The sequence below is a fragment of the Solanum verrucosum genome, unplaced genomic scaffold, assembly GCF_900185275.1.
Source record: "Solanum verrucosum unplaced genomic scaffold, falcon-dt-bn FXZP01000290.1, whole genome shotgun sequence".
NCBI lineage: Eukaryota > Viridiplantae > Streptophyta > Magnoliopsida > Solanales > Solanaceae > Solanum > Solanum verrucosum.
This window is the reverse complement of record NW_026019929.1, coordinates 232,499-304,587: the sequence shown is the minus strand read 5'-3', so window position 1 is coordinate 304,587 and position 72,089 is coordinate 232,499. Positions and strand designations below refer to the sequence as shown.

General features: G+C 36.0%; 1 protein-coding gene and 1 pseudogene across 1 annotated transcript; both read right to left on the bottom strand.

The window, feature by feature from the left end:
- Positions 1–39,094: 39,094 nt before the first annotated feature.
- On the bottom strand, positions 39,095–68,943 carry LOC125827846 (ycf20-like protein). Its single transcript, XM_049507195.1, has 3 exons — positions 68,891–68,943; positions 52,125–52,308; positions 39,095–39,619 (listed from the first exon to the last, which is right to left on the bottom strand). The coding sequence occupies exons 2-3, from the start codon at positions 52,301–52,303 to the stop codon at positions 39,175–39,177; spliced, it is 624 nt and encodes a 207-aa protein (XP_049363152.1). The 5' UTR covers positions 52,304–52,308; positions 68,891–68,943; the 3' UTR covers positions 39,095–39,174.
- On the bottom strand, positions 53,947–65,652 carry LOC125827868 (uncharacterized; annotated as a pseudogene).
- Positions 68,944–72,089: the final 3,146 nt, after the last annotated feature.

Sequence of the window (72,089 nt, the reverse complement as noted above, 5' to 3'; positions counted from 1 at the left end):
AAGCATCTCTATGTGTGTGGTGTGTGTATGACCAATGAGATTTACACTTTTACATTAGTAAGGTATATTCGGGTTTATATATATGTTAAAGCATTGTCGATACTGCACCTACTAGAATATGACACTTATATATAGACCAAAACTAGTAGAATTTTAAAAAGACAATAATTAATTAATAATAAATTATGTTTTTGAAATTTATCCAATTAAATAAGTTTAAACAAGTCATATAATCATGTAAGAGTCCACATAAATTGGTGTGGTGATTAGAGATGTATGAGGAAGACTTGTGGTTATACAATCAACATCCTTAAATCAATGTTTGAGAAAACATAAGTATGTTGCAAGGATGTCACTTGTTATGTGTGGTTATACAATCAACATCCTTAGAATAAGCATGTGATCATGTATGAGTCTACATAAATTGGGGGTGGCCATCAACAATGTGTGGTTGAACAACAAGTGATCATCCTCACAACATACTTATGCTTTCTCAAACATTGTTCTAAGGATGTTGATTGTATAACCACAAGTCTTCCTCATACATCTCTAATCACCACACCCAATTTATGTGGACTCTTACATGATCATATGACTTGTTTAAACTTATTTAATCGGATAAATTTCAAAAACATAATTTATTATTAATTAATTGTTATCTTTTTTAAATTCTACTAGTTTTGGTCTATATAAAAGTGTCATATTCTAGTAGGTGCAGTATCAACAATGCTTTAACATAGATATAAACCTGAATATACCTTACTAATGTCAGAGTGTAAATCTCATTGGTCATACACAGACCACACACATAGAGATGCATCGAATGTTTAAGGGGTATATATATTTTGACAACCAGTACATATTTTGATATACAATTTCACAGTAACGGTAATAAAAGTTCAAATGCTACTTTTCAACGGTAACATTTGATTATTTTTTTGTATAAAAGAAAGGCAATCCCTCATAAACAACTCAAACACCTCCATTTTTACAATGTCTCAAGCATCCCAAACATCCAATGCAAAAAAGTCTTACAATTGTCATTGTGGTAATCCAGCTACGTTGAGGACGTCACACACCGATACAAATCCAGATCGACAATTCTTTAATTGTGCAGTTGGCATATGCTCTTTTTTTAGGTGGCTTGAAAATGAATCATCAACGAGTAGCCTATCGAATTTTCAAGGCGTTGCCAAATTTGAAATATTAAAAAAGCTACGAAAATTCGAAGAAAATAGGGATCTGCTAATGACTTTCTTAAAAGAAGCCGAAGAGCAGAGGAATCACTTGAAAGTGTTACTAAAAGATGCTGAAATAGATAGAGATCAACTAAAAGAAAGGTTGATTTTGGCAGAAGAAAAAGAAAAACGCCTAAAAGCTATATTGTGTGGTTTATTTTTAGTGTTTGCTTTTTGGAAAGGCATAATACATATATTGGACCCTAAACTTGGCTTCAAATTTTAACTTTGACCTCCAACTTTCATAGTGCACAAATAGGCACTTTAACTTGTATAAAATAGAACAAATAGACACACATGTCCTACATGGCATCCTACATGTCATTTTTTGTCCTACGTGGTGTCCTACGTGCATTGTGCCATGTAGGACTCGTGTGTTTACTTGTTCTACTTTATACAAGTTAAAGTGCCTATTTGTGCACTATGAAAGTTGGAGGTCAAAGTTAAAATTTGAAGCCAAGTTTAGGGTCCAATATATGTATTATGCCTTTTGGAAATGTGTAACAAATGTGTAATAGGAATGTAGTGCTGAATAAATAGAGTATTTCTCTCTATTTATTGTACTCTTATATCTTTTATTTTGATCGATAGTGTTATAGATCAACAATGATAACAATATATAGTATTAGACATACAAGTTTATTGTCGATAATTGACTACTAAATAGATCAACAATGATAGCAAAAATCACATACTATTAAGACATAGATTAATAAGAAATCTAAAAACCCTTCATAATAAAATATGTTAAACTGTCAGATGTACACTTTTGTCGTAAAAAACAGCAAAACAACAAACCACTTTAACCATGTTCTTAAAAACCAACTATTTCAAAAACTAATTGTCTAAAAAAACCATCTCAAAAAACCAATTGTGTTCAAACCAGGGAAAACCCAACTGTCACAAAAACCATTTGTTATCAAACACCAACTATTTCAAAAGTTGTCTTAAAACACCAGGGAATACCCATCACAAAAACCACAAATGCACTTACTCATCACCACCAACCACACCATTAAGCTCCATCACAATATCCATCACGTCTATTTCTTTTTCTAGTTCTGCCACATCAGTGGCCAAATCTTCTTCTTCCAACTTTTCCTCTTTTTCATTCTCTGTTATCTTCTCCTCTTCTTCTCCACTTGCTTCATTTTCTTCTTTTTTCTTCTCTTCCATATTCTTCTCTTCACTTTCTTCTTCTTTCTTTTCTTCTAGCTTCTCCTCTTCTTTTTCTTCATCGTTCTTTTCCAGGTTCTCTTCTTCTTTTTCTGTCATCTTCTCCTCAACTTGTTCTTTCTCTTCTTCTTTCATCTCCTCTTCCTTAATCTCTTCATCAACTTCTTCAGCGAAGTATTCATCAACTGCAGCAAGATCTTTATCGACTATAGCTAATGGAAGGATCTCGTCATCAACTGTTGGTGCTGAAAAGTTGTCATCATCTACTGCAAGATCAGTAGCTAAGCATTAATACAAATAAATTATTTTACAGAAATAATATATAAATTTATCTACCTTTCTTTTTCTTGTTCTTTTTATTTCTTCTCAATTTCTCCTCTCGTACATAAGCAACAATTTCCACCATTGATAGCTCGAGGGATACAACACGCTCACACAGACTTTCATCTTTAGAAGTACTTGGTACAGAATTCTCACAAGGTTGATTAGGATTGTGATCACTTAAATACTCATCCTCCACATTCTCTAGTGATGAAGTAAGGACAGTCACACCTTTCAAATTTGCTTTTAAGGCATCGAGGATTGTATCCTTCACTTCGTCCACATATGGCTTTAATGTTGCCAAGTAATTTTTTTTGTCTCACGGACAGTAGGTGTGAGGTATGGATGCACAACCTACGAAAAAAAATACAAATATTACATGACATTCACCAATTTATAAATATTGCTAAATAATGATAAATAAACTTTGTACCTTTGTACTTAAATGGATCACCTTCAATAATATTATATTATCGTTTTTTGCGGTGTGCCATCTAAGTAAATGGGGAATGGGTAAAGGAGAATCCAAGGACTTCTTGGCATACTTTTCAAGATGAGGAAAAGCCTCATATATCCAACCTGAAATTAATAGAAGAACAAATAAATAAACATAGGCTATACAATACTACACAAATATATACGAATTTATCATAAATCAACTACATAATTTATAAGAAGTACCAGAAATGCCCAGGGAAAGCCATACAGAGCATACAATGCATTTCCTCTTTCATTAAACACTTCACCCTGCTTCTTCAAATTGATTTTATTCTTCAGATACATCAATGTTAAATTAAAACTCTCTTTCCCCCATGGATAACTATTAAAGAAATCTAAATCATCCACCATTTTAATGTGGCTTGAATCCACAATTTTAGATCGATCAATGGGCAAGCAGTATCGTGTGGACGAACAAAACCAACGAGCACTTCAACTTCTGCTCCTTACTCAACTTGAAACCCTTGATCAAATGCATCAACTTTGTACAGTAATAGACTTATTCTTAGTCCCCTTGTAGTAAAATTTCTCTCTCTTTTCAAGAACTTTTAAAATTTTGCATCACGGGGGTATGCTGAATAATTCAGCCCCGTAATCAATGCAAATTCTCTTAAGCCAAACAAGCAGGCTTATCATTCACACAACCAAATTTCATGTAATGTTTTGTCACTTTTCACACGTCACAACAACATATAATGGACCATCTGTCCATTGAGCTTGAAATGTTCTGGAATATGCCTCAAGTGTCCAAAACAAGTACCTTTAAAATCATCATAAATTTTTCTTGAACTAGAAGATTTATTAAATCACGATAAACAGTCATCCTTGCTCTAACATAATTTTTTGCTGGAAATGATCCTACTTCATCTATCCATGTCTTTAAATCATACGACTTATCAGAAATGTCTTTTGCACAAATTGGCAAAGACAGGGGATCTTCATCCTCATCATCAGTTTGGGTATCTCTACTACTCTGACCTTCACTGTCACTTTTACCATTACTAGATTCAACATCATCACTAGACTGGGCACTACTGTCCTGGTAGTTGTCAATCTCGGCAATTGTATCAGAATCAGAGTTTGACTCATGTTCTTCCACAAATTTTTTTTTCTTTTTTGAAGCTTTGAAAATTTCTTCAGCCTTCCTTTTTTTTAGAAGCATTAGGACCAAATCGTTTAATGATGTCGCCTCTAGTTTTAGCCATACTGTATTATATACAAGCAAAAATAAATTTGTCGTATCAAAATATCGACCACTAGTCTATTAGCACAATCAAAGCTTACATTAAAAACACATGCAAAAGAAGTAGTAGTTCAAACAGAAATCGATAGTAAAATCGCAAACATAAAACTCAAAAATCAATCAAAATACAGTAAAAGTTTTCAAATCACTAACATAAAACTTTCAAAAAAAATCTATGCATTATCCAAATCAAAATGTCATTAACGATGCCGAATCAAAAACATAAACTAAAAAGGATCAGATTTTCAAAAGTTATTTTCAAAAGTTTAAGCAAAAATATAAACTTCATTACATTACCGCAATTAAAAAATAAATCAAATAGGACTAAAAGTTATTGGAAATACGATGATGAAACTTACCTGAGAGGAAGAAGATTGAACAAAATTCAACTGAACTTGGGGAAGAAGATTGAACAAAATTCAACTGAACTTGGGGAAGAAGATTGAACAAAATAGACCTGATTCACTTCGTTTGAAATCTTCAGGAACTATTATGGGATCTGACCTTTTTTTATGGTTTCAAGAATAGAAGATTGGAAAGGTTGGTTCTTGGAGAAAGGTGTTTTATGGAGGTTTACGAAATCGATAAAGCTGGTATATGGAAGATCAAAAGCCACATTGAAGAACAAAGTTCTAAAGTTTCATCGGAAAAAGGGTTTTCTGATAACCCAATATATTAAAAAAATTATATTGGAATTGTACTTTATTTTTGGAGGGATTAAATTTATTTAATATTTAAAGTGTTGGGAAGAAAATGATTTTTCAAAACTTGTATTTTACTCCCAAGTTTTAAAGTGTTAAAAAGACCCCTGACCCCACAAGCCAACCTCACTTTTTGACTTTTTCTTAAAGTAAACCTACAAAATAAATAAAAAAGAAATAGGGTGGCTATGGACTAAATTAAGTTATATTGGTGGGCACAACACCAAATCTTCTCTTCTTATACACTCTACCAAATGACCCCTAAGGGAATTTTTAAACATTTTCCCTTATTGTTTTCAATAATTTATTTTATTATGTTGTTTATTTTGTCTCGAATTATCTCACTTTTTTGTTGTTGTTTTTGCTCCCTTCTTCCAGAAATTGCATTGTTTCCTTGTTACTTGTTCTTCAATATTTCCTTCTTTTATTTTGTATCTAAATTTGATACACTTGAGCCAAAAGTCTTTTGTAAATAGCCTCTCAATCTCCACAACATAGTTATAAGGTCCGCGTATATTATACCTACTTCTTCTTATCTCACTTATGGAATTTCATTAGGTATGTTGTTGTTGATTTTGATATTTAAAAAGTTCGAACTCATCTGATTCATGAACAATCCTACTCGATAGTCAAAGAAGTTAGTTGAGAACCTTAAAACTTTTAGGCTTGGTAACAAACAGAGAGAACCAAGTTCTTGGTATCATGATTTCGAAGGATAACACACAATTTCTTATATTCTTACCTTGAAATTCAGATATGACGCATCTACAATAAATTAAAATGGAAACTAGTATTACTATATAGTACATGTTTTTCTTGAGTTTTAGAGAGCACATGTCTTATCCAAATATATGGTGGTACTTGCATGAGAATGGTACCTAGGTCTAGGTGGTAAGACAAAAAGTATTTTTATGTCGTGTTGTGCTAAATGTTTGCCACTAGGTATATATTATTTTAAAACAGGTGAATGTATATAGGATTGGCAAATGGTTGGATTGGATCGAATTTGGATGGATTGAGCAAAAATGGTTTGGATTACAATCCACCCAAATAAAATATGGGCAATTATAAATTTGGTCAAATATGATTTGGGTAAAATGGTTCCAACCCATTTAAAAAAAATTTGTTTTCCAAAAAAAGAAACTACCTCCTCCCCCGGTAACCCCCCACCCCCACCTTCCACCAACCTACCCCTAAATTTTTTTTGTTTTTCAAAAACAGAAAAAAATCTGTTTTTGCAAAAAAAAAAAAATTACCCCCTCCTCCGGGCACCCCCCCCCCCCCCCCACCTTCCACCAACCGACCCCTAAATTTTTTTGTTTTCCAAAAACAAAAAAAATCTGTTTTTTCAAAAAACAATAAAATTACCCCCTCCGTCGGGCACCCCCCACACCTTCCACCAACCTACCCCTAATTTTCAAAAACAAAAAAAATTCTGTTTTTTCAAAAAAAAAAAAAATTTACTCCCTCTACCGGGCATACCCCACCCCTCCCCCCACTTTCCACCAACCTACCCCTAATTTTTTTTTGTTTTCCAAAAACAAAAAAAAAAATCTATTTTTCAAAAAAAATAAAATCTACCCCCTCCCCCGGGCACCCCCACCTTCCACCAACCGATCCCTAAAATTTTTTGTTTTCCAAAAACAAAAACAATCTGTTTTTTCAAAAAAAAATAAAAATTTACCCCCTCCCTCGAGCACCCCCCCCCCCCCACACACACACACCTTCTACGAATCTACCCCTAATTTCCAAAAACAAAAAAAAAAAACGGATTCTCATGTTAACCCATTTTGTCCATATTTATATGAGCTTAAATAGGTTGAAGATCATATTAACCCATTTAAGAAAAGAAAAGAAAATATGAGTGATCCATTTAATTTAATATGGGCAAAATGGTTTCATTTCACTTATATGGGCCGAAATTGCAACCCCTAAATGCATGTAACTAGCCAATCTTATATCGAAACGTGTAAATCTAAATAATTCTATAAAGTTGTTCCTTTTGTCACATCATATATATTCTTGCATGATGAACCATTTTGTTACCATTCAACAAAATTTAATGAGAAAGCCCTTCCGTCTAGGAGTATCTCTTTACCTTTTTTGCACCTACCCAACTTCCATTCATAATTCGTGGCTTGTGTAATTGCATGCTTTCTTTTCAAGCGTTTAAAATTATATATGCAGCATATATCTTTGCACTGGGGTCGTTTGATAGAGTTTATTAGATTCTATGTATTAGTAGTATTTTGTTTGATATATGTTTTAATAATATGTGTATAACTAATATTTTACTGTGTATTGAGGAGTATATTATTAATACCATGGATTTCTTGGTATTAGTAATGTAAATGGATTTAATGTATGTATTAGCATGGTTAAAGACTCAATTACTGTTCAAAAGCACTTTTACATCTTTTCCACCATAATTGTTGTGGAGGATAATTTTGTAAATAAATATTTTTATATAATGCATACTACTTTTAATACACCAAACCAAACAATGCATACAAAATAATCTATGCATATATAACTAATAAAAGCATTACTAATACAGTCTATTAACTATTATTTTTATATACTCTACCAAACGACTCCTTAATACAATATAATCAAATACAATTGATTGTTTTTTAAGCACTATTGCAGGACGTCAAATAACTTAATGGTGTAAAAATCTTGCTATTTCAGTAAACAGAAATTAATGCACAAAAGTCCTTTTACGAAAATGTGATTATTGTTACTAATTAAATGGCGCGTATACTTAGTTACTAGTAAAATATGGTATCTAATGTTGCGTTAGGAACTTTTTGGTAATAGGAAAATGACACATACCTTAGGAAAGGAGAACAATATCTCAACAAGAAACTACAATTTGACTTAATTTACGTGATACACTAATATTGGTAGATGACCATATATTTTCTATGAGTATAATGTTAGTCTTAGTTTGCACTCACTCATCTAGATGAATTTTTAAAATATCTACTATTCCCTCTGTCCCTAATTACTTGTCCACTTTTGAAGTGTCACACCTATTAGGAAAATAATTAATGACATAGTGAGTTTACCCTTTTACCCTTATTAATTATGAAGTGGATGAATTAATTGAGGGTATAATAGGTAAAAAAAATTATTTTTTCTTGATTTGTCAAAATGTACAAGTAATTAGGAACAACTAAAAATAGGAAAAGTGGACAAGTAATTAGGGACAGAGGAGTATTTCTTATTAACACAATTATGGAATAAATTTATCAACTAAAACATAAATAGACATAAAAAAAAATCACCAATACCTTTTTTTTTATTATAGAAAATGATATAGGTATATATAGGCTGAGTTGATTTAGATTTTTCTAATTGCAAATCAAATTAACAAGTTGTGTTTTTCAACCTCTTTCTCGATTTTATTTTTTTGGTAAATTCTTCATACACATATATAATTAGTTTATATTCTAAATATTTTTTTAGTTCTACTAAGGTAGAACTATTTTTAAGGTGTTTCCTTAGGAATAAGATAAAATATGAAATGAGTGATGACATTAATTAAATTTCTCAACAAAAAAATAAATAAATCACATAAAATATATAATATTGCAAATTAATAAGTCCTATGAAATGACCATAATATAAAAGTTTGATCACTACTAGAAAATAAATAATTAGTAATGGAAGAAATTCCGTAGCTAAACATCTAAAATTCCTGCAAGCTAATCACATTTAACTACAAATTAGCAATGGATTATAAAGAAATTTATTCAGCTAGGTGCTTTTTGTCAATGATACCGACAAATTTCGTAGCTAATTTCAATCTAGTAGTGTTCTATCATACTAAAAAAAAGTAAACTAATAACTATTAATTACATAACTAAACACTAGAAAAAATATTTAAATTAAGTTATGCATTTTAATTTATTTTATTTTTAAATAAAGTGTTTTAACCATCTATATCAATGCAAATCTAAAGAATAGGCATTGAACATTATTGTCATTCCTAGTGTCAATTTTTTTAATTAACATTAATATTAATTTGATTTTACTTTTGATCTTTATTTGAGTTACTAACATCTATAGTTTATGAGAAACTTATTGGACCATCAAATTTTTAAGTCCGCATTTAAAATAATATATATGTTAAAGGATGAAAACAATGAAAAATTTTAAAAATATATTTATAAACTACATATAAATAAATATCTTTTGAGTTTTGAATTCTTATATGATACAATTTGCTAGTAATTGCATTGACTTGTCATTAAATTCCTTCTATCTTTTTTGTTTATTCATGATAGTTAATGAGGAAAGAATTGCAAGTGGTGGCCAAGAAATCACCGGACTCGAATGTGCCGTACGGTAAATTCAAATTTTATCATCTTATCCATGAAGTATATAATATATATTCCCACTAAGATAAATTTATTCTGTATAGGGATGAGGAGGTATATTTCTACAAGGATACTACAATTGCATTTGTTTGAATGGTTGTTACCTATTGTACTTTCTCCATCCTTTTTTACTTACGGAAAAGGGTCAAAAATACCCCTATACTTTGAGAAATGGTTCATAAATACCCTCCTTACATTTTTGGGTCCAAAAATACCCTTAATGTTTATTTTTTGGATCAAACTTGCCCCTCAAACTAACAGAACTAACGCCAAGTTTTGACTCTTTAAAAAGAGCCACGTGGCATTTTCTAATTGGTCCACAAATTTTAATTTCAAAATAATTATATAAAAACCCACCGGTCCAATTTTTAGAACCCAACCCACTTCAGAGATCAAAGAATTCTTTGGTTCTCTCGGGAAAACTATGGAAAATTAAGAAATGTGAAATGCAGGACGGGGGAGGGAAACAAAGGGATATTATTAATAAGAATTTTGAATAAACTGTGAAGCCATTTCTTTATCATATTTTTCTTACAAGTGCAAAAAAAAAAAAAAAAAAAAAAAAAAATCAACCCACTGACCCATTTTAAGGTATATAGAACTCTTCCCGTAAGTTCTGCATCTCCTTTTAGTTTGAATGAAAGCTAAAAGGGATAGGCTTTAGACAATTTGAAGTTGAACTTTTTGCTGGTTACTATGTTCGTGAAAACAATTATGTATAAATTATATTTTGATGTTTGAGTTATTATAATGTTCTGCAAGAAATTAAAAATGACTAATTTTGATGATTTTTTTATGAATCAATTCTGTCAAATGTTATGGCAATGACTATGCTTTTATGGTATTTTGAGTTATTAACGACAAGAAATTGCTTTTGTATGTTGGTTAAGTAGTTGGATTCAACAATTGTGAAATGTCAATTTCAATGACTTCACGTTTCAATAATTTAGTGTTTAACAGTTCAGTATTTGTCATATATTTTTTTAATGAGTCAATAGATTGAAGGAAGAAGAAAAAACTCAAAGAGATGCAAAACCCGTTCAGTTCCTTAAAATGGGACAGTGGGTTGGGTCTTAAAAATTGGGTGGTGTGTTTTTATATAATTAATTTGAAATTAAAATTTGTGGACCAATTAGAAAATGCCACGTGGATCTTTTAAAAAAAAAAGTCAAAACTTGACGTTAGTTCTGTTAGTTTGAGGGGCAAGTTTGATCCAAAAAATAAACTTTAAGGGTATTTTTGGACCCAAAGGTGGAAAGAGGGTATTTATGAACCATTTCTCAAAGGATAGGAGTATTTTTGGCCCTTTTCCGTTTTACTTATAATTATCAAATTTTAATTTGACACACTTATATTAAGAAAATAATGATTAATATAACGAGTTTATCATTTTACCCCTTTTAATTGATAGGGTGTCCAACAAATTTACTCACTATATTTTTCAAAGATATTATCTTAATGTTAATAAATTAAAGGTATAATAGGAAGAAAAGGGAAAATGAATAAGTACCCCCAACCTATGCCCGAAATCTCAGAGACACACTTATACTATACTAAGGTCCTATTACCTCCCGAACTTATTTTATAAATAATGTTCTACCCCTTTTCGGCCTACGTGGCACTATCAACCAGATAGTTTGAAAAAATTGTCAACACGCGCTGGGCCCAGAAGATAGTGCCACTTAGGCTGAAAAGGGGTAGAAAATTATTTATACCTTAGCATAGTATAAGTGTGTCTCTGAGATTTCGGGCATAGGTTGGGCGGGTACTTATGCATTTTCCCGGAAAAAAAAGAATTGCCCTTCTTTGATTTGTCCAAAATGACAAGTAAAAAGAGAAATCAAATTAGGAAATATTTGACAAGTAAATAGATTCAGAGGAAATATTATATTATTAGTTTAAATATAATGGTTATTTTGATTGTTACTTAAATTTTATTGGAGTATAACGCTAAATCAATCGTTAGGTAACAATGATAGATCTCATTTAATATAATGATGGATCGATTTTGATGTAATCGTATCGTTACTTTAGTTTCACCCTCATTTGTCTATATATATAGTAACTCTTTATTGTACCCTAAATTGTTTTTGTAGATTTATTCTTCAAAAGTAATAATGTGTGACATTATGTAATGATGGAAAATGATACTATAATTTATTCAAATATTATATTTATTTTAATATAATTCAATACAATACATATAATATGAAACAATACGTAACAACTATCCAAACTGTGGCTCAGGTAGGTAACTAACTTTTATCCATGAGAGGTCTAGTAGCTGGATTCAAACATGTAATAATATGAACTAACAAAGGTGTGTTCATATCCATCTCTGTTGCTTTATTTTCATAACCCCCAAAATGTTAATAGCCATGTTCATGACATATGTAAAAGACTTGATATGTGAGAATAAGAACTCCATTTATTTACTGTAGAGTACAGGTATATATATACACAACTACAATTTCATATAATCCCTAAAATCAAGTGATCTGATATATCAAAATCAATTACTATCACTAATTTGATTTGACCGTTGCTTTCATGGGATTTTGATTGAGCAAGATTTGCTACTTGATTTGTTTTGATCTTGTGAATATTCTGTATCATTAACACGCCCCCGCAAGACGGAGGATCCATCAGATACGCCGATCTTGGATCGAAGAAACTCAAGCCTTTGTCTGGACAGTGGTTTAGTCAGTGCATCTGCCAATTGGTCTTTCATGGATACATGGACAACGCGTAGCTGCCCCTTGGCTATCCTATTACGGACAAAATGGAAATCAATAGAAACATGCTTCATTCGACTGTGAAAGACGGGATTGACACCAATATTATCACATAGGATGGTGGGAGTTGAGGATGGACACTGATGTAGTTCATGAAGTAAGGCTTGACCCAAGCAAGTTCAGAACATGGTAAATGGTAGATTGAAGATAGTGTAACACTCGCTTAAGAGCCTGCTAGTGCGTTGTGGTAGGATTCTGCATGAACTGAGACAACTTGTTAACACTGTAAGAAATATCAGGGCGGGTGAGATTGAGGTATTGTAAGGAGCCAACTAACTGCCGATAAGATTTGGCATCGATCAAAGAAGTTCCATCTTTCAATTTTAATTCAACTGAAGTGGACATAGGGGATGCAACAGGTTTGTCACAACGTCCCTGATATACTGTGTTGTGACAAAAAGAGGCCCCGGGTTGTTGGGATGAGTTCAACCCCTAAAAATTAATGTAAGCTGCCCAGATCTTTTAAGGAGAACCCTGTAGAGAAAGTGGAAACAAGTTCTTCCAGAAACTCTGATTGGAATTTCCTGTAATCAGTTAGTCATCAACATACACCAGGAAATAGCAAAGGACAGAACCAGGCGCATAGATGAACAAAGATGCATCACTTTGAGACTGAACAAAGCCAAGAGAGAGAATAAATTTGCTCAGTTCATGATACCAAGCTCTAGGTGCCTGTTTTAAACCATAAATTGCTTGCTTTAGCTTGCAAATGTGAGATGGTCTAGTAGAGTCAACAAACCCAGGTGGTTGTCTCATATAGACTTCTTCATGCAATGATCCTTGAAGGAAAGCATTGTTGACATCAAGTTGCCTAATCTTCCACCCAAGTTGCAAGGCAGTGCATAGGACTACTCTAATGGTAGTTGTTTTAATAACAGGACTGAATGTGTTATGATAGTCAAGCCCGGGTCTTTTATGAAAGCCTTTAGCTACTAGACGTGCTTTATAGCGGCTAATAGTTCCATCAGAATTTTGCTTTATCCTGAAAATCTACTTACAACCAATGACATTAAAGTGAGGTTGAAGGGACAAGTTCCCATCTACCATATTTAACAAGAGCATTAAATTCTTCTCACATTGCTGCTCTCCATTCAGGATCTTTAATGGCTTGTGTAACACATGATGGCTCAATGGATGAACTAATTGGATGTTTTGTTGCGGTGAAGGCTTGTTTAGGTTTATAAATGTTGTTTTGAGACCGTGTGGTCATGGGATGGTTACGCGTGGGACCTTGTTGTATATGAGTGTTTGTTTGATAGGGTAACGAAGACAATGAAGGATCTGAAGTTCCTTGGGGAGATTCTCTACACGGAGGAGAAGAAATGACAGTGTCCTCATTTGGAGACGGTGAAGGCACGGGCAAAGGTGAAGGCCTTTTTACAGATGAGGGAACTGGTAGTGTGAAATGAGTGGCAGAATTTGATGCAGCATTCCATGAAACATGGACAGATGAAGATGGTAACAGTTGCGAGGAACATGGAAATGTGGACTCCACAAATTGAACATGCCGAGAAAAGAAGATCTTTTTCGACACAGGTTCATAACATTTGTAGGCACTTTGATTTGAAGAGTAATCAATAAAGATGCATGGCTTAGAGCGAGGCTCAAGTTTGTGATTTGCATAAGGTCGCAACCAAGGAAAGTAAAGACATCCAAAGGCACGCAGTTTGGTTTTATTGGGAGAAGTACCAAACAACTTTTGAAATAGGTATTGATTGTCAAGTGTCGGGGTAGGTAGACGATTAGTCAGATAAGTGCCAGCTTGAAAAGCATGCGACCAGAAAGATGGAGGTACAAAAGCTTGGTGAACGAGTGAGCCCAGTTTCAACTATTTGACGGTGTATCCTTTCGGCATAGCCATTGTGTTGTGCAGTATATGGTGGAGATGTTAAATGACTTATTCCATGAATGGCAAAAAGCTCTTTGAGTTTAAGATATTCAGTGCCACCATCAGAGAATAGAGTTTTTATTGGTTTTTCAAAGTGTTTTTCAACCAACGATTTGAGTTTGGGAAACAAGTTGGTGACATCTGATTTTCTCTTCAACGGGTAAAGCCATATATACTTAGAGTAGTGATCAATAAAATTGAGATAATATTTGAAACCGTCAAGAGATTCATGTCATGCCCTGAGCCTACACCCTGGGCGGGACTGACACTTGAGAACCATTATTAGCCCCAAGCAAACCCTTGGCCTGGCTTACTTACTCAGCGGAAGACTTAAACATAAGAAACATAACTCATGAAATAACTTAAGAGATAATAACTTAGCCAAACTGGCAACTCAAGTCTTAAACGTATACAACTGAAATGAATAAGACTAAAGAACTATATTATCCGTCTATGAAGCCTCTAAAACAAAGAGAGATGTCGGGACAAGACCCTCGATCATCCTAACAACTGAAAACTAGAAAGCAATGTAAAAATGATCCCTCCGGAAAGCAAAGAGGCTCACCAACCGACTCTGAGTGCTCAACTGGATCAACGAGGTGCTGGATGCTGATCCTGGTTACCTACGTCTGCATAATAAGACGATGCAGGCCAACTGGCATCAGCACATTGAATGTACGAATATGCATGCTGGAATGCTAAACATAACATATGCTTGAAAGGAATCTGAAAGGAACACTTACATTGGCCTTACTCAACTCCTGAATAACTTAACTCAATATAAAGCAATAAAACACATGCAATATACAGAAAGCTTTTAAAACAGTAGAAAGCAACTTAGTTTGTTAAAGAAATGCAATAACAAAATCAATTGTACTCGTATAATAAAGTAATATAGTTTCTGTGAGAGTTTCTCTAATCGACAACCACCACTATGAGCCTAAGTGCTGATACAACGTCTTGCCCACGCTGCCAGAACTGTCCTATACTTTGCCGTCATATAGAACACCTTAACTAAGTGGATCCACTAGTCTATCGGTGCTCAATACTACTCCCAAAATATAAAGACTTGATATGTGAGAATAAGAACTTCATTTATTTACTGTAGAGTACAAGTATATATATACACAACTACAATTTCATATAATCCCTAAAATCAAGTGATCTTATATATCATAATCAATTACTATCACCAATCTAATTTGACTGCTGCTTTCATGGGATTTTGATTGAGCAAGATTTGCTACTTGATTTGTTTTGATCTTGTGAATATTCTATTTCATTAACACATATCTTTTGATGTTCCTCCATATAATTTTGTAAATACAAGAATTGAAAATTATGTTGCACATGCTTTGATGAAAAGGTCTCTCGTTCTCTTCACATATTTTTGTTAGTTCTCCTCCTTTATTTTACAACACTTTTAAATTCTTATAAAAAAAAATTTAGTAGGAAGATATAAAGAAAATCTTACGTAGAAAATCAACGTAGGTTATGGTGCGGTGACACTGTTCTATCCTTAACCAGAGGTCTCAATTCGATTTCTGGAAACGAAAAAAATCTTGTTGGGAGCGTCACCCCTGAATGGGCCCTGCAATTTAATAAAATCATGATATCGTTAATTTGAGTTTCCAAAACTCATTTCTTGAGGGTTTTTACTTCGATTCCAAGTGGAGAGTCGATGAATTAGAGGGTAAGATGATGGAGATATTGATTAAGATGGCAAACTTTAGTACAAAAATAGCTACTATCATCTTAAATAGAGTAAATCAGATTCCATCAAGGCATCAAAAAGGAACTTCTTTTGACCTTTTCAATTTTGTGGACGAACAGCGACAGTGAATTATGGAGATTCGGGGTAATCACAAATACACTATGTAAATTTATTTTTATTTAATCCCAAAATGGGTCCTTGGTGTTTAGCACACAATTAATATATGCCTATTTTTATATTTTTAAATAAAGTTGCATCCTATTTTATTTTTAAAATGATTTGCATCTTGATCTTTTTATTTCTGTGTAAAATTATAAAACTTCTATTTAAAAAACTATCTCTGAGGGTATAATAGGAAAATGCAAATAAGGAAAACACATATAATATACTTCTTCCATTTCTATTTATGTTACACCATAGAAATTTTGAGAGTTAATAAAAAAAATTAATCGAAATTTCTTATTATGACTCTTAAATATTTTAAATTATTAATTATTATAATTTATAATATAATTATTATAACTTAACCGAACCCCCATAAGTCAAGGAGGTACAAAATATCAATCATAATACAGTTAGCCCCCATAAGACAGGTAGATGCAAACGACAACCAATTATAGTAGTGATAGGTGATACAAATGAATGCAAGTTATGCAATAAAAATCAGTAGTGCCATCAATACCAAGTGTATATACCTACCTCCTGCCCCCCCGACAGGTTAAGTAGGACCAATGAGGACACCCATCCTCCTATTCAGTGGTTCACACGAACATTGGGATCCATAGAGGACTTGGGAAGACTGAATATACTTTTTGATCCCGATCCAGGACTTCCACAACCTATATGTCATAGTTCCGGATTTACTTTGTTATGGTATACAAATAGGGTTGGGCTTTCGATAATTTGGTTCGGATTTAGATTTTTTGTTTCGATTTTTTTTTGTTTTCAGTTATTGAATTTGTTGTATCGAACACCAAATTAAATTAATTCAGTTCGACTTTGATTTGTTGTAATTCGTTCAGTTCGGTTCAATTTATTAAATTCGGCCTTTTGAATACCTGAAACTAAAAGTTGAAATCATGGCAGTACTGGACGCCGGAGGAAGCTGCCTGGAACTTGAAAGTTGGAAGAGAAGCTGAGAAGGTGCGGTGGCTGCTGCAGAAAGAGAAAAAACTACTGGAAATTCTTCTGTAAAATCAAAAAGACAAAAATAAAACCTAAGGTCTAAGGGAAAAAAAGAAAATAAAAGGCTTAGTACTATAAATAATTTATTTAGTATTAATAATTAAATAATATTCAATATAGTATGTATTTTAGTGCTTATATTTTGGTTAAACCGAAATACAAAATTACAAAAAATATGTTACCAAAAATTGAAACTGAAAATCCAAATTTACAAATATTATTAACCAGTATTGAACCGAAAATCAAAATACTGATCGAAAAACAAAAAAGATTGACATGATTTGGTATTTTGATATTTGGTATTTGGTAATTGGTAATTATGCTTATCCCTAATACCAGAGATACATATGAAAACCACAATAGTATTGAAAGGGTCGGCATCCTCCTCGACCGATCAAGTAAACTGTGAGCACATCTTGAATGCCACTTTATCTCAAAATTTCATTTATCAAAGTGGTGAAGGTGGTACGACTCCCATAAAACAATTTACGGGTAAAAAGTATAGAATCATACTTTCTCAAAAATGGTATTAAAAATCAATGAATTTCCTGTGGTCATACCACAAAACACGTGAAAATGAGTATCATGCACGTCATCACCAACATCCAAACAATAATATCTAAACAACCAAAGGTACATAACCGGAATCACCTCGCTCCTAACGCATAGAAACTAAAATGGAATCCAAATGGTCCTCAATTAATGCCTCAGACCAAATAATATACTAGCATACGCAACAATAATAACATAATATAATCACTACTACTTAGGAAAAATAAAGAGATTGTGAAGAATCAATAACCAAAAGAGTAACTCAAGGATCTCGACCTTTATCGGAAGGTACTACTCAAGTAAACACTAAATACAACTAATGCAACCTTACGACTATAACCAACAACTAAGGTTACATGGCCTTATCTGAGATAGGGATCAACGTCAAGTCTACGGGTCTATTCAAGGTGAATTGCCATAATACCAAAGCAAACTCATGGTCCATGTACTAGCACAGGGTACCAAACCATGGTAATTTACTACAAGGAGCAACTATATTAGATAAAGAATTATTAAGAACACATTTTAGGTCACTTAGATCACCAAACAATTCTAAAGTTTCAAACATTAACTCTGAAAAGGCTAGTAATACCAAGCTAAGCCATAAGTAAGGAATTTCCAACTTAAGTTAAGGATGTCGCTAGACAATACTAGTCTAAGGCTCATACGGGAATTAAGAAAATAGGAGTAATGAAATAATCATAAACCCATCCGATACAATCCTAAATCACATGCAATATATACTAAGCATCATCTCATGGAGCACAATATAAAAGAAAGTAGACAGTAGCCTACCTAGAAATTAAACTACAAACTCAGACCATCTACGAGCTGCCCGTCTACTCTTCACATCCACAAAATGACAAGCCATTATCAATATTGTAAATTATGTGTCACTATGATATGAACAATGCCCGTATTGCTATAATATATAATGGGCCAAAAATTGAGCAAAAAATAAGCATGTGGGACCCTTTACCAAAATTCCAAAATTGAACTTGTCACTAGGTCTGTAATAGCTCAAGGAATTTTTCCCAATAGTTGGGCATTATTTGAGCTCGAAAACCCACTCAAATCATCCCTTAAAAAAATCAAGAACACTTATTTAAGAATCTAAAAGAGGGAAATCGTTGTTAACTTACACGATAAACGCAATGCAATCGACCCTTACAACGCTCCCAACCAATTCCCAATAACTTGTACCAATCTCCTTTCAAAAACAAGCTCACAAGATCTTTTAATGGAGGAAAAAGACTTTTGTAGTGGTGGAAAATCACTTAAATGAGATATATAACTGTCGGGGGTCCTTTTTCATGAATGCATACCTGGAACGCAAATGTGGACGTCAAACTTGACCGGGGTCTAAGTGACCTTTCTCTACAAACATGGACCTGGTTCGAGAACGCAATGGTCAACTTGACTAAGTCAAGATGATCCTTGTCCACGAACGTGGAACCTAATCCGCGAACGTTGAGGTCAAGTTGACTGGGTCAAGATGATCCATCTTTGTGAATCCGGGACCTAACCGGCGAACATGGAGCATAGTTCAAGATGCACCAGCAAGATCTACATCAGCTAAACTTTTTGAGTTGAAAATATTATGATAGGATGCTCGAAATTCTTTTGGAACCTCGTGCACGCAAATCAACTATACTATACCACAAAATTTAATTTTTCAGACTAAATAGATATGTTGAAACTTCTAATGGACATTGTGGTTACACACCATATAGTCCCATTTTAGCTAAAATCCACAAGAAAGCTCAAAATAAGCCTAGATTCATCAAAACCCAAACCAAATGTCACACCTTGAGCCTACACCCGGGACGTGGCCGACACTCGAGAACCATCGCTGATCCCCAAGCAAACCCTTGTTCTGACTCACTACTCAATGGAAGACATACTCAACAAAATAAGAACTTCAAATGCCAAGATTAACTCAACTTTATCTCAATAATAACTCAACTCAGTAAATGTCTGAAATGCTTAATTAAACATAAGAGATCGTCTTAATGTTTTCAAAACATCAACAAAGAAACAATGAAAGACTCATAAACTGCTACTGTCTATGAAGCCTCTAAATACTACGATAGATGTCAGGACAAAACCCTTGATATCTTAACTAAGCTGAAATATAAATGTGGAACCCTCCGAAAAGCAAAGAGGCTTACCAAAGCTTATTGGAATGCAAATGGTATCAACAGAGCACATGTTGATGACTCTGAACACATGTATCTGCATCATAACAAGATGCATGTCAAATGACGTCAGTACATTGAATGTACGAGCATGTAAAGGGAAAACTGAAAGCAATAGACAACTGAACTGACAAGGTTGGAAGAAATACTCACCTTAACTCAACTCAATACAAAGCAACAATGATAGATGCAATATTTAAAACATTATAAAATAGGTGATAAAACTCAATGAATGTATAAAAATACAATAACATACTATTTACTCTTATTTGGGAGATTCTCTAATTGACAACCATCACTATGAGCTTCGTGATGATACAACGTCTCGCCCACGCTACCAGAACTGTCCTATATCTTGTCGGGGTATAGAACACCTCAATTAAGTGGATCCACCAAGCTATTCTTAAAAGCACTAAAGAATCATCTAACAAGTATGATCTTTTACCCATGTTGCCATACATGGGTTATGCAAATTTTGAGTTGTCTGAACTCATCCCCATATCGGTGCTCAATACTACTCCCAATAATATATACTCATGCTTAAATGTATAAAACATATTTTTTTCTCAAGTTGAGGTAATTACTCAAAACATCCTCTTAGAGAGGTATTACTCAAAAACTTCTCTAAACTCATAAGTAACATAGAAATCGATGTTTCTCTTCTTGAAAATGCAAAAGTGTTACATTTGGGAATACTTAGTTCCCTTATATGAATTTTTGAAGTATGAAACACAACTCTCTTCATTCTCTTACTCATTTACTCAAGACTTAATTCAAATCTTTAGTTAATTGTAAAAGGACTCTCAAATTTGACTCAAAAGGACCTTTTAAACTTTTCCTCTTAACTTTACTTTAATTTGAAATGTAAATTAAGATATGTGATTAGGATATACATGATATCTAAAGGATTAGTGAAGGCTTTAAGAGTGAATATCAAAAAAAGAACATAGGTACAATTCGAGGGAACACACATGGAAAGAATGACGGAAGGTAAGGGACCTTTGCACACTGAGTGGCGCGGGGCGCCAGCCCCTAAACTACTGGCCAGTGTTTGGGGCGCACCGATGGCACGGTACACCAGTCCCCACACTACTGGACAGTAATTCTGGCGCTATGGTGGTGCGCCGCCCCACCTCTGTACCCAAAAATTTGATTAATTTTCTTGCTGAATTTCAAGTCTTAACTCATCTAGAATCAAATGATTTCTTCCAAACTCTCTTGGATTCATAAACCCAACACAAATTAAATGAAAACCCACTCAAAACTACCAAGAGACATCACTCATTCGCAAGACCCTCACCTCAAGACTCAAAATCTCCATTGTTAAAGAATGGGGCTAAAACTCAAGAACTTCTCAAGAATCTTTATATAGACAATCTCATGGATAAATCATGAATGAAATTACATGATTGACATGAGGGCAAACAAACCCAACACTATGAAAAGCTTACATAGCTCAAAAGAATCGTTGTTCTTGGCGAAATTCTTCAATTCTTGGATGAACGTTTGAAAACCCTATTTTCCTCTTCTTATAACTTAGCCCTAAAATTCTAAGCATTTAGGAATGTGGAAAAGTGGTCTAAATAATATTAGACCCTTAAATTAGGTGTGAAAAACATTTTAGGCCTAGTGGGGTAAGGAAAAGATTGAAATACCCCTTCCCTTAAATGAATGAAAACCCTAGCTAGAGAGGCTTCAGTCAAATTGCTATAACTTTTTACTCGGAACTTGGAGTTTAGCAAACTAGGTGGTCTTGGAAAGAGGACTCAAAGACCTTTGATTTGATACCTCATGGGCCACCTAACTCTTTATGTGCTAAAAGATATAGTCGTTTGAAGTTGACCCAAAACTAAAAACTGATGGACGTCTGAGGTGTTTACATCAAAGGTCCTTAAAACTAAAATTGATGCTCCAGAGCTTATGAAACATCAAAATTGCATGCTGAGGTCGTTTGCCTAAAGTTTTGACTGAATTAAAAAATCTAATATTTAGAAACTCCAAAATACATGAAAACTTGCATAAACACCTAACGAACATTCTGGTGATTGAACTATCTGTCCTAGCTAGTCAAAAATGGCTTGAGACCACTATAGGAAAACTCTAAATGCTGAAAGTACTAGAAAATAGGGAAAATAGCATGGAGGGTCATCACAACATCCACTACTGAAAGAAATTTGTCTATAAAGTGAAGGAACAAAAGAAATCTTGAAGGCTCAAAAGATGAAGGTACTTGGTCCGCATTCTCCACCAAACTTCCAAACACCCTATAGGATCGAACAACACAAATGAGTCGGTGAGTTTAGAATCATTTTATGCTTCTAGTTTACCAAAGTTATGTTCATAATGTCAATTTATATCTTTTCCTAACAAAAAATATTGCAATTTCAGCTAGGAGAGAATAAGGATGATATGGAGCTAAAAAAGTGCAAAAGAAGTCAAACACATAAAACATAGGCAGAAGGCAATATTGAGGATCGCCTAAGTTGATTCAGTGCATTGCTAAATGGAATAGATATTGTAGATCATCACAATTCTCAAGCCCCAAAGTCCATCTCAGCTTGGCGATTGATGAGTCCACAAATTGGACTCATTTAGGGCTATATTTTAATAGAAATTGTGTCCTCAAAAGCTTATTTAGTCTAAATATATGATGAAAACACTTAAGTTTCAGGTATTTGAAGTTTTAGTGGAAGCATGGACACTTAGGCGCAAAAAGAAACAAAAAGGTTGAAAAGAACGAAGAAGTTGAAGCCTGAGCATCGCCAAGCATGCTTGGCGATTCGCCGAAGGAACGCACTCCGCCTTTTGTTCCAGTACGCGAAGCCCTGAAGGAGAAGGATAAAAAGGCGATGAAAGGAGTTGTCGGCGCTTCGCTGATCAGTTTCGCGAAGCAAAAGTATACTGCCCAATGATCCAGAACGCAGAGATGCGGAAGGCAAAGCACAAACGGTGATGAACTAGAAGAAGGGCGAATCGCCGAGTCATTCGGCGTTGGCGACTAACCTCGCCGAGCGATCTGCTGCCAACACTATTTTCTGAAGTCTATAAATACTAAACTCTTTACTAGTTTTGAGGGAGAGAGAGCAGAGTATGAACATTATTAGAATTTTTACTTTAGCTTTCATATTTTCTCTCAAGTTTTGGAGAGGGTTTTGAAAACTCGAAGAAGAAGAGGGTTCATCTTTTTCAATTTGGAAGTGGGTCTTTTGGATTCTTCACTCCTTGCCTAAATTAAGACTTAAATCTTCATACCCATTTGATTTCAACATCATTGAAGGTATAAATTTCTATTTCTTGATGTGTGGTTAAAAACCCAATTCTTGGGGTGTGATTTAGCGAATATGGGTTAAGATTGTTGTTAGGTCTTGCTTGCAGATAGGTTAGATGTATTTTAATAGTGATTTCACCTAGTGGTTATGGTTTAATTTAATGGGTTTGTAGTTGCAAATACAAAACCACACATGTGTTTTCGGCTTGCTCGAGAGAGAGGTTGCAAAACCAAGACAACTAGGCTGATGGCCTAAGGAGTGGGTCGACATGAGGTTCAGCTCAAGAGGGTGAGCCCTAGTCCCATATCCTAAAACTCATCTCGAGAGAGTGAGTGGGGTAAGGCATAGGCTGGCCTTCAAACGGCAAATGGGTGTCCGAGAGGAAGCCATTTGAAACGGGGTAAGTTGCTTGAGAGAGAATTTATTCCCACATATAGCTAAGCCTAGTCACTATTACTCTACAAATTTTCTATCAAAAGCATGTACCCAATAATTTAGATTATCCCGTATTCCGGTCACATCCCAAGAATACCCTCTCATTCATAGATTTCTTTGCTATTTCTACTATTTTTTCTATACTTGTGACAAAACCCCCAAATAGATATTTGACACTTTTGTGTCCCTCTTTAACTTACACTGTTTTTAATCGTTAATGTCTTTAGCTATGACTAGTTAGAACTGAATTTTATTTTTCTATTAATTCTCGAAACCACTCCCTTGGGACTCGACCCCAACCCTTGGTTGGGTTATTATACTGTTGCACGATCATAGACACTTGCATCGGAAGTTGTGTCGTTGATTACGCAAACATCAAACTGGAGCCGCTGCCGGGGAGTGGTGTTATTTGAGAATTCTTAGATTAGTAAAAATTTTGTTCTTCTTAGTTGCAGTTTACTCACTTAATCTTTAGTTTTGTTTTGAGTGTTTGTGTATTGACGCAGAGGAACGAAAAATGGAAAACCACTACGGACTTCACACGAATCATCCCCTCTTGAAACTGCTGAACCTCAGGGACAACCTCCTGACCTTTAAGCAAGTAGGGGATGAGACTCTTGAGGAAATGTGGTTAAAATTTCAAACAATACTAAGTCCATGCCCGTCTCATGGGATGACTGACAAAGCGTTACTAGAATGTTTCTATAGAAGTTTGGGACCTGAAACTAGAAGTAATGCGAATCAACTGTTCGCAGGTGGTGTGTTGTGTCAACCCTATGAGGTCGTAGCAAAAACCCTTGATGGCATGGTTGAAGCCAATAAGGTGACAAAGAAAGAAAAAGAGTGGAACACACTGGTTACTAAGTTGGATGTTTTGTCCAACCGAGTTTTGGCATTGGAAGCGCAAGCCATGGAAAGGAAGAAACATGTCATCCTCCAAGAGTGCCGAAATGGGAAGAAGCATGGAAGTGCACGAGATGATGAGGTCCTTGCCCTCATTCAACAAACGATTGTCGAACAAACAAGAGGTTGAATGAGATGAAAGATAACATGGAAATGCTAAATGAGGTGTCCACCTCAAACTCCATGACTATCCAGCTGCAGGATGCTCAAATCTCGCATTTGATGACAGGTCGCTATCCACCATTCAGCGAGGACTCGCCCAACTGCACCATGGGCGACTCTAAGGATGAGAAATAGAGGGCTGACTTGTGTCATGCCACGACGTTAACTAAGGCACTGCTTCGGAGGCAACCCAAACACTTTTTAATTACTTTTATTCCTTGGTGAAATAATGGTGTGATGCTTGTACAGATTGAAGTTAAGGAAATGTTTGAAAAAGTGTATGAAGGCGAGCAAATAATCCAATTGGCGTGTTGCCAACTTATTCGGCGACCTCGATCTTTTCCGCCATCTGACTCAAAACACTATCGGCTTGGATCTTGTAAAACTCGGCGGTCGGTAAGTAATGAGAGGTGCGTCGCTGACCATGTCGGCGACCTCGATGTAGACCGTCGTTAGGATTCTCACATGAGATGCAGATCTTGTTTCATTAGGCGAAATTAGGAATCACTTGGCGCTTCACCGAGTGATTGAGCTAGTCTGACTCACGTCACCGAATGGGTGGTAACTGAACGGTTTTTGCAAGCCACAAGTTTAAAAGTTCTACTTCATTCATTTCCTCTCACTTTTTCATCCTATCAAACTCACACCTGCACTTTAACTTTATATTTCTTGCAATTCTAAAGTATTATAAGTGTCGAATTGTGCGCGAATTTGGATCGCATTGCTGCCTAGCACGTCAGTACAATCTAATTCAGCACCAAAGGTTGGTAATCGAACCCCTCATTTATTTTATCAAAATTAGTACTCATTTGCATAATGATTGATAGTAAAAATCTCTGCTGAGTCTCTGAGTTATTGGGATTGCATGTATTATTGATTATGATTCAGTAGCTTTCGCGTGATTTGAAGGACTCCCATTCGCCTGTGCTTTGAGTTGAATTTTTTCACGGGGGAAAATATGAAAATCCTATGGGCCTTCGTTGAAATTGTGATATTTAAGTCTAAATTGCATTATTTGGGTTGCGGGGTGAAATTTGAAAGAAATGGGTTGAAAATAGACACGTTTGGCTGTTCGGCGAGATGAACAAAACTTGCCAAATTGCTCGGCGGTTCACCTAATGTCCTCATTTCGCCTTTGATCGATTGATTTGTAGCTTTTGACGGTCAGCCTAAATTGCAAACCGCACTCGAGCGATCCACCAGCACTATTTTCTGAAATCTATAAATACTAAACTCTTTACTAGTTTTGGGGGAGAGAGAGGAGAGTCTGAACATTATTGTAATTTTTACTTTAGCTTTCATATTTTCTCTCAAGTTTTGGAGAGGGTTTTGTAAACTCGAAGAAGAAGAGGGTTCATCTCTTTCAATTTGGAAGCAGGTCTTTTGAATTCTTCACTCCTTGCCTAAATTGAGACTTAAATCTTCATACCCATTTGATTTCAACATCATTGAAGGTATGAATTTCTATTTTTTGATGTGTGGCTAAAAACCCAATTCTTGGGGTTGATTTAGCGAATATGGGTTAAGATTGTTGTTGGGTCTTACTTGTTGATAGGTTAGATGTATTTTAATGGTGATTTCACCTAGTGGTTGTGGTTTAATTTAATGGATTTGTAGTTGCAAATACAAAAACCACCCATGTGTTTTTGGCTTGCGAGAGAGAGGTCGCGAAACCAAGACCGCTAGGCTGATGGCCTAAGGATTGCGTCGACTTGAGGTTCAGCTCAAGAGGGTGAGCCCTAGTCCCATATCCTAAAACTCAACTCGAGAGAGTGAGTGGGGTAAGGCGTAGGCTGGCCTTCAAACGGCAAATGGGTGTTCGAGAGGAACCCATTTGAAACAGGGTAAGTTGCTCGAAAGAGAATTTATTCCCACATATAGCTAAGCCTAGTCACTATTACTCTAAAAATTTTCTATCGAAAGCATGTACCCAATAATTTAGATTAACCCGTATTCCGGTCACATCCCAAGAATCCCCTCTCATTCATAGATTTCTTTGTTATTTCTAATTTTTTTCCTATACTTGTGACAAAACCCCCCAAATAGATATTTGACACTTTTGTGTCCATCTTTAACTTACAACGTTTTTAATCGTTAATGTCTTTAGCTACGACTAGTTAGAACTGAATTTTATTTTTCTATATTTCTTGAAACCGCTCCCTTGGGACTTGACCTCAACCCTTGGTTGGGTTATTATACTATTGCACGATCGTAGACACTTGCATCGAAAGTTATTTCGGTTATTACGCAAATATTAGCGATGAAAAGGAAAAGTCGACCATCGTCGAACTCATTCGGCGAAGATAGCTGAGATCACCAAAAGTAACAGGTGTCTGAAGGAAAACTCAACTTGGTAAAGCCAGATTGGTGATAGAAACAACAGTTTAGCATATCACCAACCAATTTGGTGATCCTGACTTTTCTCACTGATTGGACCCACAGGGCAATTTTATGGACATTTTTTGTAAACGTATAAATAGCTCTCTCAAGAGAGAGAAAGTAACTTTTTTACCATTCTAAATTTGTGAGTACTCTCTACAAAACCCTTTCTATTGGGGAATAACTTGTACTTGAAGATTTGAGAGAACTTTCTTGACATTGAAGGTCTGGAGGATTTAATTCTTAGGATTTCAATTCAGGTAACAACAATGAGTGATTATTTCAGTATAATTCTCTTGCCTTTTTATTATGACTAGCTGATCTCCCTATTCATAGGGGTGTGCAATGTATGAATGATTAGTTGACAATTGGGTGTTGTTTAATTGCTTATTAAATATTGATTTGATTTGGGTTCAATTGTCTCTTTATGTTTTCATCTATAATTTGATATTGCAAGCTCTTGTTTACTTTAAATCCCTAATGTTGTATGTGATAAATCATTTCAGTGAAAAGGAAATGTTGATAATGACTCGATTAACTTCATTTGACAGTTGAACCTTAAAATAGTTTTGCTGAATTAAAGTCTTTAATTTATATTTATGCTAAACATGTTGGGGTTTGATAAAAATATACATGATTTTTTATGGTTGATTGATAAATATTTATCATTACCTTGAATCAGGCTTACCCATTGACAATCAATTGATTTTAGCAATTAGAAAGGCCCACTTCCAAAACTATAGTCCATACAAGCACACACCTAAGAGTCTCCAATTACTTGTGATAAATCCCTATTTTAATCTGTGTGATTGAGAACATGTTTCAAATATTAAGCGTTTCAATTTCGTGTTATAATTGTTACTCACCCCCACCCCCTTACTTACATGCATAGATTATATCTATGTAATAATTTCTAGTGAAATCTCATACATTATAACGAGAATTATTCATCCATTCCCGGTGGGATCGACCCCAACTCTTTGTTGAGTTTTATGTTGCATACAATCATCTACACATTACAATACATGTGTGTAATTGAACATTATTAAAAATTGTGCCATTGTAGGAGAATGGTGCATATAAATTCTCATATTAAAATATTTTGTTGCACTACTCTTTTTTCGCTATTTACTCTTACTTTTTTTTTTTCTTATTTTGTTGAATCAATAGGTGAAACTATAAGTTCTCAATGGATTGATACTGCCAGCTAGGATGAACAATTTTCTGATGAAGATCAATTGAGAGATGCGGATCGAGCTAGTGCCATATGTTTGCCCACCAAACTATGGAAAATGTCGTCTTTCATGTCACTAGGCCTATGCTATGTTTTCCTCAAATAAAAGGGCTCTATGGAAGGAAAGCTCATGAGGATCCACACAATCATCTCAAAAAATCTATTGATGTATGCGATCTTTTCACTTTTGAAAATATTGCTTGTAGAGGAAGAAACCTAAGAGTTGCGTCACTCTAAGCTTGGAATTCAGATTTTGTCAATAAAATTAGCTTGATATGGATATTTCCTACATGGTATTTCCTCTATCTCTTCTCTTATAAGTAGTTAAATCTTTAGCTAGGGTTGTGTGTGCTAGATGGGAGTGTAAAACTCATGAATGGGTATTGATTGCTCGGTTCTAAAATTGATTGTATGACATGGATTATTGAATAAAATTTTATTCATCATTTACATATGAAATATTGAACGAACGTTAAGTTTTAGCGCGTTTAGATTCATAATTGAATGTTTTGGTATAAGTTTCACAATAAAGGGATCATTTGGTACGGGGATACAATGGGTCATTTGGTAGAAAACAAATAACTGATAATAATTTTGAGATGAATGTAGAATTATTTTATCACAAATCTCATGAGATAAAGAGGTGAAAAGGGAAAAAAAAAAATCTCAAAAGTGAGATTTGAACCCACGCCCTCTTACGAAGACTAGAACTTGAGTCTAGCGCCTTAGACCACTCGGTCATCCTGACCTTATTGTCATTATTTCTATGAGTAATATATTTGTATTAGCAATCAACAGAAAAGTATGTTGTACACAAAACTTGAAAAAACTTCTTGGAGAATATCAAAAAATGTACCACAAACAAATGGATCTGGAAGCTACCGTTTCCACCAAGAATTATTGACTTTCGATCCTATGGGTAACTTGTCACCAGTGTCTCCCCACGGTGTCATACCTGCATCGAATTGTCATATCCACATTTGTTGTTTGCTTCCAGTTCAATAATACAGCTGAAATTATACCACATCTCCTGCTTTTCTGTCCAAGCTCTATTCCATTTTGTCCTTCATCCTCATGTATTGTCCATATATGCTCATAATACATCGCCTCTCACTTGGATACCATCTCTAATACGTGCTATTTCATCCATGGCATTCCCTCATGTTCCTCATTCTATGATGCTTGGCTTTGGATTTTGGTCATTACGAAAAAATTGTAATAATAATTTCTATAACAATAATTTCAACATTTCTTATCACAAAGCGACTATTGTACGAATAATAGAATTTTACATCAATAAATTCATATATGCATTACTTGTAGAGGAAAAAACCTTAGATTTGCATCACTCCAAGCTTGAAATTTAGATTTTATCAATTAAATTAGCTTGAAATAGAGATTTCCTACATGGATATTGTCTTTGTTTCTTCTTTGATGAGCAACTAAATTCTTAGCTAGGAGTGTGTGTTCTAAATGGGGGTACAAAACTTCGAATGGGTATTGATTTCTCGGTTCTAACATTAATTGTATGACATGGGTCTATTGTTGTCTTGAACCAATAATTTAAAATCAATGGTTGCAAACATTGATTGAGCTCTCTTATACAACATTTGGCTTGAGAAAGTAAAATGAATTTGGGTAAGACTCAATAGTGAGTACTTGTTGAAATTACTACATGGGTTTGAGGCAGGGATGGGACAATCCGATTAATTTCTTATTTAATAATATGAGCTAGAGATAGTCTATCTACTCAAGCAATATTTGGTATTTAATTAGAAAGGGTCTTGGAGTTTGAGATAACATACATTTGATAGTTCGAGAGAATATCGAATATAGCCTAGACCAAACATTATTTATGTACCAATCGATTTTGTTGCAATTAATTTTTGCACATTCAAGTTGAAACCTCAATCGTTATGTACACACCCTTAGTCTTTTCCAAACTTAGTAGATCATATTTGCATTCATTCGTTGTTTTGTTACTTGATATTCATTAATTTTGGTTGTTACGAAACCCCACTTTTTTATATATACTACTCCACCTATAAATATAATTACATTTTTCCATCTCCTACTAAGTTTCGTTTCAACGAATTGAGCAAATACGCCATAAAAAAGAGTCAAAACACTTCTTTTTATTGTCTTCTTCTCATTTGAAAATAAAAAAAATGAAAGGGAAGGATTTTTTTTTTTATGAATTTTAATGGAGAATCTACCAGAGTCACCATTTTGAGAACCTACATTGGTATCATCGTTATCATTGCCATTGTTGTGCAACATTTCTTCTTCTCTTTCTTTTTGACTTAGATGGTCTCACTCCAAACCAATTGGTGTTACTACTCCACGATGGTAATCTTCGTGGAGAGGTCATGTATCAACTCATCAAAGTACATGACATGATTTAAATGATTTCTTTAACTTTTATATATATATATATTTATTCATTTGATGTTCTTGTTATTTTTCTATACTAGTTTTCAAGCACGTGTGTTGCGCGTTTATCTCTTGCAAATTAGTATTAATGTTCTAAAATTATATAAATAATATTGATGTGTGTGTGATGAAAATTGTAGGAGAAAAATACAAGTGTGATTTAATGAATGATTTGCTACCATTTTTTCACCAATTCTTCCTTTTGTGATACTTCAAATTTCGTTGAACTTCAAACTTATTCAACAGTTGCAAATCACACTTGAGAATTTCTCAAGAAGAGTAGAAAACTTTAAAAAATTATAGTTTTAAAATGAGAGAAACCCCCTCTATTTATAGATAACAAATGGTAGTATGAATATGTGTTAAACGTGTCTTATCAGAAAATTCACAACCATTTGAAAAAGTCACAACTAATCGGAAAACTCACAACCTTTTGGAAAAGTCACAACCCTTCGGAAAAAGTCACAACTCATCGGAAAAGTTACAACTCTTTGGAAAAGTCACAACCCTTTAGAAAAGTCACAACCCTTCAAAAAAGTTACAACTCATCGAAAAAGCCACAACCATTTGGAAAAGACACAACTCATCGAAAAAGTCGCAACACTTCAATGTGAAAGGTGTCTACTTTTAATATTATATAATTAAATAAATAAATAAAAAATATAGAAGATATACTAAATTGAGTGTTTTCAGTTGGGGTATTATAGTAATTTAACATTCAAGTTAGAGAGTTCATGTTAAGAATTTAATTTGCTTGTGTGTTTCGAGTTGTGAAATCAATTAAAGGTGATCTCATCTTTTAATCCTTGTAGTTTGACCCCAACCTCATAAGTTGGGTATTGTTTTGCATACGACCGACCGCCTATGCCCTGAAAATGGGACATAGTTGAGCATTTATAAAAAATGGTGTCATTGTCATGGATTTGTTAACGATCATATTTTGTTGATTTTTAGATTTAAACTTACATGTATTTGTGTTTTGTTTTGTTGCTTGCCAAAAAAAGGTAAGATGAGTCAAGCAGACGAAGATGAAAGTGTCACTGATTTTGCAAATAAGTTTGTCGCTGATGAAGGGCCCATGAAGTTGTGTATAGCTAGAGAAACTCGCCTACCACCATAGGTAGGGATTGTTGTGTTTCAAATGACTAGTCTGATGCTTCATCTACGAGATATGAAGGGGTTATTCGAAGGAAAAATGGTGGAGGATGCAAATCGACACTTGAAAATTTTATTGATGTTTGTTTCCCTTTCAAGATGTGGAGTATTAGCCAAGAGTCTATTCTGCTAAGGTTTTTTCTTTTCTCTCTAACCAAAGAAGCCACCCCATGGCTTGCAGATTTGTCTCAAGGGTCTATTATGACTTGGGATGAGTTAAAAAGACATTCCTTAAGAGATCTTTTTCACCCTCATGAATGTTGAGATTGAGGGATGAGATAAAAAAAACTTCGCATAATTACTGGGAGAAGCTATACATGAGGAGTGGAAAGGTTTAAGAAGAAGGTGGCTTAATGTTTAAACCATGGGTTGTCTGACCAAGTTTTACTCCAAATTTTCTACCACTCATTGGATGAGGTGAATCAAGTGGTAGTTAATAACTTGGTTGGGGGTTACTTCATGAATCTCACTTACCTTCAGTGTATGTATCTCTTAACCAAATGGCAAAGATCAATATGGCATGATACACTTGAGATAAGGCAAAGTCCAGGGGTGTAGTCGCGTCAACAATGACAAGTGAGATGAGAAAGAAAGGGGAGGATCGACAAGAACAAATGGCCAAAATGATGATGAGCTTTGACCTCCTAGCTAAACACATGTTGGGTACCAGAACGAATCATAAATTATACTATGGCACATAATGCATCCTTGCTTGAAGAGGAGACTATGTATGCCTCATTTGATGAGGATGTTAGGTACTTGATGAACCAAGGAAGGGTTCACAATCGAGGTACCAAGCGACCAACCAAGGTCCTTGGTGTCCTCGAGAAGAAAATCAAGGTTGTATAGCTCGAGATGGTCAGTGGAGATACCGAGAAAGGTAATGACGTGAGAAAGATAGAGCAAAAGGATATCATAGGTACAATAATCAAAGTTCAAATTCTTAAGCGCCACCCCAAAAATATGATGTTCCCCAAAACCAAGCAAGTGTGAGTGACCCAGCTAGCTCAAAAATAAAGGATATGTTGAACAAAGTTCTCAAAAGGGCCGAGTCTACGAATAATATAGTCAAAGAGCTAAAGAATAATGCATCCCATTTGAATCAAACCATTAGCTCCCACTATACTTCAACCAAACACTTGGAGATGCAAACAAATCACTTACTGTCTTAAATGAACCCAAGAAACAAAAGTACACTCCCAAGTAACACAATTCTGAACCCGAAAAATGATGGTCATTGTATGTCTATAGTCACAAGAAGCAACAAAGTGCTTGAGGATTTAAAAGAGGTTCCTAAGAAGGTTTCTAATGAGAGGGTTGATGATGGGGTGAGTCCTAGTGCACTCATCCGAATTGTGGTTGATGAGGAGGTGTCAAAGAAATAGAATGTTAGTGTTGGTGAAGATAAGGAGATAAATCCGCTAAGAGCGATGAGCCTAAATGCACCTCTCCTTATCCTCAAAGGGTGATAAATAAGAAGAAGGATGAGCATTTCAAAAGGTTTGTAGATCATCTCATCAAATTTTCCCTGAATATTCCACTAATTGATGCTTTGTTGCAAATGTTGGGGTACTCAAGGTTCATGAGGGAGTTTCTACAAAAGAAGAGAGTTGTTAATGTGAGCACAATAGAAGTTTTTCACCATTGCAACGATGTGATGGCCAACACATTGGCCACAAAGAAAAAGGATCCAAGAGCTTTCACCATTGGGGTGCACAAATTGAGAAATTCTTATGCGATTTGGGGGCAAGTATCTATTTGATGCCTCTTTAATTTTCAAGAAATTGGGTCTCGATAATTCTAAGCCCTCATCTATGAGGCTATTCATGACGGATCACTCAATCAATAAAATGATGGGTATACTATTTGACGTCTTAGTTAAAGTAGACAAAAATATTGATGGATTTTGCAGTGCTTGATTTCGATATGGACCCAAAGGTGCCTATCATTTTGGGCTGACCATTTATGGTGACAGGACGAGCACTTGTTGATGTGGAGCTTGGAGAGCTCCAATTTAGAGTAGGAGGAGAATCGGTGTAGTTTAATGTGGGAAAACCTACAAAACCACCTGGTAAGGGTAGAGTGGTCTCTGTGAATAAGTATGTGGGCGATCTGGTGAAAGACTCATGGGAAGAGAAAGTACAACCTGACATAGGTTAATCTTGAGGTACTTGAATCGTGCAACAATGTTAAATCAAGCGCTTCTTAGTAGGCAAATCAAGTGTTTTTATTTCTTTCTTTTAACTTCACTTTTTATTGTTTTTGGGCTAGACAAGCGTAACACCAAATGCAAGTTCCCAATAGATAATTTGGAAAAACTTTTAAAACTTGCAGTTCACTAGTCAAAAAAATTATACAATGCCAGTTGAAACGTGTGACTCGGTGCACTGGCAAGATTCTGCAACATCTGCACTGCGATTGGCATCATACGGTTGCGGTTGGCGTGTCGCCAATCACGCGCAAGTCAGGTGAATGAGAAGATGTTTCAATTTTGACTCTTAAAGAACTAGAAGTGCCGGATTTTGACCGTCTTTTTCCCAAAAACCAAAACTCTTCACCACCTTCCATGTACACTCCCCTTAACCTCTATTCCCACATTAATTTTCTACATTCACCATTAAACCTCCCAACTCCCAAACCTCTTCCACTCTCTATTTAAAAACCTCCATCTTTCCTTCCTTCACCTCTCTCCAAACTCTTTCCATTCTCAAAACCTGAAAACCCTATTTGGTGAAGTTCTTGAGTTGAGGTTGATAATCTCCATTGAAGCTCTTTGCTTTTTCTCCTTACTCTCTACAATATTTGGTATGTTACTCTATTTTATTGATTTTAAGCTTCATAAGGTGACATTATGGTAAATATTTCATGCTATAACCTAGTTTTTCTTCAAAACATATTTGTTGATTTCAAAATTGATGATTAGAAAAAGGATTTTATGCTTGAAATTGCTAGATCTGATTTAAATGTGCTTGATAATGGTGAATAGCATGTGAAATCTGATTTAGATAGCTTAAAATTTGAATTGGGAGTGAAGTCTGAGTAACCTATTTTGTGTTTATATAGTGCATGAAATTGCTTTATGATGATTAGGTGACGTCATTCCTAAGGAGGAATTCGTCATTATGTGAATATTTGTGTTTTGGACTGAAATTTGTAAGTACGTAGCATCTTTAAATGTTGTTGATATGATTTGAGTGATTGTTATCTTGCAGTGATGATAAAATTATGAACGACGGGTGTTAAATTGCTCAAATTGCATGTTTGTATGCTTGAAGATTCCCAATGATAGACGGGGTGACGTCTTTCTTAAGAGAAATCGTCAAATATTTGTTGAAATCGCCTTGTGAATCCTTTTGGGAAGTATGAATACCCTTTGGAATTGATTTATGAATTTGTCGAGTTGAACTTTGACTACTTTTTGCTATAGAGGCAACTGTGACATACTTGCGCTTCACAATGGTTGCCCTGAGTTTTGCAGGTTAAACGTTGGTCTTAAGGGAATGTTCAATATTCCTTAACCCTCGATTGGCGTTTCACTTGTGAACCGCAAGTCTCCATTAGAGAAACACCAATGTAATGCAAGTTAGCCCAATTACTTGCCAGTTTTTTATCCGGGTGTGGCACTTGAACTGACAATGTACAATCTCTCATCTATGAACCCCTGGATGATACTATGGATACCAATCTTTTCCCTCATGATACTATGGATGCACCATCACCCGTATAGTCGGGATATGCCTCGATGAGAGAGGAAACTACACACTTATGGAAGTAACTTATTCCAATGACTGCCAATTGAAAAGTCTTGCAAGATATATGCCCGAGTTGCGGCTGAAAAGGCAATGAGGAGTTTGACCAATAGTGTAAACAACGTAGAAGGAGATGTCAATACTTTGAAAACTAATAAGAAAAAATTGAAAGGGAAAGCTTCCATGGGGGGAAATAATATGGCTATGTTGGCTGAGATAATGAGAGCTCCAAAGAATACACTTGGAGAGATATATGCTTTGATGTGGAGCACGACAATTTCGGAGGTAGAGGCCGAAGAGAAAGAGGCAGATATGCAGCATGCCATGGAGCCATCCCCAAGAACGACAGCTCATCTGCAACGAGGTAGAGTAGAGTCTAGTGCATCGTTCGAGGAGCACATTGATGACACAGATAATGAGATAGAGGTAGATGATGAAAAAGATTGATCCAGGAACTATTTTCCCCCATGTTATTTCAATAGCATTGCGGACAATGCTAACTTTGAAGTTGTGTGTTGTTTGATTTGGTCATTTGTGTGTTGTTTTGATGCCTAGTAATGGATAATTTTTAATTTTGTGACAATTGATTTTAAATTCCGTTGTGGAGTTTTGAACTATGCCTTGTCAAGCATGTTTGTTTGGTTGATTGTAGCCGGATCCATCTTACATTTCTCTATTATTTTACTACTCGTGCTTGGTTATTGCACTTGTTATACGAGGAAAAATATTAAAATTGATTTGAACTTTTTAGGAAAAATACAGTCGCCACTTATTATTTTGAACAAATTAAGAAAACTTAATATTTAAAAGACTAATAGAATAAGTCTTAAAATGATTAGTGAAAAGGGTAAGAGGTTCAAATTTCCACTTTGAGAAGGTGTTAGCACTCAAAATGGCATCTAACTTGTCGTTATCCAACAATTTGAAAACTTATTTGACTAACTTTTGGAAAAAAAAAAAACTTAAACGTAAATAAAGACATTTAAAAATCATTTGAAAAGAAATTAACTTAAAGCACTTAAAATAATTTGGAAAGAGTAAAGCTAATAAAAAATGACTAAGTAAAGAAAGTTATTTAAATTGAGTAAATCATCATAACAAACATGGTTTATCTTTAAGGTATTTAATTAATTTAATCTAAAGTTAAAGTTTGAATTAAGCAAATCAAATAGCACAATAATATTTAGGGAAAGAAGACTAAAGAAAAAACTTGGGTCTTGGATCCTAACTAACCTTTTTTAAGCTGTTGTTACTGCTGCTGAAACGTTGGGATTTGACCCATTTCGCTGTATCTCAATGTATACAATCACTGTATATTTGGTGTATATCATGTATATCTCCTGTATATGGACTTGTATATCAGCTCCTTCTATTTATATTTGCTTCCATTTGCCTTTGTATATCAGCTTCCTTTCCAAACTCAACACAGTTGCTTCCAATTTTGACGTGGCAGACTCGAGAAGAAACAAATTTGGGCCTCTATTGCCCATTCTAAATGCAAAGGGAGAGAGGTCTATTGTAGACCCAGTAGAGCAGTTCACACTTTTCATAGTGAGCAAATGGGGTAGAAATTAGTAAGTGAAACTTTAATCAAGTCTATATAATAAATTAATTTCCATTTGAATCAATCACAAGAATACATACAACTTTGTACTTGTTTTCTTTTTAAAAAAAATGAATGGAAGCAAGACATATCTCTTACGTATGCATTCATTTTTAAAAGGCAATAAAGAAAGTTAATTAATTAAGTAAAAATTGCATAACTCCCATGGTATTAAGAGTTAATTACATCTTATCCCTATTCTTTTCTAAATTACAAAAATCCCTTAAAATTATAGTATCTCGGATACATTAGAAAACCTACAGATACATAGCTCACAGATTGCGAATAATACATTACTTAATGGGAAGGATGTATCTAAGAGGGAAGAGATGTATTCAAGATGAATAGGGATGTATCCGAGTTAGGAGGGATAGATCCGAGAGGAGATAGGGATTTATCTGAGAGAGGATAGGGATATATCCGAGAGGGAATTTTTATAATTTTTTTAAATGGTAGGAAATTTTAGAAATCATGATGAAATAAGATGTGTATTTAAATATTTTTTTTCAATTAGGTATGCACAAATAATTATTTTTATCCTTCATCACAGTTAAACTAACAAACTCATTTCTACCAAAAAAGTACTGTCTTAATGAAATCAAAATCAAACCTCACATTGTATCTAACTATTGCATATCTAAATAATAATAAATAAAGTAAATACATGACACAAGCGATCTGAAAATCATGCTAACGATGCAATTAATATTACCTGAATTAAAGTTACTCATGGCAAAGACCAAAAAATAACTAATAGGAGAGGACAAATCATATTTCAAATAGAAACTTGGAGAGGCTAAGAATTGCTAATGAGCTAAAATCTGGGAAAAAAGACTTAAATCATAAACTAAATCACATTCGATATACATGGTTACAGATTTTGAAGAAACTAAAATAGAACATTTAACAAACCTAACATCAAAGGGGAATTGGGATTCAGATACCAAATCTTGAAGCAAGACTAATGACTAAGGAATTGATCTTAAAACCAATAAACAAAACTAATGACTAAGAAATGAGTCGTTACATCAATATAATTTACAATTTGAAATTGTGCTCTTAATTTAAAATTTTGAGTAAACAACCTCACAAAAACCAATGGTAAGTTGATAGAAAAGTACATGTGACCATCTCATAGATGCATCTTTTAAAATCATATAATTGCAAATGGTCCACATAACAGGTGAATGAATCCATATTCACTTTTCTATATTTTCCAAAAATTCAAGGGACACACCAAACAACCTTAAAAAAATTAAATTGTAAGTTGTATATTTCATTCGATGACATGCATTATATTTAATATTGACACACCAAACATAAAGATAAATGGTTTTTAACATGCGGTCTTGATTGTCCCAAATTATTCAATTCAGGAATTGATTAAACATAAACAAAGGTGCTGATTAGAACAAAAATAAATAAATAAATGTATGATCGAGAAATGCAAGTTCAACGTGAGAGAATTGTTTGTAATATGTAGGAGAATTATATTAAAGACTAGTACACTACAACATGTCCAATTTTATTTTTTATTGAACTAAAACTTGATCAATAGATGTTGCATTTTTTAAGAATATCTTTGTGATAGTGCATTATATATGTTATTTTATAAACTTTTATTATTTGGCATGATTGTCTAAAGAATTGGAACAATTTTAATAGTTTTACCGCTTATCAGATTTTTATATTCATGAGAAGACATACAACATGAAAAGTCCAAATTACATGTCCAAACAAAACTTCAACTTCATCTCAGGATTTCATACAACATGGTTAAACACATCCTACTGTGGGCATATATGGTACCATCTGGGACAATAATTAACTATACAATAGAGTGTACAAGTAGTTTTACTTTTATTAAGTTTTATGCGTATAAAACAAGTAAGGTCAATGAACCAGTCCCATGGAAGGGAGATTGCAACAATATTAACCTTAGATATTTTAGAAAGGTATCAACTGCCTAGTTTGAAAGCATCAACAAAGAGACCTAGAATAACACCTGCTTTCCAGTAGTTCATCATTGAAATCAGAGACTGAAACCTCCTGGATGGAAGAGAAGGAGGTTTTTTATACATCAGCATTCCGATTCCCTCAATTGCAGCGACAACGACTCCTGCTACTAATACATCCCAATCACCAGTCTGTCCTAGGATTGTAGCCAAGGCATTTGCCGTATAAAAACCTAAGAGGAGCAGAAATACTTTCATAGGAAAATTTTTCCGAGCTGAATTAAGCTTCTCCAAGAACTGTCTGCCTCCAGCACCTACTATCCTCCCCAAACGGGTTCCACCTAGATCACGACCATCACCATTGAGGCCATCTTGATCATCACTACTGGGAATGCTTCCTGTATCCAGAGCAAATGCTATTCTTGAACCATGTCTTCTTGTCCAGGACCTGTTTTTGCAAAACAAAGGTCTGTTTTTAATCATATGAAAATGAAAAACTTACAAAACCAAGACAAATAAATAACTATTTTTACCACAAATATATCTCGTTGATTTTCTCCATCTCAGTCCCTATTGACTTAGTAAAGCACGTGATCCCTCACTCTCAATTTCTCGAACACACTTCCAGCATATATTTTTTTTTATGAAGTGTTTTATAAATCACAAAGGCGTCAAGGAGATGCATAGTTACAAAAGAGGAGATAACAGCTCATACAAACCTATCATAAGTCTAAAGAGCTGACAAATCCAAAGGTCTATTGTAAGACTAAAGGGCTAATAAGATCCAAAAAGGAATCTGGGTTATACAGTGGCAAGATTAACCTAGCTATAAAGAGTAGTCAGGCATCTGGCCTTGAGATTGGAACTGGTAGTTGCAATACCATCAAAACATCTTTGGTTCCTTTCCAACCGAAAGCACCACAAAATACAAGCAGGAACCATGGACCATAGACCAGATTCTTTTTTTGAGATACGGGTAACTTTGTATTCACAAAAGATTCATCATCCAAGAGATGATGAATTGGAAACTTACATCCCATAGCGTGATGAGCACACCTCCATGATGGTAATCAGATTACAAGTTTCCTAACAAATCAACTAATTCTACCCCATCCCCCACCAAGTCTTGTTTACACCAAAAAAAAATAGAAGACTATTACAGTTAGCTTTAATCCTCTGAAAATTGATTTTCTGTCCTTCAAAACACCTAGCATTCCTTTCCTTCCATATAGACCACCAGATGCATGCTGGGATGAGCTTCCACCATTCTTCCTTCTTGCCTCTACTTCCAACTCCTGGCCAGCTGTTCAGGACCTCCAAAGTAGTCTTTGGCATCACCCAACTAATCCTCAGACTGCACAAAAACGTATTCCACAACCTTGTAGCGGTTTGACAGTCAATGAACAGATGATTATTTACCTCAGCTTCATGTTCACACATAAAACATCTTGAACAAATATGCATGCCTCTTTTCTGTAAAGCTTCATGAGTAAGGCATGCTTTCCTAATCAGTAGCCAAACAAAACATGAGACTTTTGATGGACATTTCACCTTCCAAATTAGTTTCCATGGCCAGCTCTCAGTCAATGAAATATTGCAGTTCATCTTCCAATAGCATGACTTCACTGTGTAGACCCCTTGCTTGTGTATTTTCCATCTTGGCTTGTCAGATCTTGGAGATGTACCTGGAAAATTATTGAGGACCTCTAATAACTTGGCAATTTCCTCAATTTCCCAATCGTTTAATGCTCTTCTGAAAATTAGATCCCAACCCTGTTGACTCCAGACTTGTGCCACAGTGGCATTGCTCTGCAAACTCAGGGTATACAAATGAGGAAATAGGTTTCTCAAATTGTTTTCCCCTATCCATATTTCATTCCAGAACTCTGTCTTTAGACCATCCCCCACACATAGACCAGATTCTTCTGATGGTGTTCCCAACTTTCCAAGAACTCCAACAGACAATAACTTCCCTGACAGTGCGAGGCATAGGCCATTGTAGACCCAAAAAAGAGAGGAACATACTCCACATATCTGTAGCAATTGGACAGTATAAGAACAGGTGATTAATGGACTCAGAGGTGCAATGGCACAAGTAACATCTATTTAGCTAAAAGAAAATTTCCTTTTCATGAGATTGTCTGGAGTTAAACAAGCTCCTTTTAAGGTGATCCAGCAGAAACAGGAAACTTTTGGTGGTAATTTAGTTTTCCAGATGAGCTTTCAATGCCATTGATCAATCAGGTCCTTGTTTGAGCTCAGAAGCAAGCAACCTTCTCTGACAGAGTAAGAACCATCCTTGTTACTACCCCACTTAAGTCTGTCACTTCAATGAGTGAGAACTGGACTGCTCTGCAAACTCCCAATCAATGCTATCATGTTCTCCATTCCTCAGTCATTTAAGTGTCTTCTTAAGTGCAAATTCTATGAGTTGTCCTCCAGTTCTGAGCAATTGTTGAATCTGGATTAGTAGTTATAGGGACCAACCTGGAGAAGGTATCCTTAAGAGTAGTAGAGCCGAGCCATTTGTCTTTCCAGAATAAAAGATGAGCCCAGATCCCACTTAAAAGGAACAGTTGAGAAAGAACTCATCCCACAATCTCCTGATATCTTTCCACAATCCAGACCCATACGGAATTAAGACTTGGGTTGGAGCACCAATGGCTAATGCTGCCAAATTTAGCTTGGATAATCTCCTTCCAAAGACTAACATCATCTTGATTAAACCTCCAATGCCATTGCATTAGCATATATTTGTAGTCTACTGCTAAATCCTTTAAACCAAGACCACCTAAATGCTTTGGAAGAGTTACTTTGGCCCACTTAACTAGATAAAAATTTGTGACTTTCACTATTACCACAAAAAAGACCTCCGTAACTTGTCAAGTTGATATTGAACCTCTTCTGGTGTTGGTATTGGGAACAAAGACATGAAATAAGTTGGAATACTATCACGAACACTATTGATCTACCACCAAGAGAAAGAAATTGTAGTTGCCAAGAGGCCAATCTTTTCTCAAACTTTTCAATGACCACATTCCAAATCTCTACTGAAGGCCTTGACAGGTAGTGGGAAAAGTGCCAATGCTACAACACATAATGTTGGCTAGAAGCTCTAGTTCTGGGACCATATTGATAGGGTATATAATGCAATTCGACATGTTAATGTGGAGCCCAGATAAGGCACCAAAGATAATAAGGGTGAGGTTGAGTCGTTGAGATACCTCACTTGAGACTCCTCAGCACCACAGGAAATAAGAGTGTTATCAGCAAAGAGAAGATGAGAAACAAGGACTGTAAGACCACAGTTGTTACCCACTTCGAAAAACCCAATCTATTGCTTTTGTTTTGCCTTTTCCAGCATGCTACTGAGACCCTCCATGGCCAGAATGAAGAGGAAGGGAGATAGGCGGTCACCTTGCCTTATTTCTCTTAAGAGGGAAAAGAAACCTACTGAGCTTCTGTTGACCACAACAGAATATATAACTGTGGAAAAGCTGTATTTGATCCATTTCTCACCAAACCCCATTTGCCTTAGGATAGAAATGAGATATTGTCAGTTCAGCTTATCAAAAGCCTTCTCTATAACCAGCTTGAATAAGAGACCAGGGACACCACTTTTTTGCCTCCAATCCAATACTTCATTTGCGATTGTACCTTTGTTCCGTCAGCCTCTAATAAAAGCATTCTGATAGCCTAAGACTAATCTCCCAATCACTTTTTCAATCTTTCTGTTAGCTTTGCCATCAACTTGTAGACACTACCAATAAGACTGATAGGTCTAAAGTCTTTAAGTTCTACATCACCTTTGTTTTTATGGATAAGGGCAATAAAAAAAAGCATTGAAAGATTTAACCATGGTGCAATTGTTGTGTAAATAATGAAAGGCAACCATAACGTCATGTTTAATAGTGTCCCAACATTTCTAATAGAAGGCCACCGGAGCTCTTGTCAACACTTCCTCTTCTTCAAATGGTCGTTCAGGAACTACCTTATCATTTTGGTTCAAACAATTCTAGCCTTAAAAGGTTACTGTAGGCTTCCAAGCTTCATCCTCTCGATATAACTTCTAATAGAAGTCAAGAATAGCCTCTTTTACTTGCACTTTGTCCTCAATAATGATCTCCCCCACCTTCAACCTAACAATACAGTTGTATCTCCTATGAAAGTTAGAAGCTTTTTAAAAGTATTTAGTATTTCTATCCCCTTCTTTTAACCACAGGCATCTTGATTTCAGTCTCCAAGATGTTTCCTCAGCCTTAGCTAACTGTTGGATTCTTTTCAGCTGGAGTCTGTAGAATAAAAGTAATAAGGTCTCCCCCCGCCCCCCCCCCCCCAAAAAAAAAAAAGACGTTTACAAGCCCTATATATAGGAAAACAAGTCCCAACTAAAAAGGAAACGAAATAAGGAAATAAAGTTTCAAGACGCGTTTTCGATCTACGACACTGACCTACGGACCGTGGATTGACCTACGGTTCGTAGGTCCCTTCCGTGGTTTAGGACTTAGGCAAATTTTCCAACTTCAAAAATCTTCAACTCTGACACAATCAACGGATTAACAGTACGGACCGTGGTTCAATCCACGGTCCGTGGATCCTCCTCCGTAGCTCCATATTTAGACTTGTCGAAATCAGGTACTGGAACCCCTCTCTGAATCTGATAGTAACCAGAAGTAGAGATCCGACAAAATAGAACAAGGCAAGTAGATTTACTGTAAAATAGTTTGTGCAAGTATCTTAAACACAACTATACAGATAAAGTTGTCCGTATGGAGAGGACAAGACTCCAGAAAATATTAGTTTTGATTCTTAATTACATAATACTAATAACTAATCCTAATTACATATATATAAGAACATAAAAGGATAAGACTGACACTATAAACTATAAACTAGGAATAATAACTGCTAGATAACTGCTATAGCAGTTGTTTGTCCAGAATTCAACTCTTTATTCTTTTGTCGATATTTTCTTCTAAAATACGTCTTGAGAGGTGGGTTGGTATCAGTGCATTCCCCCTGAATAGATGCCTTGTCCTCAAGGCAGAACAGAGGAAATTGAACAGCAAGCAAGTCATAGGCTTCCCAACTAGCCTCTTCAACAGGACGACGACGCCATTGAATAAGTAATTCCAGAGTTGGCACTCCTGATTCTTTCACCCAACGATGCGATAAAACTCTTTCAGGTTCCACCATAAATTCCAATTCACCTGATAGTGGTAAGGGTGGAGGGGAAGCAATATCAGAACAACCACGAGCAGGACGAAGCTGCGAGACATGAAAAATAGGATGTACCTTAGATGTTTCAGGAAGCTGCAATTCATAAGAAACAAGACCAACTCGACGAACAATTTTGTATGGTCCAAAATATCGAGGTGAAAGCTTCTCATTAAGACGTTTGGCTAAACTCTTCTGTCGATAAGGTCGCAAACGAAGGAAAACAACATCACCCACATTAAAAGACAAGTCACGTCGCTTGGAATCAGCTTGAGACTTCATTCTAGATTGAGCCTTCATTAGATTGGAACGTAGTACCTCTAACATTTGATCTCGTTCCACGAGCTGTTGTGCAAGTTCAGCAATTTTAGTTTCTCCATGAATAAAGGGATGCAAGAGTGGTGGTTCTCTCCCATACACAATCTGGAAAGGAGTCATATTGGCTGAAGAATGGTATCCACTGTTGAAAGAATATTCAGCCCAAGATAAATATTGAAGCCATGATTTGGGCTTGTCAGGAGCAAAACAACGTAAGTAAGTTTCAAGACAGCGATTGACCACCTCCGTTTGACCGTCAAATTGGGGATGATAGGAAGTACCCATACGGAGACGAGTGCGACTAAGGCAAAAAAGTTCCTACCAAAAAGCACTTGTGAAGACAACATCACGATCTGAAAGAATGGAGTGCGGTAAACCATGCAACCTGACAATTTCCTTACAGAAAACCCCAGCCACTGTTTTAGCGGTAAAGGGATGAGATAAAGCAAGAAAATGGCTCTATTTGCTAAACCTGTCAACCACCACAAGAATAGTATCAAAGCCATTAGAAGGAGGAAGCCCAACAATGAAATCAAGGGAGATATCCTCCCAAACTCTGTTAGGAATAGGCAAAGGTTGTAAGAGACCAGCTGGAGCTAATGTTTCATATTTATGTTGCTGGCATATCAAACAATTCTGGACAAAGGACTTAACATCATGCTTCAAACAAGGCCAGAAAAAATTTGCAGATACCCTTTTGAGAGTTTTCAAGTAACCTCCGTGTCCTCCTGTTGGAGAATCATGTGACTGCTAAAATATTGGCTTTGAGTTCAGGATAATCAGGAATAACCAGTCGAGATTTGTAGTAAAGATGGTTAGCAGACAACGAGAAATCAGGATGAATCGACGGATCAGAAGAGAGTTGATCTTGAATCTGCTTAGTATATGGATCAGCTTCAATTGCTTCTGTCAAATCACTGAAATCTAATGGAATAGGCATCACCAAAGATAAAAAATCAGCATGTTGAGGGCGACGAGATAAGGCATCAGCGCCTTTGTTTTGACTTCCCAATTTATAGACAATAGTGAAATCAAAAGGCAATAATTTAAACAACAAACATTGTTGTTCAGCAGTAGTCACCCGCTGATGCAATAGATACTTTAGGCTACAATGGTCAGTAGCTATGTTGCTTGGACTCTTCAAAAATGCCAACGGGTGCGTGTTGGATTCGCCAAAAATAGTGTATTTTTGAAGAATCCGAGATGGGTGCGGAATCAAAAGTGAAGAGTCCGCGCAACTAAGGTCAGTAGTGACAATAAAATGCCGACCCAAAAGATAATGCTTCCATTTTTGCAATGCAAGGACCAAAGCCAGCAATTCACGATCATAAGTAGATTTAATGCGACTAGCAAAGGAAAATCTCTTACTGAAATAGGCTACTGGATGACAGTGTTGCAGTAAAATAGCCCCAACTCCATCAGATGAAGCATCACACTCAACTGTAAACTGTTGAGTGAAATCTGGAAGACGAAGCACTGGTACTGATGTCAAGATCCTCTTAAGATTTTGGAAAACCTACTCTACTTTTGCATGCCAGGTAAAAGCATCTTTCTTGGTCAATTCTGTTAAAGGACGAGCAATGATCCCATAGTTCTTAACAAAGCGCCTATAATAACCTGTGAGACCTAAGAAACCACGAAGTTCCTTGACATTCTTTGGAACATGCCATTCCAACACCGCAGATATTTTTTCTGAATCCACGGCTACTCCGTCTTGAGAAATCACATGACCCAAAAAACCAACTTGGTGTTTACTAAATAAACATTTCTTTGGATTAGCAAAAAAGGAATTGACAGAAAGAAGATGGAGGACTGTTTGAAGGTGTTGTTGGTGTGTTTGAGGGTCAGGACTATAGATTAGAATATCATCAAAGAACACTAAGACAAATTTTCGAAGGTATGGCCTGAAAAGATCATTCATGGTACCCTGAAATGTGGATGGTGCATTAGTGAGTCCAAAAGGCATTACGAGAAACTCATAATGGCCTGAATGAGTGCGAAAGACAGTTTTATAGACATCATCAGGCTGGACACGAATTTGATGGTATCCAGAACGAAGATCAATTTTAGAAAAAATTGTGGCCCCATGTAATTCATCTAACAACTCATCGATATTTGGAGTTGGATGTTTGCCTGGGACAGTGATTTTGTTTAGGCTACGGTAATCCACACAAAACCGCCAAGAATTATCTTTCTTTTTAATTAGCAGAACCGGACTAGCAAAGGGACTTGAACTAGGGCAAATGAAACCAGATTCTAATAAAGCTGCAACTTGGTTCTTAATTTCAGTTTTTTGACCATGTGGGTAACGATAAGGTTGATGTTTGGAGGTTTAAAATTTGGTAACAGAGGAATAGCATGAGAATGTGTGCTCTAAATGGTGGAAGAGATGTTGGTTCAGAAAACACAAATTGGAATTCATGTAAAAGGGTTTGGATTGCATTACCTAGAACCCCTGATACCATGTTGAAAGATTGGAGAGAAGCTGTGGTTGAATCTGTCGATCTCACACCTTGCAATTTGTAACGCTTCTCTTGCCACTTGAAAATTATGAACATATCCTTCCAGTTAGCTTGAATCGTATTGAGAGAAGCTAACCATTTGATACCAAAAATCAAATCAGCCCCTCCAATTGCAAAAGGGTAGTAATCCTAAGTGATAGTAAAGCCTGGCAATTGAATTTGAAGATTCCAACAAACTTTATTGCAGCGTATGATATCCCTATTCCCTATTTGCACACTGAATGTTGGAACCATTTCTACTGGTATATTATGCTCCTCCACAATGGATTCAGCCACAAAATTATGTGTGGAACCATCCACAAGTATTAAAACCTTTTTACCATTGATCTCACCCTGAAGCTTCATTGTAGCACCCATTGATTGTCCCAAAATGGCATGGAAGGAAATTTCAGCAAGGTCATTTTCTTGAGGGTTATCACCAATTACTGCATTGACCTCATCAACCTCTTCCAATTGACCTTCTCCAGTAATCTCCATGAGAGATAATTTTGCAGATTTGCATCTATGACCGGGTGCAAATTTCTCATGGCAACAAAAGCAAAGTCCTTGTGCCATAAGATTTCTCCTCTCGGTATACCATGTTCGCGTTTGAAGAGGTTGTGAAGCGGCTGGGTTGGATGAAACACTGTTGCGTAAATTGTGATTTGCAGATGAAGAATTGTTCTAGGTGTTTCTAAAAGAATTCAATGGATTTTGTATCGTGGGTCTATTGTTTGGGGTCCAATTAGGCACTCTATTGCTGCGAGTTGTGCCTAATTTATTTTCAAATTCAAGTGCCAAACTCATAGCCCTGTAAACTGTTCTAGGTTTGTGAATCCTAACATCAGATTTAAGTTCCTCTTTCAACCCATTCAGGAACACCCCTAAGAGACAGTGATCTGGCCAATTTGTAACCCTAGATGAACGCTTTGCAAATTCTTGACGATACTCATGTACAACACTTGTTTGCTGAATGTTACAAAGGTGCTCGTCGGGATTTTGAAACTCTGTAGGACCATAATTTTCCTACAATGCTTTAACAAGTTCTTCCCAATAAAGCAAAGTTCGCTCACGATTTATCCAAGAGAAGAGATCCAGAACATCCCCTTCCAAATACATCGCCGCGATGTCAACTTTATGTTTCTCTTGAGTTTGATAGTAGCAGAAATATTTTTCTGCTTTCAAAATCCACCCTCTAGGATCGCCTCCTTCAAATCTGGGGAATTCCATCTTTGTGTATGGCTTTCGGGGAGGATTTTTTGACCAAGATGGACTATCAATTTCTTCTTCCTCATCTTGCCAAATAGACTTTCCTTTATTACGGTTTCTGTGACTGGATTCTTCTTGTTGAGTGCAACTAGTCTGGGCCTTCAATGTTGCAACATCTGCTGCCAGGGAGTCAATCGTATTTAACTTTGACGCTATGACAGATAATTGTTGGGCAAGAGATTCAACATTGGGAACGCCTTCTTGGGAATTAGACAATCTAGTATTGACCATGTTGAATCGATCTACTCTGATACCAAAACTGATAGTAACCAGAAGTAAAGATCTGACAAAATAGAACAAAGCAAGTAGATTTACTGTTAAATAGTTTGTGCAAGTATCTTAAACACAACTATACAGATAAAGTTGTCCGTATGGAGAGGACAAGACTGCAGAAATATTAGTTTTGATTCTTAATTACATAATACTAATAACTCATCCTAATTACATATATATAGAGAACATAAAAGGATAAGACTGACACTATAAACTATAAACTAGGAATAATAACTGCTAGACAACTGCTGTAGCAGTTGTTTGTCCAGAATTCAACTCTTTATTCTTTTGTCGATATTTTCTTCTAAGATACGTCTTGAGAGGTGGGTTGGTATCAGAATCATTTGACGGAACTGCAGGTTGGCCCGTAGGTCGACCTACGGTTCGTCGTTTGTAACCATGGTTCCACACTTGGTCAAGAATTCCCTGATTTTCCTTCAAGCCTTGCCTGCCCATCTACGTCTACCATCTACGGGGCGTGACTGGACCTACGGTCCGTCAGGTCACGTTCGTAGATGCCCTTTTCAGTGGCCTGTTCAAGAATTAAAATCTCTTCCAAAGCTTTGTTAGTTTTGGTAGAAACTTTGCCAAAAAACTCCATATTCCATGTAACCAAATCGCTCTTCAAGGATTTCAACTTCTAAAAGAGGATGAAATCTGGAGAACCATTAACCACATAGCATTGCCACCACTACTTTACCGAGTCAATAAATTCTTCATACTGGAGCCACATATTCTCAAATTTTGAAATAAGAAGGTTTATTTCCAGTCACCACTCTCTAAAAAATTGGGTTTGTCTTGATGTGCCAGATCCAGCCAACTCTGTTTGCATGCAGCCTCAAAAGAAGACTTACCCTGGGTAGTGAACCTTTGAAGAGCTGGGTTCGTCGGCTTGCCCAACAATCTTCGAAGCAATTTCACACCAGCCAATAATAATAGCACTTTTCATGTCTCCCTCCAAGTCCCAATTCATAGAAAGCGCCTATAAATATTGTAATTTTGATATACCCTATGTAGATCATTACGTTGCCTTCTTCTCCATCTTCTGTAGAAGTTACTACATCCCCGAGAAGCCTGTTATAGCGCATTACAAACCCATCTCAGGTTGCTTTCGTCGATTTTTACTTTGCTGGGGAATCGACCGTTTTGTTCACTGAATAAGAACCACCTAAACTGGCCTTCGCTAATATCCTTAAATTCAAAAGATTTATCACCTGAAAAGAAGAAACAACTCCCACCCATAATAAAGAAGAAAGAAAATAAAGGAGGGAGAATTTTTGGGCGATCAGAGTGATCACCGGAGAGAGAAACTAAGACCCAGAAGGGAGTCCTCGAAAAATGTGTCTGGTAGCATATTCTTTGACAAAATTTTATATTTTGTTCGCTTATTAGTTAACTTTGCATGGATTTCAAAGAATGCAGGTATTTTGCAACAACCACCATCCAGCATATTATTGACATTGTTTCACCGAGAACAATTTATTGTTTATTGGAGAAAAGCAACACCAGAGTTTCCTATAAAAGTAAGCCTTCATATTGACAGAGTCTCATTCGACCTTCATATTGACAGAAGTCTCATTCGACCTCATACAAGCTAAACTTTAAACAGGACTTTCAGAGCATAAACAGAATTAGTTATTCAAAGTGGCACAGACACAAACACTAGCACCATTGGACGCCGAGACAGATAGGTTGATGATAACTCTTCGATTTTTTTTAAAAGGTGATGATTGTAAACACAACACACCACAAGGGGAGTGCTGTACATTATGTACATGTGTGGTAAAAACAGTACGACCCTCAGCTAAGATTAGAATCTACAAACTCTAATAAAGTTTCTATCTCGTTAGTAGCATATTCCAGTTTGCACTAAGAACTAAACAACAAAAGATAATCTAACTGTACAAGTTGTTTAAAGTTTTCAAAATTGCTTCTCAAGTTCAGGTAATATGCTTTGTACAGAGTACAGCAAAGGGGAATCCTCAGTCAAATCTTGTTACAGAATTATGTCAAAGGAAGACCAACTCCAACATATTAAGCAATGTCCCGGGAAGCATATCTTGGAAAGTTCTTTGAAAAATGGGGAATATGACAGTAGTAAGACACAATTATAAATTTATAATATTAATCTTTTATATTTTGTTACACTCCATGGATAATATAGATTCTAACCACAATACATTCAAGTAATTCAATATCTCTATATAATTTAAATAACCAACCATGCCTAAATACTAAAAGAGCAAAAATACAAAACAACAGATATCTAAATCTATGAGCAAATTCTCCTCTTCTTTCTGATTTGGGGCCTGATCCCATAAAAGAGAATAGATATTCCATTTTTACATTTGGGTGTGTCACAAAAAGCCTCACATATCACTTGAAACTTCTTGTTTTCTACACCTCGAGAAGAATCTGAACAAAATAATAAAAGGGGAAGCAACATTCATTTGGTTTCTTGTTGAGCGACATGAGTTTTGTCTCTCAAGAAGCTAACACAATTACACAAATGTCCAAATTTTAAAACATTAAGCGAATAATTAGAACACAACTTTGTGTTGGCAACAGAGACCTATCTAGTGGTAATCAAATATTTTGGATTCATACTCCCGCATAAGTCAAATTCATTATCAAGAAAATTGTTAGTGTGATTCCATGAGGAGATTCATGTAAAGATGCACATAAATGATTTGGTATGGGATTAAGGTGTAATTGATTGAAATCAATGAAAGACTAACTAATGCACATATATGTCTGCACACAAAAGTTTGAAGAGCAAAGTTACAAGCTTGCAACATTTATGAGATATGACAAATGTGTTGTTAATCATACTACAAAAAATCATGTGGTCTAGGAGATAAAAATAAAGTTTTAGAAACTAGTAAAAAGAATATAGTGCCTTGAGAAACTCATCATGCAATTTTTTTATTAGGCTGTTAGTATAAAATCCTAATACTTCTAAACCTAGAGCAAGGATCTTCCCTGGCTCACTTAGTTAATCCTATGCCTACCATCACTAGAGACAGTTCAATCATTGTCCTACCTGCAGCAAAAGCGAGGAAAAAGAAGGGGACTCTACCCTTCACCAACTTTTGGCCAAAGAGTGGGGATTGAAAGAGCTCAAATACCTCCAAACTTCTATAATTAGGAAAATTGATTGCGAATTTACTTCCAGTTCTGCTCTCAATGTCAAATAACAAGTGCCAATGTCTGAAAAACTAGTTAAATTCCATAAAGGGTCCTATTGCACATTCGGAAATGCAACTGAAATTAGTTTGAGGAGCAAAAGTTAAAACCATGAAACAAAATTATTTTTCAGAAACCAATGTCATGTAAATATTTACATGATTCAAAACCAACATTTTTAAATGTTACCTAATATTAGGAGATGGCATACATTTTACACCAAACTTCGAAATTTGTTCAGTTACTTCTAGTCTGTTGGAGAAATCCAGGATAGATGAACTTCTTGAAATTACAAACAATTGTCCAAAGCTTTCATTCTCGGCTGCTGGCAAAGACTGCAACATGATTGCATTCATTCTATAAGCCATGAACTGTAAAGTATACAAAAGAAACAATCAGAAACTACTTGATGCTACAATAATGTGAAACGAAAGAAGGGGCATGAAAGAATCAGTGTAATCTCTGTATGTATATAACATTCAAAGTTTTCACAGTAAAGGCCTACTGCAGACATCCCAGGGTACACAATCAATTTGTCGAACTATATGCTGGATCTCAAACCAGATAAAATACTCTTGAAAGTTGAAGGTATTCCAGCAAAATACAAGCACTCTTCATGTCATCATTCAGAAAAACAAGTAGCTAGGTCAGGTTTTATTCACATTTTGAAGGTGCCGTTTTCAATTTGCCAACCAAAACTTAAGCAAGAGTCCTACATTGAAGGGAAAGCTTTAAATTTCCCCAATAAGTGGCTCAGTGACGAGTGTTTTGGTACATGTTTTAATAATGAAATAAATTACTTATCCAGAGAATCAGAAGTGGTTCAATCATGACCACTCAGCATTCTATATTCAATCTATTGGTTTTTCTTTTTTCCTGATAAATCATAGATTTAGTGTCTAAACCCTAGGGGCCGTTTGCTTACGGTATAAGAGTTCATTTTATTCATGTATTAAAGATTGTATTAGTTTTGCTATGTTTGGTAGAAGTTTTTTTATTAGGTAGAAAAGTCAACAAAATTTATACCATGTTTGGTTGGTAGGATTTTAAAAGTTATATAAAAGTTAATTCATGTATTAATTTTATACGGTGTTTGGTTGCGTTCTTTGTAGTCCTACATAATTATACCAACATAACTTATGAGAGAATCTATGTATAAGTTATGTGGGGTAAAAGGTGGAATAAGTTATGCAGGTATTAGTTATACATGTATTAAAATAGTAAATTACATATTTACCCCTATTAATTTATTTTTAAAATTTTTTATTGAGAACTTAACCTGACTACTGTACTGCATTCTTATTTTTTTTTCTTTTTCTTTTTAACACACGATCAACAGCCTCTTTTTTTTTTTTGGTTTACATTTGGATTCCAAATGAAAATATTTATTAATATTACAGTTTGGGTGGTATATATTTTGTCGGCACATATGTTAATCATATTCTAATTCATATATTTGGTGTATTAAAATTGTATAAACAATATATAAAATATATTTATAGAATATTTACTATAATAATGTATTGTAATCTCTATATAATTAAATAATACATACATAACTAAACCCTGCATAATTAATATCTACATAACTAATACCCTGCATAACTAAACCGTGCTTAACTAAACTCTCCATAACTAATACCTACATAACTAATACCTGCAGAACTAATACATGCATAACTCTAACCAGTAACCAAACGGCCCCTAATGGTTGTGAGAAATATATGAAAAGAATATTATTGAATTGTGTTTTAATTATTACATAAAGAACCCTATTTATAGACACTATGATACAATTCCTTACCAAATAAGAGACTATAAACTAGTCCTATTCTGTATAGGATTGTGTATACCTATTCTATTCTAACACTCCCCCTCAAGTTGGTGCATACAAATTATATGTACCTAGCTTGTTACAAATGTAATTAATATGAGGACTGGTGAGGGACTTGGTGAAGATATCTGCAAGTTGATCATTTGACTTCACAAATTTGGTAACAATATCTCCTGAGAGTATCTTTTCTCTGACAAAGTGACAATCAATCTCAATGTGCTTAGTCCTCTCATGAAACAGTGGATTTGATGCGATATAAAGGGCCGCTTGATTATCATACACAAGTTACATATGGCCGGTTTCTCCAAACTTCAGCTCTTCAAGCAACTGTTTGATCCAAACTAGCTCACAAGTTGCTACAACCATTGCTCGATATTCTGCTTCTGCACTGGATCGAGCAACCACACTTTATTTCTTACTCTTCCATGACACCAAATTACCTCCTACTAAAACACAATATTCAGATGTAGAACGTCTATCAAAAGGTGATCCTGGCCAAGGTGATATGCTCATGACCTTGATCCTCAAAGAGTAGTCCTTTACCAAGGGCTGACTTTATATATCTGTAACACCCCGTATTCAAATCAGGCCAAAAATGTAGATTTTGAGAAGTTGCAGGTGCAACCCACGGTTGCCATCCATGGACCGTAGTTCAGACCACGGCCCGTGCTGGTGGTCCGTGGTTCACCACTGCAATCCCTCCCCAGCTAAGCTCAGAAAAATCGGCTAAGTCTCGACGCACGAATAGACCCACGGTCCGTAAATCAGACAATGGTCTGTGGTCTATGTCCGTGGATCAAGACCTCATTTACCCAGCCTCTGAAACAAATTACGGTCGACCAGCACGGACCGTCAATCGATTCACGGTCCGTAGGTCTGACCGTAGATGAGGGTCAGCAACTAGTTAGCTGAAAATTGTTGAGGGGTCAACTTCAGATGGTCATAACTCTTAGCAAAAAATGAATTATATGTCCCATGACCTATTGTTAGATAGATAATTTAATTATCTTTCCAACTCCACCGAGTTTGCTAAATTCCGACCTCCGAGTAAAATGTTATGCTCATTTTAGTGAAGCCCTATCGGGGACCGTCGATTGAATGACGGCACGTCAATCCAGTCCGTCAGTCACTCCGACAGCAGCTAAGTCAGGGGTCTTTTGGTCTTTTCCTATTTCGTTTAACCCCTAAGATACGTTGTTTAAATCCTAAATCATGAGGTTTTAATCAGTTTAAGCCTAGAAACATAACTAGAACTTATCCAAGTCAATTCATTAATCAAAATCTTAGAAAATTAGAGTTAAGAGAGGAGAAAAAGGTCAAGAACCCTAGTTCAAGAACGCAGCAAGGTTCCATCAGTTCTAGCCCCGAAATTGAAAGATTTCTCCGTGGAATTCGTCACCAGGTATGTGGGATTTCACTAGTGGGTTCCTTTCGCCCATTGGGTCCCTAGAATTCAGTCAGATTCTTGATTCCATGATTATGAACAGACCTAGGGTTTCTAGAATTTCAATAGATCATCATGAATTAGTTATTTAAATGTTCCAAATCAGATTATCATGTTATTGCTCAGTTTATCGCATAAATTTCAGAACCCTAGCTATGTATTTCTTTAGTTCTTGAATTACACATGCTAGACCAGATATTTCAGTATTCAGTTATACATGCCTCGGTTCATGAATGCATCATTATTAGATTAATTGTTGCATTCTCAGTTTGCATGTTCAGTTTCGAGCTATCCAGTATTTACAGAAATTCAATCATAACCAGTTAACCACTTAATTCATTGGGAGTAGCATAATACCGAGTTGGACTAGGGTTCACCGTACCCATATAGTCCCAGAACTACGAGCCACGTAGGTATAAGTCCCTTCTGTGGGCAACATCAGTTTAGTGATCACGCCAGCATGCCTATATACCTCTGGCAGGGTATATTAGGTCCTCTGAATGGGGCGTATACATCGGACTCCACATTTAGCTCATGTGGTTTTATGTCGGTAATTAGTAGCTCCCACAGTTCAGTCAGACTCTTTTGCATTGACCATATTTCAGTATAGTCAGTATTCAGTCTCAACATGTTATAAATTTGGTCATTGCACCAGTTAGCTCAGTATTCAGTATTTTTAGTATCTATATCATGTTCAGATTATTTCATTGCTTTTTTGCTTTGTTCAGTTATATGTTATTTCAGCTTTACTCGATCCTGCATGCTCAGTACCTTTCAAGTACTGACGCATACGTGCACTACATCTTCTCGTGATGTAGATTCAGGTTCTCAGCACCCAGATCACGCTTAGATTGATTCCCGATCTTCAGTTCAGTAGCATCAGTGGTGAGTCCTCATTCTTCGAGGACTAGTGACATGTTTATCTTTATTGCTTTAGTCTTTAGTTTCAGTTTTGCTAGACCTAGTTGGGGCATGTCCCAACATTTCTAGTCAGTTTAAAGGCTTATTTCAGACACAGTTAGATTCAGCTTAGTATTTTGAGTTTGATATTTCTTTTGTATTAAACTCTCAGATTTGATACATTCAGTTATAGTATATGGGTATTCCCCATCTTTTCAGAGTTATTTATGAATTAGCTTCCGCATCAGTTTATTATTTTTAGTATGCTCATGATCATGCCATCAGGGTTAGCTTGGGATCACGTGTGGTCCTAGGTCCCGTGTCCGCGTCTCGGGGGTAGCTCGGGGCGTGACAAACTTGGTATCAGAGCCTTAGGTTTAAGAGTCCTAGGATGTCTGAAAAGTCGTACTAAGTAGAGTCATTTTCATGGGTGTGAAGTGCACCACATCTAATGAGAGGGAGGCTATGAAGTATTTTAGGAAAACTTCACTCTCTTTGTTATTCTTATCGTGCGTTGGTATGATCTCCTTTCTAATTAGTCGTTATGCGCTTAAGATCATGCCTCCCCATCGAGCTAACACCAGTAATGCGAATGCCTGGAATGCTAACGCAATTCCTTTAGTCCCAGACCATGAGGTTAAGAATGAAGAGTTTCAGAATGCGATCCAACTATTGGCTCAGAGTATGACCAACAAGAACAATCAGTAGGTCCCAATTCCTACTAATAGAAATGGTGGATCAGTGGCAGCTAGAGTTCGATAATTTTTTTAAGGATGAATCCGCCTGAGTTTTAGGGTCACAAGTTGGTGAAGACCCACAAAACTTCATTGATGAGGTTAAGAAAATCTTTGGAGTGATGCAAGTGACTGATAATGGTAGGGTTGAGTTGACATCCTACCAGCTTAAGGATGTGGCTCACATATGGTACATTCAGTGGAAAGATTTAGGGGCTACTTTATCTTTTATGACTCCATTTATAGTAGTAATCTTAAATGTCAGTCCAGAAACTCTCGTAGAACCCTTCTCAGTCTCTACTCCAGTCGGTAAATCAGTTATAGCTAGACGGGTATACAGAAATTACCCTGTCACAGTCTCTCAGAAAGTCACCTCAGTAGATCTTGTAGAGTTAGAAATGGTAGACTTCGATATCATTCTAGGCATGGATTGGTTACATTCCTGTTATGCCTCAATCGATTGTAGAACTAGGATTGTTCATTTTCAGTTTCCAAACAAACCAATCCTAGAATGGAAGGGTAGTAGCTTAGCGCCTATGGGTCGATTCATTTCTTACCTTAAGGCCAAAAAGATGATCTCTAAGGGTTATCTCTATCATCTAGTTCGAATTAAGGATTCTAGTTCTGAATCCCCAACTCTTGAGTCACTTCCTGTAGTCAATGAGTTTCTAGAAGTGTTTCCAGAAGATCTTCCCGGAGTTCCTCCCGATAGGGAAATCGACTTTGGAATTGATCTCCTTCTAGATACGCAGCCTATCTCTATTCCTCCTTACAGAATGGCTCCAGCTGAGCTTAAGGAATTGAAAGAGCAGTTGAAAGACCTTCTAGATAAGGGTTTCATTAGACCCAGTATTTTGCCATGGGGTGCACCAGTGTTGTTCGTGAAAAAGGAAGATGGTTCTCTCAGAATGTGTATTGACTATAGGCTGTTGAACAAAGTCACAATCAAGAATAAATATCCTATCCCCAGGATTGATGACTTGTTTGACCAACTTCAGAGTGCTAGTCATTTCTCAAAGATAAACCTCAGATCAGGTTATCATCAACTTAGAGTCAAAGATAGTGACATTTCGAAGACAGCCTTCAGAACTCGGTATGGTCATTACGAATTTGTAGTTATGTCATTTGGACTAACCAATGCTCCTGCAGCTTTCATGGATTTGATGAACAGAGTGTTCAGGCAATACTTGGACTTGTTCGTTATCGTCTTTATTGATGATATCCTCATTTACTCTAGGAATGAGGAAGAATATACAAGTCATTTGAGAGTTGTTCTGCAACGGCCTAGGTTGTGTGTTGATGCAGTGAGGTAAGGTTATAGCTTATGCTTCCAGACAACTTAAGGTACATAAGAAGAATTATCCAACTCATGACCTCGAGCTTGCAGCAGTGGTGTTTTCACTCAAGATTTGGAGACACTACTTGTATGGTGTTCATGTAGATGTGTTCACAGACCATAAGAGCCTTCAGTAAGTATTCACCCAGAAAGAGTTGAATCTTCACCAGAGAAGGTGGCTTGAGTTCCTCAAGGATTATGATATGAGTGTGCATTACCATCCAGGTAAGGCGAATGTAGTAGCAGATGCTCTTAGCAGATTATCCATGGGTAGTGTAGCACATGTTGAGGAAGAAAGAAAAGATCTAGCAAATGATGTTCACAGACTTGCTCGCCTAGGAGTTCGTCTTATAAGCATATTAGATTGTGGTGTAACGGTTCAGAATGGGGCAGAATCTTCTTTGGTAGTAGAGGTTAAGGAAAAGCAAGATAGTGATCCAATCTTGCTTGAACTTAAGGGTGCAGTCCACAATTAGAGAGTGGCGGTTTTCTCCCAAGGGGGAGATGGTGTACTTCGCTATCAAGGTAGATTGTGTGTTCCTGATGTGGGTGAATTGAAACAGCATATTCTCGCAGGAGCCCACAATTCCCGATATTCTATTCATCCAGGCGCCACTAAGATGTACCGCGATCTGCGGGAAGTCTATTGGTGGAATGGTATGAAAAGAGATATAGCAAATTTTGTGGCTAAGTGCCCCAATTGCCAGCAAGTCAAGGTAGAACATCAGAAACCAAGAGGTATGACTCAAGAGATTGGCATTCCTACTTGGAAGTGGGAAGTGATCAACATGGACTTCATCACAGGTTTACCTCGTACTCGTAGACAGCATGACTCCATTTGGGTGATTGTTGATAGGGTTACTAAGTCTTCTCATTTTTTGGCGATCAAGACTACAGATTCGGCGGAGGATTACGCCAAGCTTTACATTAATGAGATTGTGAGGTTGCGTGGGGTTCCTTTGTCTATCATCTCACATAGAGGTCCTCAGTTTACCTCTCATTTCTGGAAGTCATTTCAGAAGGGCCTTGGTACTCAGGTTAACCTTAGCACAACATTTCATCCACAGACAGATGGTCAGGCAGAGTGTACCATTCAAACCTTAGAGGACATGTTGAGAGCTTGTGTGATCGACTTCAAGGGTAGTTGGGATGACCACCTTTCTCTGATTGAGTTCGCCTACAACAATAGTTACCATTCCAGCATTCAGATGGCCCCTTATGAGGCATTGTATGGGCGTAGATGTAGATCTCCAGTTGGTTGGTTTGAAGTAGGTGAAACAGCCTTGATAAGACCAGATTCGGTCATTGATGCTATGGAGAAAGTGCAACTCATTAGAGATAGACTTAAGACTGCTCAGAGTCGCTAGAAGTCTTATGCAGATGTGAGAAGAAGGGAACTAGAGTTCCAAGTTGATGATTGGGTTTTCCTGAAAGTGTTACCGATGAAAGGGGTGATGAGATTTGGCAAGAAAGGGAAGCTCAGTCCTAGATATGTAGGCCCTTACCAGATCTTGAAAAGGATTGGTAAAGTGGCTTATGAGTTAGAGTTGCCAGCAGACTTAGCAGCAGGACATCCAGTCATTCACATTTCTCTTTTGAAGAAGTGTGTGGGTGATCCAGCATCCATAGTGCCATTAGAGAGTGTGGCTGTGAAAGATAGCCTTTCTTATGAGGATGTACCAGTTGAGATTCTCGACCGTCAGGTTAGAAGGTTGAGAAATAAAGAAGTCGCTTCAGTCAAGGTTTTGTGGAGGAGTCAGTCAGTAGAGGGAGCTACTTGGGAAGCAGAAGCAGCCATGAAGTCCAAGTATCCTCGCCTCTTTCCTTCCGATTCCATTCCAGCTTGAGGTAATAGTTCCTCATCAGTTTTTCAGTCATTCATGCATAGATTCAGTCTTAGAATCATGTTCCTTTAGTTTGTACTTGCATTTTCAACGTATAAGCATGTCGTTGGAATTCAGTTCAGTCAGAAATTCAGTTCTCAGTGTTTAGTGGTAGGGATTGCAGCCCTCTCCCTCTATTTCAGCTAGTATAGTCTTCATTCGAGGACGAATGGTCCCAAGGGGGAGATAATGTAACACCCCGTATTCGAATCAGGCCAAAAATGCAGATTTTGAGAAGTTGCAGGTGCAACCCACGGTTTCCATCCACGGACCGTAGTTCAGACCACGGCCCGTGCTGGTGGTCCGTGGTTCACCACTGCAATCCCTCCCCAGCCAAGCTCAGAAAAATCGACTAAGTCTCGACTCACGGATAGACCCACGGTCCGTAGATCAGACAACGGTCTGTGGTCTATGTCCGTGGATCAAGACCTCCTTTACCCAGCCTCTGACACAAACTACGGTCGACCAGCACGGACCGTCAATCGATCCACGGTCCATAGGTCTGACCGTAGATGAGGGTCAGCAACTAGTTAGCTGAAAATTGTTGATGGGTCAACTTCAGATGGTCATAACTCTTAGCACAAATTTAATTCTATGTCCCATGATCTATGGTTAGATAGATAATTTAATTATCTTTCCAACGCCACCGAGTTTGCTAAATTTTGACCTCCGAGTAAAATGTTATGCTCGTTTTAGTGAAGCCCTGTCGAGGACCGTCGAATGAATGACGGCCCGTCAGTCCAGTCCGTCAGTCACTCCGACAACAGCTAAGTCAGGGGTCTTTTGGTCTTTTCCTATTTCGTTTAACCCCTAAGATATGTCGTTTAAACCCTAAATCATGAGGTTTTAATCAGTTTAAGCCTAGAAACATAACTAGAACTTATCCAAGTTAATTCATTAATCAAAATCTTAGAAAATTAGAATTAAGAGAGGAGAAAAAGGTCAAGAACCTTAGTTCAAGAATGCAGCAAGGTTCCATCAGTTCCAGCCCCGAAATTGAAAGATTTCTCTGTGGAATTCGTCACCAGGTATGTGGGATTTCACTAGTGGGTTCCTTTCGCCCATTGGATCCCTAGAATTCAGTCAGATTCTTGATTCCATGATTATGAGCAGACCTAGAGTTTCTAGAATTTCAATAGATCATCATGAATTAGTTATTTAAATGTTCCAAATCAGATTATCAAGTTATTGCTTAGTTTATTGCATAAATTTCAGAACCCTAGCTATATATTTCTTTAGTTCTTGAATTACACATGCTAGGCCAGATATTTCAGTATTCAGTTATACATGCCTCAGTTCATGAATACATCATTATCAGATTAATTGTTGCATTCTCAATTTGCATGTTCAGTTTCGAGCTATCCAGTATTTACAGAAATTCAGTCATAACCAGTTAACCACTTAATTCATTGGGAGTAGCATAATATCGAGTTGGACTAGGGTTCAGCGTACCCATATAGTCCCAGAACTACGAGCCACATAGGTGTAAGTCCCCTCTGTGGGCAACATCAGTTTAGTGATCACACCAGCATGCCTCTATACCTCTGACAGGGTATATTGGGTCCTCTCGATGGGGCGTATACATCAGACTCCACATTTAGCTCATGTGGTTTTATGTCGGTTATTAGTAGCTCCCACAAGTCAGACTCTTTTGCATTGACCATATTTCAGTATTCAGTCTCAACATGTTATAAATTTGGTCATTGCATCATTTAGCTTAGTATTCAGTATTTTCAGTATCTATATCATGTTCAGATTATTTCATTGCTTTGTTGCTTTGTTCAGTTATATGTTATTTTAGTTTTACTCTATCCTGCATGCTCAGTACCTTTCAAGTATTAACGCATACGTGCGCTACATCTTCTCGTGATGTAGGTTCAGGTTCTCAGCATCCAGATCACGCTTAGATCGATTACCGATCTTCAGTTCAGCAGCATCAGTGGTAAGTCCTCATTCTTCGAGGACTAGTGACATGTTTATCTTTATTGCTTTTAGTCTTTAGTTTCAGTTTTGTTAGACTTAGTTGGGGCATGTCCCAACATTTCTAGTCAGTTTAAAGGCTTATTTCAGACATAGTTAGATTCAGTTTAGTATTTTAAGTTTGATATTTCTTTTGTATTAAACTCTCAGATTTGATATATTCAGTTATATTATATGGGTATTCCCCATCTTTTCAGATTTATTTATGAATTAGCTTTCGCATTAGTTTATTATCTTTAGTATGCTCATGATCATGCCAACAGGGTTAGCTTAGGATCACTTGTGGTTCTAGGTCCCGTGTCCGCATCTCGGGGCTAGCTCGAGACGTGACAATATCGCAGAATACGAACAACTACATCCCAATGACTATCACATGGAGAAGTCATAAACTGACTTACAACACTCACAGGAAAAGAGATGTATGGTCTAGTCACCGTGAGATAATTCAACTTTCCAACCAACTGTCTATTCCTTTCAGGATTACTGAGTTGCTCTTCCTGTCCTGGAAGGAGTTTAACATTCGGATCCATATGAGTGTCATTGGGTTTACATCCCATCATTCCTGTCTCCTCAAAAATGTCTAAAGCATACTTGCGTTGAAGAATAACAATACCTGATCTAGACTGAGCAACCTCAATACCTAGAAAATACTTCAGTCTGCCGAGGTCTTTAGTTTGGAAATGCTGAAAGAGATACTGCTTCAAATTAGCGATACCAACTTGATCATTGCCGGTGATAACAATATCATCAACGTAAACAACCAAATAAATACACAAATTTGGTGCTGAATACCGATAAAACACAGAGTGATCAGTTTCACTACGAATCATACCAAACTCCTAAATTACTGTGCTGAACTTCCCAAACCAAGCTCGAGGAGACTGTTTCAGGCCATAAAGTGACCGACGCAATCGACATACAAGGCTACTAGACTCCCCCCGAGCAACAAAACCAGGTGGTTGCTCCATATAGACTTCTTTCTCAAGATCACCATGTAGAAAAGCATTCTTAATGTCCAACTAATGAAGAGGCATATGACAAATAATAACCATAGATAGTAAAAGACGGACATATGCTATTTTGGCCACAGGAACGAAAGTGTCACTATAATCTAGCCCAAATATCTGAGTATACCCTTTGGCCACAAGGCGAGCCTTAAGCCGATCGACTTGACCATCTGAACCAATTTTGATCGCATAAACCCAATGACAACCAACAGTAGACTTGCCTGTAGGAAGGGGGACAAGCTCCCAAGTACCATTCGAATGTAAAGTAGACATTTCATCAATCATAGCTTGCCTCCATCCAGAATGAGAAAGTGTTTCTCCTGTAGTCTTAGGGATGGAAATAGAGGACAAAGATTATACAAAGGCATAATGGGGTGAAGATAAACGATGGTAACTTAAGAAAGTATAATGTGAATTAGTATTTCGAGTAGATCATATACCCTTTTGGAGTGTAATCGATTGGCTAATAGGAGGCAAGGCCACAGTGGGATCAGGGCCTGGTGCATGACATGAATCATTTGAGACTATTACTGGACGTGGACGCTGATGATAAGTTAGGAGTGGTGGCACTACAACTGAAGATGGAGAAGTTACCGTAGGTCCCTCAAAAGTCGATACAGGCAAGACTGAGGTATGGGTAAGACCTTAGAGACATCAGGATGATCAGAAGATATGTAGTAAGGTTGAGATTCAAAGAATGTTACATCGACAGACATAAGATATCGGCAGAGATTATACGAATAGCAACGATACCCTTTTTGAACTCGAGGGTAACCAAGAAAGACACATTTAAGAGCACGAGGGGCTAATTTATCTTTTCATGGGGCTAACTTATGAACAAAACATGTGCTCCCAAATACACGATGAGAGATAGAATAGAGATGTGACTGAGGATACAATACGAAATGTGGAACCTGATTCTGAATAGAAGATAAGGGCATTCTATTAATTAAATAACAAGATGAAAGGACTGCATCCCCCCAAAAACGCAGCGAAACATGGGATTCAATGAGGAGAGTGCGAGCAGTCTCAATGAGATGCCTATTCTTTCTTTCTGCTACATCATTTTGTTGGGGAGTGTATGGACAAGATGTTTGGTGAATAATTCCTTGGTGAGACATAAACTCCTAAAACTGGGATGATAAGTATTCTAAGGCATTATCACTATGAAAAGTACAAATAGAAACACCAAACTAATTTTGTATTTCAGCAAAGAAACTTTTGAATATAGAAAATAATTCAGAACGATCTTTCATTAAGAAAACCCAAGTACATCTCGAATAATCATCAATGAGACTAACAAAATAACTAAATCCTAAGGTGGAACTAAATCTACTAGGACCCAAATATCTGAATGAACTAATGAAAAAATAGACTCTGAACGACCCTCAGTACCACGTGAAAATGTGGCATGAGTGTGTTTCCCAAGTTGACATGACTTACAACTTAATTTAGATAAACTAGATAAACTAGGCATCATCTGTTACAGTTTCGATAGACTCGGATGTCCCAAACGTTTGTGAATGAGGTCCAGAGGATCTGTAACAGAGCATGCTATGAAGGAATTTGAAGAGGTAAGATAGTAAAGGCCTTATGATTCATATCATATGCCAATCATCTGTCCCGTACTGTAGTCCTACATAAGTAAAGAATCAGCAAAAAAGGTTATGCTACAATGTAGGGCACGTGTCAAACGACTAACAGATGTCAGATTAAAAAGGGAACCAGGGACATAAAGAACAGAGTCTAGAGTGACAAAGATAGGGGTGTGGCTTTTCCAACCCCTTTTGGTTTTGTTTGGATCCCATTGGCCAAAGTAATAACAGGAAGAGATTGTGAATAAACAATATCTGACATAAGTGATTTGTTACTAGAAATATAATCAGAAGCGCTCGAGTCCGTGACCCATGATCCATGAGTATTAGACTGTGAAACACAAGCAAGAATTACCCGCAACAACAACATCATGATGAACAACCGAAGCTACTTATGGAGACGTTTGCTTACTTGCTCGATATTGAAGGAACTCATCATATTCTGATTGAGCAATATGAGCATTATGGGATGGTCGATCAGGCGGAGCACTATATGCTTTTTGTGGAGATGTCTGCTTACTTGCACGATTACGAAGGAACTCATTATATTCCTTTAGAACAACAGGATCATAACTGGGTAGTGGACCATGCAAATTATGACATATGTCACGAGTGTGTCTAGATTTATGACAATAACTACACTTGGATCAAGATTTTCCAAGATGACCTCCTCTTCGTCGATTCTTCATAGATTGATATGCTCGTTTTTCTATTACTTGAGATGCGAGTGCAGATGAGTCAATGGTAGGTGATGAAACTGCTTTGTGGCTGGGAGGCGCGACAAGACAAAGTAGACGAGAGAATAATTCATCAACTGTAGGAATTGTAGGGCTAGCTAAAATCTGATCACGCACTGAATCATAGTCAGTAGGAAGTCCATCAAGTGTAAGAACTAGAAACAATGTATGTCTGTGGTCTTGTTGTTTTTGCACGTCCGTAGTGACTGGCATAAATGTTTCAAATTCCTCCATGACTGCTTGTACTTGTCCCAAGTAGGTGGACATATCTGATTCTTGTTTCTTTAAGTTTGTCATACGAGATATCACATCATAGAATCGAGATATGTCATTAGTGTATAAAACACGAGTCTTTTTCCAAACTGAATAACATGTTTGGAATGGACAGAACAAAGGCATCAACTTGGAATCAATAGATCGTCATATGAGACTACATAACTGAGCATCAACCTTCTCCCATTGTGCTTTGGCTTTTGCATCTTCCCCACTAGCCTTTGCCTTTTTATCTACCACACAAACAATGTTCGTTAAGTGATCTTGGACACTTGACCCTTGCACCACAACTCAATCGAGGAAGCCCAAGCTAAATAGTTTGAGCTTTCCATTAACGGTTCTGAAGTGATCATAGGGCTTGAACTTCCAATTTCTATATTTTTGGAGCCAGAAGTATCAATCCCGAAAGACATGTTGTGAAATTAGAATATGTAGCCAAAAGATTTGGATATTTTTTTCAAAATCTGAAAAATAGGGTTGTTGCCGAAATAGTAGATCTGATCACCAAATATTGGTCGGAATCAGGAAAAAAATATATGGGTAGCCTTGGAATGAAGAGGCGACCCCACTGGAAAAAGAAAAAAGTCGAAAAGTGGCAGAAAAATATTCCACGCGCTGGCGCGTGGAACTGACAAACTCGCTGGAGAATTTATTCCGACGGTGCGTGTGGCAGTTATTGCCGGTGAGGTTGACTGGGCTTTTCTCGTCGGAGATTTTCGCACCTAGTGGTGGTGTTGATTTTTGAAAAGCTGTGACGAAAAAATAATTACCCAGACAACCACTTAGTTTATAGAAAAAAACTACAAAAAAAATGTTTTTTTTTCTCACAATTGCTCTGATACCATGTGAGAAATATATGAAAAAAATATTATTGAATTGTGTTTTAATTATTACATAGAGAACCCTATTTATAGACACTATGATACAATTCCTACCAAATAGGAAACTATAAACTATTTCTATTCTGTGTAGGATTGTGTATATCTATTCTATTCTAACGTGTGTTATTTTACCAAGGCACAACGTGACAGCACACATCAAGCCCATAACTCTGAGGTATAATCACAATGTCATAGTGGATGGTTTATATCCTCCCCATACTTTTTGTGAGAAATATAGGGAAAAAAATTATTGAATTGTTGTCGTGTCTATATTATTACATTGAGATTCTATTTATCGACACTACAATAAAATCATTTACCAAGTAGGATACTATTTACTATTCCTAATCCTATTCTAAATAGGATTGTATAAACCTATTTCTATTCTAATAGGATTGTGTAAACCTATTCCTATTCTAATACTCCCCCTCAAGCTAGTGTATACAATTCATGTATCTAGCTTGTTACATATGTCATTAATACGAGGACCAATGAGGGGCTTGGTGATATATCTGCAAGTTGATCAGTCGACTTCACAAAATTGACAGTCAATCTCAATGTGCTTGTCTTCTCATTAAATACTGGAATTTATGCATAATGTCAGTCAATTTCAATGTGCTTAATCTTCTCATGAAATAATGAATTTGATGCATAATGCCGATAAAACACAAAGTGATAAAATCACAGTGTTGAACTTCCCAAACCAAACTTGCAAAGACTGTTTCAGACCATAGAGTGACTCACATAATCGACATACAAGGCTACTAAACTCCCCCTGAGCAACAAAGTGTTCAAAATCTAGTATAAAATATATGGATCATGTTGGAATCAATAGATGAGTCGATATTAACCAAGTCACTGAAAGATTGGCCGGAACATACTCATATGCCGGAGTATTAGATTTGATGGCTAAAAGTGGTCATGATTTAAGAAATAAAATTATATGGATAGGGTCAGAATGATGTCACTACCCAACTAGAAAATAGAAATTATATAGGATAGTTTGAATTGATGGAACGACTCCATTGAAAAAGAGAAATAATATGGGTAGGGTCGAAATGTTTGCACGACCCTACTAAAAAAGAAAAAATTATACGGGTAGGGTTTGAATGATGGCACAACCCTACACAAATCAGATTTGAGAAGTCACCGAAAAGACGAATGGAACTATGACAATCAAATCTGAGGAGTCACTGAAAAGACCATAATGTTATGCAACTCAAATATGAGAAAATAGGTCGAAAAAATCCATGGTACTACACAAATTAAGTCACTAGAATGATGGCATGGTGCTACACAAATTAAATATGAAAAAGTAGTCACCAGAAAGATGGCACGATGCTACAAGAATTAAACATAAGAGAGTAGTCACCAGAATGATGGCATGGTGCTACACAAATTAGATATGAGAAAATAGTCATATGAAACACACATGATGAAAAAGTAGTCACCGAAAAGATGGCATGGTGCTACAAGAATTAGACATAAGAAAGTAGTCACCGGAATGATGGCACAGTGCTACACAAATTAGATATGAGAAAATAGTCGCATGAAAGATACATGGTGACCCAACTTTTGCTAACATAATTGGCCAAACGGGCAACATATATTGGTGCCACCTGCCGACAGCGGAATCTCTTTGATTTTATAATACTTTTTACACAAGCAACACCAGTTGACCACAAATAATATAATGTCTTGAGAAAATCAGAATGGCTCTACATGCAGAACACCACATCAAGAATGACACCTTTTTTGGACTCCTATATCTCCATAAAACTTTTCACATAGGTCTACTATTTCCTCTGGTGCATAGATGACTATAAGAGTACTTCCCCGAGAACTTTTCAAGGATGAAGCTGGTTATAAATGAAAAGGCTCGCTAAGAAGTGCTCCACTTCTACACCCATCTCATAAGATATGCATTCAATCTTAAGAACTTTATTCATCTAAAGTTAAAAGTTGCAAGCTTCTAATTTGACAATTGTTCACTAGATTTCTTATATTAGAAAAACTTAAAATAAGCGATTTTTATTCTCTAACGAACGGAACTAATGCAGATATGAGTAAACTACTTAGCTTTGTTTCCTTTGCTGAATTCAAAATTTGGCGATTTTCATTACACCTGACGCCCCATTTGCAATAGACAATTAAACCAAAAAGTTCACTATTTTTCTTCCCCTTATCCAGCTAAAATTATCAAAATTCAACATCAAATTGCACAATACTGGCAAATACTCAAACAATTTTAAGAGATGCTGCAAAATGTTTACCACATTCGAAATTCAAACAAAAGCATACATAATTGTAACTGCGTGTGTGAAGTGGGAGGGGAGCCTGGGAGGTTATTGTAAGAAATCCTGCTTCAGCAATCCCACAACAAATAACTGTTCCCTTTTACCAATGCATTTAGAGAGAGAGATAAACTCTATTTGCTTCAGTCCTTTTCTAGGAGAAAGATAGTGGTTTGTGAATATGACAGAGAATGATTGTAGAGCCACACACATAGAGAGGGTGTGGCCTGAGACGGCGATCCAGATTGGCGATAGTTGGACTCTAATAAGTACGGCCGAGTAACTGAATGTCTATTCCACTCATTTTTCTTTGACAAAATATAGCCAAATTATTAATTTCATTGACAACTTTATAAATATCTTTTAATTTTACTAATTAAATTTAGATCTACCCTTAACAAGTAATCTCAAATTTTTAATTAGAAAAATGTTGAAAATACCTATAAACTTTGTAAGAATTTAAGGGTGTATTTTGCTTATATTATAAGACAAGTGAATTTAGCCGAGCTTCGCGCGATCATAAATAGCTCGTTAAATTTGTCAAATAATTAATTTTTAGAATAGTTGAGTACTAAAAATATTCTAAAGATTCTTTGTAGTGTTTAATCCAAATATATCAAATTTTAAGTCTTGATTAAATTTATTATAGTACTTAATTTTATACCTTTTGTAACTTTAAATCGCTTAAGAACTTTCGATCTTATGAAAAAAATTTACCTAAAATTATTCTCCTTATTTTAATAAGAAAAGTAAGTTTAATTTAATAAGTTTAACTCTTTATGGATTTTGTCTACACATAATTTTTTTTATTCTGAAATATACATAAGCTTAATAAATAAATAAAAATTGCAAAAAAATGGTGTTTTTTTTAATATCTAGTTTTTGTTCCTTTAAACAAAGATTTATTTTTTTATGATATCAACTATATATAATCATAACTTATGAAATGTTTGTAAATTATTTTCTATCTTGACTAATTTTTACTACCATTATAATAAACTACCTACTATTTATATAAAAATGAATTAGATTGAAAGATACATAGTCTCAATTACACAAAGAATATAAAGTATTCAAATAAACTAAACTCAAAATATTTATATGTATTAACTAAAAATACTCCTTTACATTTATCTATATTTTAGTTAATATTTCTAAATTATTCTGAAAAGTAAACATAAACAAAAATGTGGAATTTTCTAATTCTCAAAATTGATTTCATTATTCACAGGTTTTACATAAGAACAAAAGAATTAACTTTTGTGAAGAAAAAAATATATATTGTTGACACCCAATTTTTGAGCTCCAAAATATATATTAATCATCGAGTTTCTTCAATATCGAACAATTTGAAATAATTAGTTCTATAACATTCAAAATATTTTTCAAGTTATTTTAAAGTAATTTAGTCGCTTTTATAATTTTAAAATAATAAATATGCATACTTTTTACAATTTTGCATAAAATTAGTATATTTTATGAATATTCAAAAATTGTCTCAAAAATATTTTAGTTTTACTTAAATAGTTGGTTAATTGGTTTAGTTAATTAATCCTTACAATTTCGAGTTATTAGTTTATAATTAAGTTAATTATTTTATTTCGTTAAAATTAAGAAGCTCGTTAATTAATCAATTTTAATTCGTCTTGTTTAAATTTTAGTCAAATTTCCTAATTTAGACTCAATTTGACTAACTTCTTAATTCCCATGGCCATAATTGCAAATCATGTGGCTATTTTCCTATTACAAATCTAGCTCATTTCTTACCTCCATTCAATTCTTTACAAGAACCCATTTTGGGCCTATTTAAATCAGCCCTTTACTTTCAGCAACCCACTTTTCACCTCAATAGAAACCCATGCTGCCAAATACAGTTCCCAGCCCAATTCCTAACATAACTATACAACAGCAATCAACAATGTACATCAATAAAACCCGATCCCTGCGAGTTTTTCTTCTTTCTCGCGAATCAGTGCAGCGAGAACCCATAAAACGCGAACCAGTCCAGACGCAAACCCAGAACTCAATCGCAGACCCGACCCATCTCTCACAGTCCGCGTCCCTCTTCTCTTACCTTATCCGTTCGTATTGAGAATGTTGGAGAATAATCCAGATGTCGAAATCCCACACCTCGAACGTTCTTGCTTCTCAAATCGACGGTCCCCTCTTTGAATCCATTGAGAATTGTATGATTTGGTACAAATTCAAGTTGGTCGACCTTATCTCTAAGGGAATTTGAATTTCAAAATTTGAAATTCGTCCAAAAATCTTCTTGTTTCCCCCTAAATATGCCCTAATTTCGTTTATAAATACCTTCTTCCTTCAGTGTTGGGAGATTGGGGAAACAATAGAGGAGGAAGGTCGAAATTTAGGATGAGAACAATGTTTCTTATAACATCGAATCCACAGAACTTTGAGTCTTAGTTTTTGATTTTCGTTTTTGTTCCTCGGAGCTCATCAGAGTTCATCTATTGGTGGTCGAATTGTCTCCATCAGCTCGAGTTCTTAGTTTGCTGCACTGAAAAAGGTAATATCCTTAGTCTAATGTTTCGTTTCCTCTCCATTGATATGTGGTCGGCTCTGTTTCTGTTCCATTAGTCATTCTTATGTGTTGATTAATAAATTATTGTGTCTCTTGATATGATTAGAATGCTAAGAGTGTTGTATTCTGTATTTATTGTTGATTTATTGCGATTCGAGTTGTATTTTCATCCAATATTTATTAGTTTCTTTCTATGGTAGTCTTATTTTTGACAAAGTCCTTAGCTATTGCTTAACTTGTTACTTCTCTAATGTTGCTATCTCTTTCATTACATTTTAGTGATCTTATTGTTGAACACGGTTGATGGTCTGTCCCTTTGAGTTCCATTTGAATCTTACTGATGTAATAGTTCGATTTTCTTCAAATGAAGTCGCTTGTGTTGATAATATTTTCGTTTGAGTTTGGTTAGCTATTTTAATTCAATTGGCTATTCCTTGTGTGATGTTAAGCAGCAACTCTCAAGTTTAAATAATTTTGGGTATCTTACAGTGATGTGTTCGCTTATCGTGTTATTTGTTCATCCTAAAACTCCAGTTTAGCTTGTTATAAATAAAATCTTAAAATTGTTATCTTATTGTTTTAATTTTTTCCTTGTTATCTTACAAATCTAAGCATTATGTTCGCAGTTTAGCTTGTGACAGTGATATTGGAACTTTTAGTACAATCCTCCTTGTGATTTATCACTAGTTTATGTGTGTTTCTTCATCTTATTGA

What these genes read in the sequence shown, in the direction of transcription:
- LOC125827846 (XM_049507195.1), bottom strand. Translation starts at nt 52,303, where the DNA reads ATGGCTTATAGAATGAATGCAATCATGTTGCAGTCTTTGCCAGCAGCC. An exon ending in ATGCCATCTCCTAATATTAG is followed by an intron (nt 39,620 to 52,124) that starts GTAACATTTAAA and finishes TTGCAAAAACAG; the next exon opens with GTCCTGGACAAGAAGACATG.